General features: G+C 57.9%; 4 protein-coding genes across 11 annotated transcripts; 2 read left to right on the forward strand and 2 right to left on the reverse strand.

Annotated features, from left to right (window-relative positions):
* Positions 1 to 1,477: 1,477 nt before the first annotated feature.
* Positions 1,478 to 10,720, forward strand: SHROOM4 (shroom family member 4). Its single transcript, XM_066559770.1, has 10 exons — positions 1,478 to 1,534; positions 2,188 to 2,339; positions 3,456 to 3,587; positions 4,111 to 6,055; positions 6,254 to 6,315; positions 6,713 to 7,312; positions 7,514 to 7,936; positions 8,020 to 8,206; positions 8,776 to 9,048; positions 9,130 to 10,720. Exons 1-10 carry the CDS (start codon positions 1,478 to 1,480, stop codon positions 9,397 to 9,399), a joined length of 4,101 nt encoding a protein of 1,366 aa, XP_066415867.1. The 3' UTR covers positions 9,400 to 10,720.
* A 3,456-nt stretch (positions 10,721 to 14,176) lies between these two features.
* On the forward strand, positions 14,177 to 34,987 carry DGKK (diacylglycerol kinase kappa). 5 transcript variants are annotated; one of them, XM_066559354.1, is made up of 30 exons: positions 14,177 to 14,269; positions 15,173 to 15,417; positions 24,285 to 24,395; positions 24,511 to 24,591; positions 24,819 to 24,923; positions 25,133 to 25,265; positions 25,452 to 25,558; positions 25,981 to 26,106; positions 26,255 to 26,357; positions 27,825 to 27,987; positions 28,084 to 28,192; positions 28,361 to 28,500; positions 28,636 to 28,717; positions 29,205 to 29,296; positions 29,559 to 29,658; positions 29,906 to 30,146; positions 30,377 to 30,475; positions 30,586 to 30,685; positions 31,059 to 31,166; positions 31,619 to 31,715; positions 31,794 to 31,901; positions 32,041 to 32,154; positions 32,287 to 32,421; positions 32,507 to 32,673; positions 32,794 to 32,911; positions 32,999 to 33,085; positions 33,178 to 33,294; positions 33,374 to 33,476; positions 33,953 to 34,122; positions 34,540 to 34,987. In XM_066559354.1, exons 2-30 carry the CDS (start codon positions 15,220 to 15,222, stop codon positions 34,612 to 34,614), a joined length of 3,489 nt encoding a protein of 1,162 aa, XP_066415451.1. In that variant the 5' UTR covers positions 14,177 to 14,269; positions 15,173 to 15,219; the 3' UTR covers positions 34,615 to 34,987. The 5 variants fall into 5 exon arrangements, with proteins under 5 accessions (XP_066415451.1, XP_066415453.1, XP_066415455.1 ...); XM_066559356.1 differs by having other exon boundaries at positions 33,992 to 34,122; XM_066559358.1 differs by having other exon boundaries at positions 33,995 to 34,122.
* Positions 34,988 to 35,150: 163 nt separating this feature from the next.
* Positions 35,151 to 39,976, reverse strand: CCNB3 (cyclin B3). 4 transcript variants are annotated; one of them, XM_066559360.1, is made up of 12 exons: positions 39,682 to 39,976; positions 38,948 to 39,066; positions 38,782 to 38,877; positions 38,503 to 38,621; positions 37,924 to 38,026; positions 37,506 to 37,607; positions 37,250 to 37,342; positions 36,857 to 36,994; positions 36,263 to 36,418; positions 35,825 to 35,974; positions 35,526 to 35,656; positions 35,151 to 35,375 (listed from the first exon to the last, which is right to left on the reverse strand). In XM_066559360.1, the coding sequence occupies exons 1-12, from the start codon at positions 39,683 to 39,685 to the stop codon at positions 35,303 to 35,305; spliced, it is 1,284 nt and encodes a 427-aa protein (XP_066415457.1). In that variant the 5' UTR covers positions 39,686 to 39,976; the 3' UTR covers positions 35,151 to 35,302. The 4 variants fall into 4 exon arrangements, with proteins under 4 accessions (XP_066415457.1, XP_066415458.1, XP_066415459.1 ...); XM_066559361.1 differs by having other exon boundaries at positions 37,506 to 37,604; positions 39,682 to 39,975; XM_066559362.1 differs by having other exon boundaries at positions 38,782 to 38,865; positions 39,682 to 39,964.
* Positions 39,977 to 42,772: 2,796 nt separating this feature from the next.
* On the reverse strand, positions 42,773 to 53,306 carry LOC136562588 (protein eva-1 homolog C-like). The gene is made up of 8 exons (XM_066559514.1): positions 53,147 to 53,306; positions 49,936 to 50,135; positions 45,888 to 46,011; positions 45,563 to 45,715; positions 45,255 to 45,398; positions 45,027 to 45,098; positions 44,599 to 44,688; positions 42,773 to 43,902 (listed from the first exon to the last, which is right to left on the reverse strand). The coding sequence occupies exons 1-8, from the start codon at positions 53,226 to 53,228 to the stop codon at positions 43,517 to 43,519; spliced, it is 1,251 nt and encodes a 416-aa protein (XP_066415611.1). The 5' UTR covers positions 53,229 to 53,306; the 3' UTR covers positions 42,773 to 43,516.
* Between the last annotated feature and the right edge of the window lie 1,650 nt (positions 53,307 to 54,956).

A 54,956-nucleotide genomic window follows, 5' to 3' on the forward strand; every position in this document is an offset into this window, starting at 1 on the left:
GTATCGGCCCCCGCGCTCCCACGGACACGCCGCCACCGCGTGTGCTCGCTAGACAAAAGGGGCTTGTTCCAGCGCTTTGTGCATTCAGGGGAGGGTCCCCCGGGGTCACCGCTCCGCCGCTGCGGCCGGCCGAGGTGTGTGCGGAGAGGGGGCGGCGTGGGGGGTGCGGGCCGGAAAGAGGAAGGGCGTCCCCGCACACGATGACTGAGTTTGGCCTCTGAGCCCACTCCGGGCAGGATCCCTTTCTGTGGCAGAGTCCCACGGCGGTGCTCACATGCGATCTTAAGCCTTCCATGGGGCTGCAAACGCCCTTCGGCACAGGCTTCCCTGAGCACGTCAGGGGCAAGGAGGGAGAATGGTGTGGCGCAGGGTGAGTACAGCTCTGGCACTGTTCTGGTTGTGAGTCCTAAGACAAGTTTCTCCTGAGACAGGCAGACATTCCCGTGAGCCATCTGGTGCCCACCATCAGGGCCCAGAGTGAACTCCAGGGATGGTGTTGGGAAGTGTCCTGAGCTGGCTCAGCCAGGCAGGGCAGCAGGCAGTGGTGTTTGGTTGCCAGTGCTGAGTTCACTGGTGGCAAAGGCAGAACAAGGGGCTGTTTGTGCCAAATTTAGCTCCTCGTGAGTGATGCCAGGGCTGAGCCTGTCCATCCTAGTGCATGTGATGGTCTAGACATGGGTGCAGACCTGGTGGTGTCCTGCAGCAAGTGGGGACACCTTTCATCTCTGACTCATCCCCATGGCGGTGGCAGGCAGGACTGGTGGGCACATGTCTGGACAGAGGACTGAGGTGAAGGTGCAGCCTGCCTTGCTCGCTCTGCTGGTGCCTGTTGGTGGGCAGCAGCATGGCAAGCACCCAAGTGCTCCACTGACTGCATGGTAGGACTGGGAGCCTTCACAGTCAGTCAGGGTCCCCTGCCAGGAAGGCAGCCCCATGGCTGACATCTGGGTAGGAGGGCAGCCTGCCTGCACAGGCAGGCACATTGGCTGTGCCCAGGCTGGGTATGGCATTGCAGTGCTAAGATCCTTGGAAAAATGGGAGAGCTGTTGGTTCTGGGCACAGCTGTGCCATGGGGCAGTGGTGCACTGGGCAGGAGGCTTGGCTGCCCCTGCCTTTCTCCCTCCTAAGGTGACATTTTGTCCAGGGGTAGTGGAATGCCCCCTGAGCCCTCCCCACCATTAGGGCTGGAAAGTGGTGCCCAGGGGCACATGCACAATGACTGACCTGCTAGGAAGCCATGTGTGCTCCCTGGCACTGAGGTCTGGCTGCTGCCCAAACTGGTCCTGCAGGCACTGTGAGCAGAGCTCATTCCCTGGCCAGGCCTGGGAGCACCTGGGCAGGGTGAAGAGCCCATGGGCAGGGTGGGTGCAGGAGCCCCAGCATGGGGCCAGGTTAGCTCTGCCCTGCAGGTGGCTATAGGGTCTTGCCACATCCACACTGGGCATGGGGCACCCCAGGTCGTGCCCCATGTACCTGCATGCCCTGTGCTACTGCCACCACGGAGAAGCAGCTCCAGTCGCTTGCCAGCCCTGTGGTATGGAGTTGGCAGTCCCTGGCCATTGCAGTGGCAGGATGGGCAGAGATCATTGCTGGCAATGGATGCTGCCTAGCCCAGCCAGGCACTGCTTGTCCCAGGGCTGCCAGGACTGCACCTACCAGCTAGGGCAGAGGGCATGGGCCAGGATCTCGTGCTGGAAGCACCATGGCTGTACTTCCTCTAAGCACAGCAATACAGGGTGCCAGGTTCATTTTGGCCATGGGTGTCAGGGAGGGTAAGCATGTGCCAGGACTCAGCACTTCCCCTACTATTGTCTCCTATGTGCACATAGGGTAGGATGGCATCCTATGGGCATCAAAATCACCACGGGTGCCTAGACAGGCTGGGGTGGGGTTGGAAGCAGCAGCAGCGGGCTGGCATCCATGCTGGACAAAGGGCCCTTGTGCTGCCTGCGAGGGAATCTGCTGGGATGTGACATTTTTCTTTCTCTCCCCTCCTTGATGCCCTTGCTCAGAAATTCATGTGACCAGAGAAGGGGGAGAGACTGACCCCACAGATCCCTCTGTGGTGCCTGGGGCTCAGGTACCTTCTCCAAAGCCTCTTTCTCCCCTGACACGCGGCGGCCATGGAACATCCCCTGGGATATTCTGGGGGCTGTGCCCCCCTTGATGCCCCTCTCTGTCACCCAGGTGGAGGATGGGGGCAAGGCTGCACTGTCCCGCCGGCTGCAGCCAGGTGATGAGCTGGTGAACATCAGTGGGACGCCACTGTACGGATCCCGCCAGGAGGCCCTCATCCTCATCAAGGGCTCCTACCGCACTCTGAAGATGGTTGTTCGCAGGTTGGCAGTGCTGTGGAAGGGACACAGGGAGGGCCAGTGGGGCTTTACGTGCCTGGGGGACTGGCAGGAACCTGGAGGTGCCCTTCTCTCCAGCTTGGAGGTGCCCCTTTCTGGGACAGGGTGGGGAGCAGCCCCTTTGCTGCTGTCAGCACTCCCCCTAAGTGGGGGTTCCACATCCAGCAGAGCCAGGGCAGTGCATTGGGCTCACCACCCCCTCGCTGGGCGGTATCCTCAAGCGTGGCCGCTCCTCTCCCTTCCTGCCGGCTTGCCTGCCTCCTGCCTGCCTGCTTGCCTGGGAAAGGAAGGAGAGGCAGGGCTGGGCCTTGCCGTCCCTTCCCCCCTAGCTCCTCCAACTGCATCCATTCCCTGGCTGCATCCTGACTGACTCCAGCTCCAGCAGCACTCAGGGGCAGGGACGGCGCAAGGGCACTGCCCAAGGGGCAGGGGTCCCACGGGATTGTGCTGGGGTTCAGCATCATCCATGGTGAGTTTGGGGGTTCTGGGAAGTCCCTGTGCTGACCTCACAGCTTGCTGCTCTTATCCAGTCAGTAGATGTGGCAGCACTTGGCAGTTGGGAGGTACAGGAGGTAGCTTCTGACCATGTCTGTGCAGTGGCATTTGTTGGGTGGGCTGGAGACTCCTGTGGATGCTGTGAGGGGTGGGACAGAGACCAGCACAGGACCCTTCCCAAAGACATGATGTGGCTGGTGCTTGCTGCAGGTACTGAGGGACAAAAGAACAAGGGGGAAGGTCAGGCTTGCGGTGGAGACAGATGTGGCCCCAGTGTCCCTTGGTGGAGCTAATCCAGACCCAGCAGAGATGCTTGCCTTGCTCAGGTCATTGCCTATGGGCTATGCAGGGGCTGTGTCCTAGGTCTCCTGTTAATGTGGCAACAGGGATGCTGCAGTCTGGGGAGCCCTGGCCAGCTGGGTGAGCTGTGAGATCCCCTTGCCCAGTGCCGGGTGCTTGCAGGACTGGACCCTCCTTGCTGCCATCCCCTTTGGGCGGGCACTGGCCTGGGGGAGACAGGAAACCCCGTAGGAAGTGACTTCAGCCCCGGTTCCTTGGCCTGGCTTCCTCCCCATTCTTGTCCTTTCCCGCTGTTGCTCTTGGCAGGAGGAGCGTGCCCGTCTTCCGGCCCCATTCCTGGCATGTGGCCAAACTTGCCGAAAGCCGCCCAGACGTCCCCACCATGCACTGCCCGGCTGATGCCTTCAGCCTCTCCTGGCCTTCGGGGTGTGATGTCAGGTGAGACCCTGGGGGCAGTTATGAGACTGTGCAAAGGGAGAGGGCAGACAGGACACCCCTTGGGTTGTGGCAGTGGGGGTGGCATAGGGGGTCCCACGCTAGTTTCGGGCATCCCTCCTCATTCTGCGCTACCCTTTCCCCTGGCTGTTAATTCCCGTCTCCCGGCAGGAAGGGGCGGTGGCTCTGCTGGAGACAGCCAGGAGCTGCTTAGTCCCACTGCCCCGGCTGCCAGAGCTGGGAGGTCTCGAGTGGCTGGAGTCACACACACACCCTGTGTTCCCTGTGCCTGTTCCCCTTGCCAGTGCCAGGCAGCCTTGATGGTGGCCCCAACCCAGGGGTGAAAGGCAGGCTGGGGTAGTGCTGCCCTGTGCTCCGTTGTCCCAGGGAGGGTGTTTGTGGGGGGATGGGCTCCTTAGAATCTCTGTGGAGCTGGATGAGGGGCAGCAGGTGCCTGTAACACTGCCGTGGGGCTAGGCAGCAGCAAGCTGTCCCTGCAGTGGAACCCACTGTCCTGGCACTGCAGCACTGACCGGAGCAGCTCCATCGGGAGCATGGAGAGCCTGGACCATCCCAGCCAGGCCTGCTATGAAGGAGACCCCTCACCCGTTGACCAGGGCATGTACCACAGCAAGCGGGACTCTGCCTACAGCTCCTTCTCTGCCAGCTCCATTGCCTCTGACTGCGCCCTCTCTCTCCGTCCTGAAGAGGCAGTGTCCATTGATTCCAGCCTCCAAGGCCCCTGCAAAGCCCCTGACAGGCGCTACCTGACCACAGGGGCTGAGCCATCTGCCAGCTGGCACCCTGAGGCCTGGCGGGCACCAGTGCCCCCCCGGCCCCCTGTCAGGAGGGACAGCCTGCGTGCAGCCCCAGCTGGCAGAGGGGACAGGTGCCAGGCCTCAGTGTCAGCGGATATGCTGCATGCCAAGGGCCGGTGGATCTCTGACACCTTCCTCTGCCAGCGGGATGGGGAGGCAGAAGTAGTGGGTAGGAGGAAAGTGGCACCATACCCCACAAAGGACTGTTTCTCTGCTGACCAGTATTACATGCTGAGCTCCCACCCGGACCGCTGCCCAGCTGAGCCACTCCTGGGGGAGAGCATGGAGTCTGACAACCAGCCATACGTGGATGACAGCATGCACCAAGTGCCTGATGCCACAACAGCAGGTGACAACCCATTGTTGTCCCCTCTCAAGGGCCACATGTCGCACCGTCACAGTGCTCCCGAGCAACTGCTGGCCTCCCAGTTCCGCTCTCTCCAGCTGGGCACCAACAGCGGGCGAGCCTCTCCAGCCCCCAGTGGGCAACACTGGACCTTGTCCCCGCTGCATCCTGAGGGCAGCCAAGGGGGAACCACAGGGGCTGCCCAGGATCCCCCACACTGCCCAGAGCCTTGCTGCCGCCCACCACCCTGCCGCTGCTGCCCTGAGCTGCAGCAAGCCTGCGGGCCAGATGGCCAGGGGACTAGCCCAGTACTCAGCACTGAGGGGCCAGTGGAGGAGGAGAGCCAGGGAGGGGCCCGGCGGGCTGGGGGTCCTCCCCACCGCTCTGCTCAGATGCGCCGCCGCAGCGACCGCTTTGCCACCAGCCTGCGCAACGAGATCCAGCGGCGCAGAGCCCAGCTGCAGAAGAGCCGGGGGGGTCCTGGTGCACCTCCGCCTGGTGAGGAGCCAGTGGAGGAAACTGAGGAGCCCCCAGAGGGCAGTGTACTGGCAGAGCGACAACCTGCCCCGCCTGAGTGTCTCAGCCCCGCACTGAGTGAGGAGAGCAGGAACTCTGGCCGCTCTGCAGATCGGGGCATCCCCACCCCTGACCCAGCCCCTAAAGGGCCCTTGTCCCCTGAGCGGGTGGTGCCAACAGCCAGGGGCCGCTGGCGCTGGTCCCCGGAAAACAAGCTGCAGCCACAACACTCGCCCAGCCACAGTGAACTGGAGGGCTACAGCCAGGGCCCGGCGGCCTGCAGCTCCCCACCACGAGGCAGCGACGAAGCAGTCCTGCTGCCCTTTGCCGACCGCCGCCGGTTCTTTGAGGAGAGCAGCCGACTGGCACCACCCCGGCACAGCAAGTCGCCAGCAGGTGATCCCAGCACCTTCCAGCCCCCTGGCCCTGAGCACCGGGATGTCCGCCGCCTCTCTGTGGACCAGCCCTACAGCCCACCCTCACCCAGCCGCCCTGGCTCTTCTGGCCCCTATGCTGAGTGCTGCCGGGAGCAGCCCCACTGTTACAAGCCACTGGGGAGGCCAGGGGAGCTGGATTACCTGCGGGGCTTCTCCTACTCCTATGGGGTTCCCCTGCGCCCTGAGCCCTGCCGCTACTGTGGAGGGGACCTGTGCCCACCACCACGGCCCCGTGGCCACACATGCCGCTGTCATCCTGTGTCCTGGGTGCGCTGCCCTGACTGCTGCTACCCAGCTACCCGTCCTGGGCGAGAGGAGAGTGATGCTTGGCCCCCCCGGAGAGCTTTCGTCCCAGTGAGTAATGCCCTGTGGGACTGTGCTGGGGAGCAGCACTGACACTCCCTTGCACCCCTGGACTATGACCCTGGGTTGGGGTGTGGGGTACTGTTCCCCCATTCGCCCTGCAGACTGCCTTCAAGTCTTCTGCACCTGAATGGGGATGGGACAGAGGTGCTGGGCGATGGATTTCACACTGCCTTCCCCCTCACACAGGAATTTCCTCAGGATGAGTGGGAACCACCTGCAATCACCAGGAAAGTCAGCCAGTCCATCAGGTGAGCCCATGCCAAATGCCACGGTGCTGGGATGTGTGTGCCACTCAGTGGGGACCTGTGCTGGGGGATGTGGGGACTGCCATGATTTTGACTGGGGATGTCGAGAGTGCCTCCCATACTTCCTTGGCCATCCTTGGCTGGTGCCCTTTGAGGCAGAAGGAGGCACACAGGGCAAGGGTGTGTGAGGAGGTGTCCACAGCAAAGGTGGTCCCTCCTTACCCTTCCCCAGGGTTCTGGGGCCATCTCTGGGGAACTGTGCCCAGCAGATATGCCTGGGCTTCTCCCACCAGTGTGACTGGATGACTAGCTGGGATAAATGAGGCAGGGCATGAAATGGGCCTGAACTGCCAGATGGGTGACTGTGTATGGGAGGACGGGTGCCTCCTTCTCTTCCTAGTGAGCTCTCCAGCTACCCACCTGGTTTCCCAAGGCTTGGCCCATTCCACACCTGCCTTGAGAGCACCGAGCCAGAGTGGCCACCCTGCTACCGGGCCATATCCACGCATGACCTCTTGTGGGATAGTGATCACCTGGCCCACAACCCTGAGAGCCCCCCGGATCCGGTGCACCGCCCACTAAGGGGCAGAGCCTTCTCTGAGAGCCATCTCAACCTGGAACCTTCCAGTCCCTGGGGCTGTGACCAGAAGGACCTTTTCCGTGCCAAGCTGGACCCTCCCAGCATCCCCAAAAAGAAGGGCCCCCCACCTCCCCGCCCACCTCCGCCCAACTGGGAGAAGTACAGACAGCGTCGGGCATCCCAGCACCCACCAGATGGTGCTGGGCATGGCTCTGCCTTCTCTGCTGCCCCAATGCCAATCCGCAGCATTGCTGAGGCAGTGAGGGAGCGGTCACAGAGCCTCACCGGGGAGCAGAAAGGCCAGTCCTGGGGGCACACTGCTTGCCCCCCTGCTCCGTCAGGTGCCTGGCCCCGACCTGAGGCCCCCAGATCACTCCGCAGGACTCCTGGGCCTGATGCTGCCAACGCTGAAATTTGCAGGCAAGTGGTGCCATGGCATGGGGGTGGGCTCTTGTACCCTTGTATCAGAGCATCCTAATCCTTAGAGCACCGTGTGGGGTTTTTTTGTGTTGTGGAGTGTCCCTGTCCCCGACCTCTTTCCCTGGCATGGCCATAGCCCTGAGTGTCCCTGCCCCCACGGGTGGGCAGGGGAGCTGACATGCCCTGGGTGGGTGTTGACAGGGTGTCAGGAGCCGGGGAGAAGCGGACAAAGATGAAGCGGTCCGGGGAGATGGAGGAGCAGCCCCAAAGGCTCATCCAGAACCAGGAGCAGGGCTGTGCCAGTCCCCGTGGGGTGGGTGAGTGCTCCCTGTCCCTGCATTGTGGCTCTGGCCCTGCCCTGCCGGAGGCACTTAAGCCCAGTTCCGGGGCAGTGGAGGGGGTGAGCTGCCAGGGCAGCTGGCCCCAGCCCCGCTGCATGGACTCGGAGGAACGACTGTGGGACGTGGCTGTCAGGGACCATTCCCTGGCCAGTGTCCTGGCCCCCTTGGCTTCCCCTGGCACTGCCAGTGAGGTGATGGGTGAGCTGCTGGTGGTAGGGGAGCGACAGGCCTGGCGGAAGTGTCTCCAGCAGGACTGGCACCTGGAGGCCCTGGCACAGGACAGGTAGGGCTGTCACAGCACCGGGCCCCATACCAAGGGCAGGCTGACACCCCCCCAGTGCTTATCGCTGTATCTCTGTCTCCCAGGCAAGGTTTTGAGCCCATCTCGCTGCCTCCCAAGAGTGCTGCCAGCTCCAGTTCCTTCCCAGTGCACTTTGGTGTTGCAGTGGGCAAAACTGAGCCACTCAACAAGGTAAAGGCACTGCCGGAGGTAGTGGAGGGGAGCTCGGAGGATGAGGAGGAGGAGGTGGACCATGAGCTGGTGGAAAAGAAGGTACAAGACACTGCTGGGGACAATTCCCTTGTGGTTCCCCACTGTCCTGGCCAGGTGCTCATGGAGATTGGGTGCATTTCTGGATGCCCACGGGGACTGAGGCATCACTGGTTGTTCCTGGGAGCTGGGGACATCACCAGGCACTCATGGGCATTGGGGTAATTGCTGGGCACTTGTGGGTGCCAGGAACATTACCATATACTCACATGGGCCTGGGGCATTGCCAGATGTCTGCACGGACCAGGGGCATTGTCAGGTGCTTGCAGGACCTGGGAGTCTCACCAAATTCTTGTGGGGACCAGTGGCATCTACAGATGCTTGATGTTTGCAGGGGCTGGGATGTTCCCCGATACCCACAGGGACGGGGGCATCCATTAGGTGCACATGGACTCTGAGACATTGACAGATTCTTGTGGGGACTGGCAATTGCCAGTAGCTCATGGGAACCTGGGGTACAACAAGGTTCTTGTGTACTGTCGGCCCCAGCACAGCACCCCCACACTTCCATGCCAGTCCCCTGATCCCATGGGGAGTGGCCCCAGTTCCCCCTGACCCCTTTGCTCCGGCAGCTGCAGCTGATTGAGAGTCTGAGCCGCAAGCTGGTGGTGCTGCAGGAGGCACAACGGGGGCTGCAAGAGGACATTAGTGCCAATGGGGCACTAGGTGAAGATGTGGCTGCTCGCCTGCAAGCCCTCTGCACCCCAGGGGAGTTTGACAAGTACCGCCTCTTCGTGGGTGACCTGGACAAGGTGGTCAATCTCCTGCTCTCCCTCTCGGGTCGCCTGGCCCGGGTGGAAACTGCCCTGGGCAGCCTTGGGCCGCATGCCCCTGCTGAGGACAAGGTGGGCATGGGGGAGGGGACCCTCACCCATGAGGTTTTGGGCTGCGGGATGCCTTGCCAATGCCAGCTGTCTTTCCCACAGCTGGCCCTGCGGGAGAAGCAGCGGCTGCTGGTCGCACAGCTGGAGGATGCCAAAGAGCTGAAGGAGCATGTGGGGCGGCGTGAGGAGGCAGTGGGTGCCATGGTGGCACGGTACCTGCCCCCCGAGCACCTCCAGGACTACCAGCACTTTGTCAAGATGAAGTCAGCCCTCATTGCTGAGCAGAGGGAGCTGGAAGAGAAGATCAAGCTGGGCAAGGAACAGCTCAGGTGCCTGCGTGAGAGCCTTGGCCAGGCCTCCAAGGACTGCTAGCCCCCTACCCAGTCTCCCTCCGGGATCCTGGCTGTGATCCCAGATTGCTGCCAAAGAGGATCCAGCCCCTTGTGGATTCTCCCTGTGTCTGTTCATCTTTCCAGCCCCTGCCTTTTATTTATTTTTCTGATTTACCAAGCAGGGGAGGGGGTTGCCAGTCCAGGTTCTGACAGGAGTTGTTGTGCCACAGAGCTGTCATGGGCTCTGGCCACTCAGCAGTCTGTGGCCCAGCAAGACCAGATGGATGGATGCTACCGCCACTCTCATGGGTCTTTCTGTGCCCATGAGGTCCCTCCAACTTGTCCTGGACACCAGTGCCTCTCTTGTATCTGGTGCTGCACCACATGCCTTAAACATCCCCCAGCTACTATTCATGCAGCATCTGAAAGGGTTAAACCGTGCTCACCAGCTGTCCTGTTTGCCCAGCTCTGTCCATCTTTGTGTGGGGAGGGAGCTGAAGGAATTTCAGCCCCAGCATCCTCTTCCTCCTCATTGTGTCAGAAACAATGGCCCCAGCCAGCAGGTTCTTAACCCACTCCCTGCTGGCTGAGGGACCACAGGGGGCCGAGGTGAGTGCCAGTAGGTGTTGTGTACCTGTGTCTTGGGATAGTACCCTGCCAGGGCATGGATGCTGGGACAAATACACTGAGGCCTGCGCTACTCTCTGTCACCAATGCTGTGGGCATGGAGACAACCCAGCCTCAACCAGCCCTCACCTGTAGCTTCTAGCTCAACACCAGGAGCGATTAATAGAGGAAACACCACATTAAGGACAAAACGGGGTACCTGTCCCCTCCTTTCTGCTGCAACAGCCACAAATAGCACTTAGATGTCACCCCCGCCACTGTCCACCTGTCTCCATGGCATGAGCAGGTGCCTTCATACTGATTTTGCACAGGGGTTTAATGCAACCAGCAGGAGCTTGGGGCAGGAGGGGTAAACGTTTTGGGGAGGCTTGTAGGCAGCAGTGCTTTGGTGTGGCCCAATAGCTGGACAACCCGGCCCAGGGTTCAGGCAGCATCCGTGCCTGCCTGTGAGCTCCAGCAGCTACCCCTGCTCTGGGCTACCCTTTAGCCTGTTAAACACTACACTTCACACTTGCCTGGCTGTACTGTGGGATGGTGCCTGGCAGGAGTGGGGTCCTCAACATTCCCTCCATCTCAACCACCCCAGGATCATTGCTAGGACCAAAGACTGCACCCCCTGGGGCCATGCTGCTCTCGTGGTGGGGTTCAGCAGCCCTGCACAGGGCCCTGTGCTGGAGCTGCCAGCGCCTGCATGCCATTGTATCTCTAACAGTAAAGCAGCAGCAGGAGCTGCACTTCTGTTCCAGCTGTCTCTTGCATGGTTTGTCCCTGTGCCCCAACAAGTGGCACTGGAGCAGGGAGAGGGTAATTGCTCTATCTGGGATGAATCAAGGCTTGGCAAGCTCTCGGAAGCTGAATGCCACCGTGGCACAGGGGACACCTGAAGTGCAGCTGTGGGCAGGGTGTCTTCTGCTCCCAGTGCTCCTAGGCTGAGTTGGGGCAAGGGTCAGTGCCTAGACTCTTCCGCCGGGATGCATGTAGGAGTCACGGCGCTTGGGTAGTGGATACAGGGTTTTCCCTGGCAATCTCAGGCCATAGCTGCCAGAGCTTTTGGGGCAGCCCCGGGGAGGGGGGTGGCCGTGCCCAGGGGGATGTCGCCGTGCTGCTGCTGCTGAGCCTGTTCCGGGGTGCCCCGATTCACCGGGGTGCCCCGATTCACCGCGGTACGGCAGGGTGGTGCCCAGTGCCTTCCCCGGGGACTGCTCTTCGCGCCGGGCACCCCGCGGCAGCGCAGGGGCGCCGGCGGCCGCTGGGCGGCGCCAGTCGCCAGTGCTCAGACGGAGCATGCGCGTGCAGGTGGGTGTGGGAGCGCAGGTGCGCGCGAACACGCGCGGGGGAGGGGGGGGAGGGGGGGGAGGGGGGGGGGGGCGTAGGGTCGCCGCGTGCGCAGATGTTGGGAGGGGGACCGGGGATGCTCCAGGGTGAGCACAAGTGCACGGGGCCAGTGTGAGTGTAGGCGAGTGGGTACGCACCCCCATAGTGGATAAACACCCCCACAGTGGATACACACCCCCACAGTGGGGTACACACTCCCACAGTGGGGTACACACGTGCACAGTGGGTATACACGTGCGTGCGCATAGGAGCCTGTCGGTGAGTGGCCGGAAACGTGTGTGTGAGCATATGGCTATGCATGGGATACAGGCACGTGCATGTCAGTTCATACAAGTGAACATGTACACACAGATGGATGTGTGCACATACATGTGAGCACGCGCAGCTGAACTCTTACATAAGTGAATGCATGCACACACCTCTGAGCACGCATGTTCACATAGTCGAACACATGCCATGTGTGTGAGTGCATGTGTACAGGGCACAGCTGCATGCTGCTGCACACAAGTGTTAGTGGCGATTGACTGCACGTGCAGATGAACACATGCACGGGGGAACTTGTCCTATGTCTGATGTGCACATGTGAATGCATGCACATGTGTATAAGTGTGAGTTCATAGGGCTACTTTGCAAGCCCTTGCATATGGATAACTGCAGGCACAAGGAAACTGTGCCCCATGACCCATTCAAAACACCATTGCCCCTCCATGCAGCTCCAGCTGCTGCCAGGTATGACCGTCGGCCCATGGCATGGCATGGCTGGGTTGCTGGGTACAGGGACCCTCAATGCTGGATGTGGCCATGGCATGGGGTGTCCTGGGGATCCCTTTGTGAAACTCCAGATTGCAAACAGAACCCACAAAGGTGGGGTAGCCCCTGGCCCTGGTGTCTGTCTCCCCATCGTGATGATCTCTCCATTATACAGATCCCAGATCTGTCCCACAATGTCCCATACACCTGAGCTGGGGAAGGATAAGGACATGGCAGGTAGTGATGCTTTAATGAGAGACCCTTGCCACATGTGGGAGATGGGGAATCCTGGAGCATAAAAGTCCAAACCCCATAGTAGGGTGCACATAGTAGGCCCCCCTCACTCCCACAGTCCATTACAGCCCAAAAGAGAAAGCCATGCATTGGGAAGGGACAAGAGAGCGCTTCCTGTCCCTGCACTGGGGCAGAATGGCCCAGAAGGAAGGAAGGGACATGGGGCTCTGCCAGCATGGATCCCAGAGCAGTAGTGGGTGAGAGATGAGTGCAGGGGCCCATGCAACACTGTGGAATGGAAAGTGAGGCCAGAGTTTCTCTCCCCAGATGTTTGGTGGCACACCCCCCTGTGTGCATGCATGTGTGTGTGCTCCAACACATGTTCCAGGGCATGCTCTATGCAATCACACCTCTGTGGGGCTATCTGCATGCATGCACACCACAGAATCACAGAAAGGTTTGGGGTGGGAGGGATCATTGAAGGATATTCTGTCCAATCCTCCCTGCCATGGGCAGGGTTAGGGTTAGGGTTAGGGTTAGGGTTAGGGCAGGGACATCTTCCAGGGATGCCAGGTTGCTCCAAGCCCTATCCACCCTGTCACTGAACACTTCTAGAGATCGGCCAGCCACAGCTTCTCTGTGCAGCCTGTGCCAGTGCCTCACCACCCCCATGAAAAAGGATTTCCTCTTTCTGTGTAATCCAAACACACCATAAGTCACTTTAAAACTGATGCCCCTTGTCCTGTCTCCTGTGAAAAACTCTCCTTTTGGAAGCCCCTTGATATCCTGAAATGCTACTTTAAGGTCTTACTGGAGCCTTGTCTTCTACAGGCTGAAAAACACCATATCTCACAGTCTGTTTCCACAGTAGATAGTTTTCAGCCCTCAGAGCATCTCTGTGGTGTTCTCTTGACCCACTCTAACAGCAGCACATCCTCCTTGTGCTGGAGACCCCTGATCTGGAGCCAGCACTCTTGGGCATGTCACCAGAGGACAGTAGAGCAGATAGGGAGAAGCTCCCTCCCTCATCCTGCTGCCCACCCTGCTGGAGATGCACTCAGGACATGGGTGGCCCTCTGGGCTGCCAGCACATTTGTGTGCATGTGGAAGTGTGTGTACAACTAAAGTGTGTGGCAGCATCTGTGTATGTGCTCGGCCGTGCCTCCATGTAACGCCATATGCCCATATGGTTGCATGGCAATGGTGCACGTGCTCACATGTGTGTGGGGTGTGCGTGTGGGTATGTGCACAAAAATGTGCGTGGCCACAGGGTGAATGCTCACCTGTGCAAGCAGTGTGCCTGCCCTTGTCCATGTGAGGAATGCACAAATATGTCCACAGTGGCAGTGCACGTGCTCGCCCATGCCCACATGGATCTATGTGCAGGCACAGGGTGCATGCCTGGGGTGCGCAGGCATGTGTGATCTGTGACTGCTTGTGCATATGCCTATGTGGACGGTACACACGCATGTGCGGCTGTGATGCCTATGCATGTGCTGGCCCTGCCCACGTGGGTGGTGCATGTGCTCTCCCGTGCCCATGCATGTATCCATGCGAGGGGAGCATGCGTTTGTGCACGGTGGAAGCCGTGTCTCCCCGTGTATGTGTGAGCCTGTGCACACGTATGTGCGTGAGCACACCCACACCGGGTGTGCCCGCCGTGCCTCCGTGGGCGGGCAGCGCACACGTGCGTGCACGAGCTCTCCCGTGCCCGCGCGGGTGCCGCACACGGATGCGCGCGGGGGCGCGCGGGTGCCCGCTGTGCCCGCATGCTCGGGGCCGTGCGTGGGCCGCCCGCGCCGCGCAGCAGCGCCCGCCGTGCCGAGCAGGCCGGGGCTTGCGGCAGGGGCAGGGCCGGGGCCGCTTGCGGAGGCACGTCCTGGCGGGGCCGGGGGGCCTGCGGACGGCGGGCCGGAGAAGGAGCGACCTTGCACCAGCAGCGGCGGCGGCTCGGGTCGTGCAAGGTGTGTGCGGGGCGGGGGGCGCTCCGCCTTCTCCGTCCCGGGCGTGCTGCGGGATGCTCAGCGGGCATCCGGCACCCGACAGCCCTAGGGCTGGAGGAGGCAATGCACCTGGGGGGGGGGGGGGGCGGGCCGCAGCACTGCCCTCACTCCCTCCCCTCTCCCCGCAACGCTTGTTGCTGCGCCGAGAGACGGCACCGCGGTTGCCGGCAGCCGCGCGGAAGGGGGAGGGCGCGGCGGAGCCGGCCCGTGGTAGGTGCGTGGGGCCGGCTGCCGTCCAGGCTCGCTTGTTGAGGTAGGTGCCTCTCCCAGTCCCTCCTCAGCCTTCGGGGCCGGCAGAGATGCCACGGCTTCCCCCGCATGCGGGAACCCCACGCTCCCCCATCCATCCCAGCCCACCCGCAGTCACCTGCTCAGGGCTCGCGACCCATGGGCGCAGGAGGTTCACCCATCCCTTCCCAGTTGCCGGAGCCAGACGGATGGTGGGGTCCAGCTGCTGCTTTTCATGGAGATCCCTGCGCTGTCCCCGGCCACAGAGCACAGCCCAGCACCTCGGGGGTGGGCAACAAGGAGAAATAGCACAGGCTGCGGGAATGGCTTCCACCCCTCTGTGCACCAACGTACCAATGCCCGAGCATGGGGCAACCACAGTCTCCTGTGCCCAAGTCAGGGACAACGTTGGGATGCCAGATAGGCTGAGGAATAGTTGGGACACTGAAAAAAAGGCAACGAAGGAAAACTTTGCCTGCAAGGGTGCCACCCTGAGTGTCATTTCTGGGCAAGGATGCGCCATCTCCCTTGATTTTCAGGGCTGCACCTCCCAGCTAGCAGAGCCTTACAGGATGAGGGGTCATGCATGCCTCTTCAGGGCTTTTCCTCCATTCCTATGTGTCCTTGTCCTCTCAGGGCTGTCATCAGGGGCTGCAGAGCTCTGAGCCAAGCCAGATTGGAAGATGGCTGAGAAGCTGGTGCCTGGGGACCTGTTCTCGAGGAAGACCCGGGAATCAGTGTCATCCCTGGACTTGGACAAGCTGGCACCCATCTCACCCGAGGCTGGTGGTGAGGAGTCATCTGACAGCGAGGGCGAGCAGGAGGACAGTTCTCACAAGCTCATCCGGAAGGTTTCCACCTCGGGGCAGATGAGAAGCAAGGTCAGGGGTGGGGGATGCCAGTGGTGAGGGACTGGCTGGATGTGGGGTCACTGCTGAGGACAAGGCAGGGGGGTTTATGAGGGTGTAAATGAGTACCAGGTTCTTGCTGCTGGCAGACTTGGCCCAGCCACAGCTGGCAGGGTTCTGACCCCCTGTGTCCTGTGGGAGGGCACATAGAAACATGCACACCCCACAGTGGTAGTGTCAGCATTGGTCCCATGGGGCTGTGAAGCACAGATTTCATCCCACTATTCAGGAACAGGGTGTCTCCCATACCCAGAGAGCCCCTACCACATTGCCTTCATGCTGCATTTGTATCCCCTGGGTTCCCCTTACCTGTCCCTGGAAGAAGAGGACTCTTTTTAGGATGCTCCGTAGATGCTCTGGGACTGAGATTTAGGGTCATGACAGTTTTGTAGGCTCCTCGGATCCCAAACCCTGCTGCAGGCATTGTGTGTGTAGGGCTTGGTGGGTGGCAAAATGGAACCATGCATCTTTCCTAGTGCCCTAGATCAATTTGGCTGTGCCAGCTCCCCTGCAGGTCCCATTCCCACAGATCTAGTCCCCAGTGGTGGTTTGCTGGACAGATGGGAACACCTTTGAGGTTAGACATGACACTTATATTTCCCAGCCACTAGCATGACAGCAGCTGGAGTGTGTGTGTGTGTGTGTGTGTGTGTGTATCACAGTTTGCTCAGAAAAAGCTATTTTGATAGCTTACAAAATTTACAAGATTACCCCTACAAAATAGGGGGTGTAGTGCCTTCAGCCAAACAGGAGTGCATGGTCAGAGGTCCCAGGTCAGGGACCTCTGTGAAATGCAATGCAGGCAGAAATAACCTGGGCCGAATGGCCAGGTAGGATGTGGGGAGAGAAGGAAGTTTGGGGGGACATTATGGGGAGGGAGGATGCAGACACAGTGCTTGGAGGATGCTCTGGATGACATGCTGGTCCTTTGCATCCACCTTTCAGCTGCGGGAAGGAGGTGGTGGAATGAGTCAAGGCAGTGCCTGCAGTGTTGGGTGGCACACGGGGGCTGCTAGAAATCCCCCTACAGCCAGCTTCCAGTGTCAGCCTCTCCTCAGTGGGGATTTGGTGGCTGTGCTGCTCCGGGGTGGGGGAGAGCTCTGAAAACACAGCATAGGAATGTAGTTGTGGAGAAGAGGGCTATTACTGGACTCTGGTGTTGGGTGCTGAGGGCATGAAGGAAGGGGAATGAGGCAGTGTGGGTCTGATGGCAGCAGTGGGTATGCTTGGGGCTGGGGCAGGCTCCCCTCCTGCTGTCGCTGTCTTGGCTGTTGTGCCAAGCCTGGTGCACTGGCGTGAGGTGGGGCAGAGGATACTTGCTCAAGGGTATGGAAATCGCATGTTCCCAACCTAGCACTGTGGGGTTTTTCCACTTGGCAGAAGAGACTTCTGGGGCATGGGGCATTGAAGGGGCTCTTATTGAGTCCCTCTGGCTGCTCAAGGAACATACCTCAATTTTCCCTTCTTTGAAGCAGGCTGGCATCAACTCTGCCCTCTCCAAGTTGGCTGCCTAGTGGGTGAAGAGGGCTATGCTGGGTGCAGGGTGTTGGGGAGGAGGCACAGTGGGAAGCCAGGCCAGTGTGTGGGATCATGGGGATGCTTAGTTCTGTGTATGAGCCCTCAGCATCCTTCTGGAAGGGTGCTAGAGTTTGCCATGCAGCACTTGCCGTGCTGTGGGGCACAGGGACATCACAGGGAGCCATCAATGCCCGGAAGTCTGAGGGGAAGGGGCAGATGGCTGGGCTATGCCCATGTCCTACAGCAGCAGCACAGGAACACGAGCATGCTCTGAGCCACAGCCCAATCGCCAGAGCCCCCTGTACCACCAGCAGATTCTGGCCTCACTGCTGAGCGGCTGCATGTGGGGAAAGGCTGTCTCTCTGCCTGCTGTGGTTGCTGCCCAAATCCTGCTTGGCATTAGCAATTAGCCATGCAGGAGGTCATGCTGTGCAGCATGTCAGGGGAGGCAGGTGGCATGATGGATGAGCAGGTGGAAATGACATGTCTGGGCTAACAGCCCATGGAACTAGGGGAGAGAGTGAGAGCTGGCAGGGCTGGAACTGAAGGGGCCTGAGAGTGAATTGTGTATGCCTCCCCTGCCACCTCTGTGTTTTCAGTGTTGGGGTTCAGTGTTTTTCCCGAGGATGCCTTTGCCCTGGTCCAGATGGGCAGGACTGCACTTGCCAGCCTGGCATCTGGTTGGATGGACTCCTTCCTTTCCTACGGAGATGAGGGTTTTTGGATGACATTGCTGCTGCCACCCAGGTCAGGCTTACAGCCCTGACATGGCACATGTGCTGCCTGTCACTACAGCCACAGCCACAGGGTGTGTGCCATGGCAGGCACCTTCCTGAGTGACACCCCTGTCTTGACATCCTCGGCACCCAGGTGGGGCTGGGGCAGGGAGAGGGAAGCATTGCCTGCACCCCAGGGGCAGGTACCTAAAGAACACAGTTTATAAGGGAGAGTTCAGTGCCAGAGTGGCAGCTCCTGAGACAACAGGTGGTGGGGCATCAGGTTTGGGTCATATGTGATGGGTGGGGTGCTTGAGAGGGTCTAAAGAAGCCTGCCATGTTGGGGGGCTGGGAAAGGTCAGGACCCCCACCCCATCCACACTGACTGGGGAGACCTTGGTGTCTGGTGATGGAAGCAGGCAGCTTCTCCCACTCCAGGATGTTGTCCAGCCCCTGGGACAGGAATAGGTGAGGATCATTTTGGGATCTGTTGAATCCTTCTGATTGCTGCTCCCCAGTTCCAGTGCTTCTGCACTCTGAATGTTCATGCACCCGCATCCCTTTGTCAAGCCTCCACATCAATCACATCCCCCCCACTCCACACCTCCAGGCTGGAACTATGGACACCCTGTGGGGTGCTTTGTGCCAGCATTGCTGTGGGGGCGGCAAGGTCGTTGTGCTCAGTGACAAAAACAGCTGTCAGATGCAGGTGTCCCTACTGGACTGAAAGGCTCCAGGATGGATGGAGTCTTGCTGACATTCCCCAACCCCCCCCCCCCCCCAATCCTCCAATCCTCCTCAGTGCATCTGGGGGCTGCCAGTTGCCTGTACCAGGTTTTAGGTGTGCAAGTGCAGAGTGGGAGAGGGATGTGATGCTGTTTCCCAGCACTGGTTCCCTTAGGGCTGGGCTTGGAGAGAAGGTGAAGGGGAGAGAGGGGCTGGTTCTGGGGCTCACCAAAGCATTTGAGTTGATGGGGGTGGTGGGTCACATCCTGCTTGCGTGTCTGGGGTGTTCATTCCTCGGCACTGCCTCAGCACAAGCTCTCCCAGCAGCTGCCTCCCAGAGTGGATGCAGAGAGTGACCCAGCAGTGCTGTTTGGTTCAGCAAGTGACAGGTCCTGAGGTGATTGCACCAGAGCTGGGAGGTAGGGGTATCAAGGGGAACACAGCGGGGTGCATGCCAGGGATCCAGGGTTGCCCGTGGCATGGGAACAATGTTCATGGCCATGGTGGGCAGGGGTAACCATGGCTTGTCTGCTGTTTGGAAAGGGGAATCCTGTTCCCGAATTCCTGATCTTGAGATACATCACAGCTGTTTGGTGGGGCTGAGGGACCCATCAGAATCCTCCCATGGGGCTCAGGGAGGTCAGTGGGGTTATTGGTACCCTTGTCCTTGCTGCAGGTATTGAGCATCCTGCAGGCTCAGAGTGCCCTAGGAATGAGGCAAGCTGTACCTGTGCATATTGGGGTGTTGGGCAGGTGTAGGGAGCCTGGTGAGGCAGTGCTATAGAGCCAGGCTGTGGGGAATGTTGCCCACTGAGTGCTAAATCCTGGCCAAAAGATGAAGAAAGAAGGTAGAACTGGCTGGGGCCAGGCCTGGAAACCTTTCTTTTGCAGCAGGAGGATGGACCATGGCTCCTGGGCAGTGCACCCTCTAGACTTGATGCTGGTGGGACACTGGAGCATCTCTCATACAGAGAGAGCCTGGGAGAGCTGGGACTGTTCAGCCTGGAGGAGAGACTGTAACCACAGAGTCCCTGGTTTTTGAAAGGGAGGGTGCAGCAAAGGGGGAACCAGGCTCTTCTCAGTGGTGTCTGCCAATGGACAGAAATGAAAAAATAGGAAATTGCACCTCAACACAAGAAAACACTGTCTGAGACCAGAGAGGCTGGGCTTGCTCTCATTAATCAGGGCCCACCAAGTTAGTGCCTGGGGTGTGAAGATAGCCCCACTGTCACTAGCCGGATGTTTGTGAGGTTTCTCAAGCACTCTGCCCTCTCCATGCTAACTTTTTCTGTTATGTGAATGTCGTTCTGGTCCATCAGCTCTTTCCCACTCCTGCTGGGCAGAGTGGGAGGGCTGTGCCCACCAGCATTGGGGCACAAGGTGCAGGGGTGAACTAGTAAAGGTTGGCCTGATGCGGGATGCTTGCAAGCATGATGCTTGGGGACCAATGTGGCTGTAGATAGGGAAGAATGACCTCATTTCTAAAAAGCAGCTGCTGGATAATGTGCTCTAGGGGGGTTGCCTTTCTTCTAGGGGCTCCTTTCCTCATTCCTCTCCTCCTGTTAATTGTCTGTTGCCTTTTAATGGTCTTGTCAGGACTGGTGCTAGAATCTCCTTTTAAGCATCCACCCAGCACAGGGAAGGGATATTGTGGTTGGTCCTGCAGTGGCAGAAAGCTCCATCCTCTGGGAGCAGCTGCGCCTGTGGGGCCATAGCACCTGTCAGGCACCAAGCCCCTTGACTGCCCAGTCCCGGAAGAGCTCTGCTGTGTCACAAAGCTTGATAAGGTTTCCGACCGACTCCAGCCTGTGGGGTGCCTAGCAGCTGGTGGAAGCCCTGCAGCTAGGGCTGCTTGAGGTCTGCCAGCCTTGCTCTGCCTGGTGCCTGCTCGTCCTGGTGCCTGCTGGCTCAGCTAGGGGATGAGCTCTTATGCAACTGGACCCCGGCTTGTGCCCAGTGGGCTGCTGCACTTGGAGCAGGAGGGTGGCTGCCTGGAATGATGCTGGTGCAATGCAGGTCGGTGTGTTGACAAGTTATCCTCTTTCCCCTGTCCTCCTACTGGGTGAGGCATCGTGTGGTCACAGGGACAAGTATATCCCTTCAGGAGTGGTGTAGGGTGGCCAGCTGTGTGGGCAGATAGTGTGGTGCTCAGGAGGCGTATGTTACAGCATTCCTGGGTAACAACCTTCCTGGCTCTTCTCCAGGCACTGCTTCGCTGTCCAAGCCGATCCCAGCAGGAAAACCCTCCTGCCCCAGCTGTGGTCAGACCTGGATTCACAATGGGCTCTTGCCAGGAATGGTGGTGACAGAGCTGGGAGAGTGGGGTAACAGAACAAAGCAGCATCCTGGGGCTCTGCTTTAGGGCTGAAGGAAGGGCCAGCATTTCGGGTTGTAGCCTGACCTGGAAGAATCCCTGGACTGCGGTTCAAGCCCCCTGCTTGTGCCAAGCACACAGGCAGCCTGTGGCATGATGGCCTCTGGAAACCAGCCCAGTCCTGTCACAGCACATGGCTGGCCATCCTCCCAGGGCCATTTTTACCCCATTTGTGTCCCCTCTGAGGCTCTGCTGCCACTTCAGCTGCATCTGACCTGGAGGTGGTAGTATGTCTGCAGACACTGTATGGTTTCATTCTCACCTTTCCCTTCCTGCCCTGTGCCTCTGGGATCCCCCCAGTGCTGGTGCTGAGCCCCCTGGGCTGTAGAGAGCAGGGAGGGACCTCGGGATGGGGCAGTGGAGTGCTGGGACAGAGCCCTACAGGGGAGCTGGCGTCTGGCTGATTGCTGGGCAGTTTATATGTGGCTCTGGGTGTGCCGCCTTGGTTGCCGAGGTGAGACCAGCTCTGGCTTTGCTGAGGCTCCCTGCAGTGCTGCCTGGGGCTTTCCAGAAAGAATAGCTGTGGTTGGGGTGAGTGGAGCAGCTTGGATTTGTTTTAGGGTGTGGGTGGCACACTGTGTTTTACAGCTGTGCAATGACTAGTGCAGAGCTCCCAGCCCAGTGAGCCAGTGCTCCCATTGTCCCCAAAACTCTCCAGGAAGAAGAGGCAGTCCCTGTGCTACAGGTGCTCAGCTCCAGCTCTTTTGAGCTCTAGGGTACCTAACAGCCACTTACTATACAATTGTGGTGACCCTGGTGCTCTGGACAGGGCTTTGGGGAGCTGGCACAGCAGGGGTGATGCCACCCTGGCATGGCCTGCCTGCCCTTGCCATTGTCACCCCTTTCCTGTTTGCAAAGAGGAAACACTGACTCACCCAGCAATGGTGCTGCAGCATGCATTCCCACTGTGTGGCTGGGCCTGCTGCTGGCCTTGGCCATCAGGTGCCTCTCAGGTGTCCTTCTGTTGTTCATTGCAAAAGCAGGGGTCCAAAACCATGGAGCCACTTGGGAGCTGATCCCTGCCCCAACAGCTGGAGCAGGTGCTCCTGGCTGAGACCCATGTCAAAAAATGAGGTAGGTGAGTGGCTTACCACAGTGAGATCCCAAAACAGCCCTCCGTCACCCCAGATTTGTGTGCCTGCCCAGGCAGCGTGGGACAGCTGGACTCCAGGGCTTATTTTGGAAAGGGGACCTGCCTTATTTTCCCCAGGGAGGAGTTGTCTGGCCCCATGTGGGCACCAATGGAACCTGTACCACGTGGCATCACACACCAGGGGCGATGGAGCCTGGATGGGCAGCTGCTTACCTGAGGAGTTGTGCAGCAAAATGCTGCCCATGGCAACACAGAGGGCTTGGGCTTTGATGCCCAAAGCAGCCCACAAGGGTGGGCGTGGGGAGAGGTGCCCCCTGAGCTTCTCTGCACCAATTTTGCCACCCCGTGTTGGGATGGCTAGGGATTAGTCTGCACTGGTGGAAAACTGAGGCACAGTCCCCCCAGCCGTGGTATTGGAAGTGTTGTGGTGAAGGTGGGAGAGCTCTCATGGGTGTGGAGGTGAAGGTGGGAGAGTCTGCTTTTCAGGGCCGCTGCATTCTGTCCCTGGGAGGGCCAGGACTGTGACATCTTGGGGCTGGGTGATGACTTTTTGCTGCTGTTAGGAGCTGCTGCTGCTGGGGGTGTTTCAGCTCTGACTCTCCTTTGCAGGAGTGGGTGCCACCCTCCTAGGCAGCCAGTCCTTGCTGTATCCTACCACCCACGTGGCCCTGGAGCCAGGCAGAGTGCCCATGCCCAGCTGGCTCCAGCCCCTGCTGTGATAGCTCTGAGGCGCCATCATGGACAGGCCCCTTCTTCCTTCTCATTGTCATCCTTTTCTTCCAATGGCCCCCTCGTCCTTCACCGTCACAGCTCCTGACACCACTCCTTGCTGTCACACACTGCCTGTCCTTTGCAACAACAGCAATGACTGCAGCAAACACAGAACCTGTGCCTGATGAGTGCAGCCAGGTGTGGTGGATGTGGTGTTTGGGGCTGGATCCCACCAGGCTATGGCAGGACCCTGGCTTGTCCCCTGGTCTGGGACAAGGACTGCTAGGGTGCATGATTTGTGTGTGGATCTGAGGTCACAGCTGGACCCCACTGGAGGGATCCCTCTGTGCTCTCACAGCTGAGAGGCCAGGAAAAGGACTCAGTGTGCCCCGGGGTGCTGACACTGCTGGCACCGGGGACCGCTGGGCAGTTTGAACCTGCACTGACATTCTGAGGCATCATGGTGATTGATTGACCGCAGCCAAACTCTGCAGCAGTCTTGGGAAGTGATAAAGGCTTAAAACATCCCTCTTCAAACTCCAAGCTGGAAGAGAGCAGGGAACAATGTGGTGGGTGCCCCAAGGAGGTTCAGGAGGGTTACGCATTTGAATAGTTGAAGCTCAGGGAGCACCCCAGATGGCATTTTAGTTTCTTTGTGAAGGCTTCTGCTATTCCTGGTGCTTTGGCCATCTGGTTCAGACCCATGGGGCAGTAGATTAAGGCTGAGACCTGGGGCTGGTGTGTTTGCAGGCTGATGGGTGCCTGACTGCCACCTCTTGCAGCACATGGGTTGGCACAGGAGTGCAGAGCCCCGCCATGCTTCCCTCGCTTTGCCCTCATGCCCTGTGATAATTTGCTGTTAAATGTGGCTTGTCATCATGTGCCTGGATTGGATGCAACCACTGTGGCAGCTAATTGCAGAGAAGCAGCTGAACAGAGCTGCCGGTGGTGTTTAAAGAAGATACAATAAAAGATGAGGCAGTGCCAGAGCATCTCTGCCACCTCTTTCAGGCTCATAGCCATGTTGCAAACACTAATTAATTGAGTCTTGTAAACACCACTGCGAGAAGGGTAAATATTGGCAGGTGCTGTGTTTCGGGGAGGGCAGAGAACGGGCAGCCAGGTTGCAGCGATGCACTGTGCTGCAGGGGATGCTCTGCCTGCTGCAGGCTACCCTCAGCCCCAGGTTGTCCTCTCCAGGGGCTGTGGGGGCAAGGCAGAGCTGGCTGCACTCCAGTTCTGCTCCAGCTCTGCTCTCCAAACCGGCTGGGGCCGCAGTGCCCAGGTAATGCCACTTTGAAGATGCAGTTGCTATCTCTGGGGCACTAGTCTCCTCTTAAAGGAAGCTCTGCTGGCTCCAGTTCTGCCCTTGGCTTCTAGGGAGCTGCAGCAGGGTGAGGATCTCCAGGCACTACCCTGGGGATGGAGAGGAGGAATCAGCAGTGGAGCCTCTGCACTGCTGGAGACCTGCATCTTCTAGTCCTGCCATGCCCAGCAGCATCCTTCCAGATCACAGGCAGTGCCCAGTGCCCAGGCGATGGTAGGCAGGGAACATAATTTGCCCTGCTACATGCAGCAGAGAGTGAGCCCCAGAATGTCCAATCTGTGCTCCTGGGGACCCGGGGACTGGTGTCACAGGGGAAAACAGTGGCTTTGGTAATCCTGGGGGCTACAGGAGCTCAGGACACTGTGGTCTCTGCAGAAGAGCGTAAAGGAGGGGCTGTTGCTGAAGCAGACGAGCTCCTTCCAGAGGTGGAAGAGACGATACTTCAAGCTGCGAGGCAGGACACTTTATTATGCTAAGGATGCCAAGGTAGGCTGGAGGGTGCTTCCAACATGCCCAGTTTGGGGGGGACCTGAGCCTGCCAGCCCAGGAGGGGACAGAGATCCCTGCCTGGTGGACTGGGGCTCTGGTTCCTCCCTCGCAGTCCCTGATCTTTGATGAGGTGGACCTGTCTGATGCCAGTGTGGCCGAGACCAGCACCAAGAACATCAACAACAGTTTCACGGTGAGGGAGGTGTGGGGCTACCAACTGCACCCTGTGGAGACATTGGAACCATGTGGGGAGGCACTACAGACCTCCCTCATCCCCCCAGAGCCATGGAGCACTCCATAGCATGGCCTCCTGCTGCTTGAGGTGGCACTGGTGGGCCACAGATTGCTGGGGTCTGTGCTGGGTTCTGGCTGGCCTGGCAGTGGCCTTGCGAGAGAACGTGGGGATGGTGGCTGTTGCAGGTGATCACGCCATTCAGGAAGCTCATTTTATGTGCGGAGAACCGGAAGGAGATGGAGGACTGGATCACAGCCCTGAAATCTGTCCAGAAGTGGGAGATCCATGAGGTGATGTGGGCAGGATGCTGAATGGATCTGTATTTGTGTGTGGAGTATGTTTCCCTCTGTGTGCCTTTGATTGCCAGAAAAGAGCTGTTGCCCTTGGCATAGCTCCACAAGGAGGACAGGAATTGGGCTGGGGGGGACTCGGGATGCCAGGAGAGAGGGAGTGCCGGCTGAGGGTGCCAGGCACTAATGGGGCAGGGCTGTGTCTCCAGGCCACACAGTTCAACATGGAGCACTTCTCTGGCATGCACAACTGGTACGCCTGCTCCCACGCCCGCCCCACCTTCTGCAACGTGTGCCGCGAAGCTCTTCCAGGGGTCACCTCCCATGGCCTCTCCTGTGAAGGTCAGTGCTGGCGTCCTGCTGGGAGGTGGGCAGGAGTTGGCATCAGGGCAGGGCAGCCTCTCAAGGCTGGGCCAGAGCAGGAGTGGTGCAGGGTGATGCCCACTGCCCAGATGCAGAGAGGTTTGGGACCAGGGATGTGCATGCCATGGGGACCTTCCCTGCTCCTCACTGCTCCCCTCCATGCAGTCTGCAAGTTCAAGGCACACAAGCGCTGTGCCGTCAGAGCCACAAACAACTGCAAGTGGACGACTCTGGCCTCCATCGGCATTGAAATCATCGAGGATGAGGATGGGGTAAGCAGGGGAGTCCCTTTTAGGCATCCTGGCAGGACAGATCCTCCATCAGAACTAGCCTTGCTGTGCCCAAATCAGGAAGCAGGAAGAAACTGTAGCTGTCCCCTGCACTGTGTGGCCTCTGGGCTTGGCTCTGCAGGGGCATAGCTTGGGGACACCTCCTCTGGAAGCCTGTATCAGGATCCCTTTTTGCTGTCCGAGTGGGGCCACCTCCAGACATTTTCTGGGGATATGTCTGCCCTGCCTAACATGCTGATGGCTTCAAGCAGCCAGGTGGGCAGGGATGAGAGGACATGGGAGGGGTCCCAGACCCACCTTGCCCTGCTAAATGGCACCACTTCCATGGTGCTTGGGGAAAGAGGTGGCCTATGATCTTTCCCTCCAGTGTGCAGGATGCTATTGGTAGCTGCTCTTCTCTGCAGGTGGCCATGCCCCATCAGTGGCTGGAGGGGAACTTGCCCGTCAGTGCACGCTGTGCTGTCTGCGACCGGACCTGTGGCAGTGTCCGGAGGCTGCAGGACTGGCGGTGTCTCTGGTGCAAGGCCATTGTAAGAATATACGCACATACCCTGTCCCCACCCCTCTCCCAGCACAGACAGCACTGCCCCTCCTGTGTGCATCTCTGGGAAAGCTGATGCTGAGACTTTGGTGCTGTGTCCCCCCGCTCTGCTGATACAGGCATTCCTGCATTCCCAGGTTCACAGTGCCTGCAAGGAGCTCCTTGGCAAGAGGTGCCCCCTGGGGCAGTACAAAGTGTCCATCATCCCTCCAACTGCCTTGAACAGCATCGATTCTGATGGTGAGTTGGGGAGGGCACAGGGCTGGTCTGGTGGGGGGGACAGGCTCTTTGGGATAGGGCTCTGAGCTCTCTGAGGTCTTCTGGAGGCTTTGACTTGTTGCACTGTGCCTGTTTTGTGGGGCAGCAGGAACACTACCTTCAGTAGGCTCCAGAGTCAACGCCCTTCCCTTAGTTGAAGGCTGCTTGTTGCCTTGCACTCTGTTTCAGGGCTTGGTGGTATTCTGTGGGCTTTGGGGTGGCATTTCTTGCCTCCATGTGGCTTTAGCTGCTCCTGCCAGGTCACCACTTGCAGTGGCTCAGGACATGGTGCCTCTGTGCTCTGATCAGCAGTGCCAACCCTATACCCCTGAGGTGGGCTGTCCTGTGTTGCACCTCAATGGTTCAGCATCTCTCAAGGCAGGATAAAGCTCTTGCTTGGGTTATTTCTCAGTGTCTGAAGCTCAGCTGTTTTTTTGGTAGTGCAGAGCACAGCTTTGCCCTGGCACAGGACACTGCAGGGAGAAGCCATGTGGAGCGTGGGGGGACCCCCCCAGCTGTTTCCTTCTCCTGAGGGGCCCAGCTGGCCTCCGCTAAGCAAAATCTGTTCTTCTCCTCCGGATATTTCTTTCTTCATTCTTTACTGCTTTTCACCACTCAGCTCAGCCGGTAGCTCATTTGCCTTGTTACTCATTGGGATGCTGTCAGAGTAACCATCACGCGGCTGCTCCTCAGCTCCAGAGCCTCAGCTGCTGGTGGCTGATCCCTGGCAGCATCTCTGCCCTGTCCCTCTCCAGCAGCCCAGCCATCCGTGGCTATGACTGTTGCCCACCTGACTGGGAACAGCTTAGCAAGGCCTCAGTCCCCCCTTGTCCTGCCATGCTGTCCTGCTGCAGCATATGAGTACTGCTGGCAGCAAGCTTTTCCGCTGCAGCCCACGCTCTGACTCAGCAGCTCTCAGTGCTTTGTGTTACTGCTCTGCTGGGCTGGGAGTGGAGATGGAGCAGTGGCTAGGCAAGGAGGGGGGGCTGTGGGGCTGTTACCCCCATGCTCCTGCTGTGGTGGGGGTGCTAGGGCTCCTGGTTGCAGCCCATGGGGCTCTAAGGGCAATAGCTGTGGGGCTGGTGCCAATGGCATGATGGCTGATATGGTCCCTGCTGCAGCATTGCTTGGTCTGCCAAGGGAAGAAGCCTGCAGACACCAGCCAGGGAACTGGGATAGACAAGAAGTGCCTGAGGCAGGTGCGGGCTCTGGGCCACCATCAATCCTACTCTGCCTTGGGCACATTTCTTTCCCCATCTCATTTCTTTAAAAGCATAGTGCTTCTTCTTCCCTCTGCCCCTCACTATGCCCCGGACATCCCCATCACTGCCCCTCCTGCCCCAGCACCTCACAGATTGGGCTTGGCACAGATGGAGTGTCCATACTCTGCTCTCCTGAAGTGTGTGGGGGCAGTGAGAGCTGGGGCTCATGTGTTTGGGCTTACTGCAGGTTTCTGGAAAGCCACCTGCCCCTCAACCTGCTCCAGCCCTCTCCTGGCCTTTGTCAACTCCAAGAGTGGGGACAACCAGGGTGTCAAGTTTTTGCGCAAGTTCAAGCAGTTCCTCAACCCAGCCCAAGTCTTTGACCTCATGAATGGGGGCCCACACCTGGGGTAAGCACCAGCCTGAGCACCCTGGAATTGCCTTGCTGGGATCCCAGTGGGCACCTGGCACAGCACCTATTCCCTCTCTCCTTGCCCGCCACCCAGGCTGCGCCTCTTCCAGAAGTTCTCCACCTTCAGAATCCTGGTGTGTGGTGGCGATGGCAGCGTGGGTTGGGTGCTCTCTGAGATTGATGCCCTTGGCCTCCACAAGCAGGTGAGTTGGGAGTGCCTGGCATTACTAGTGCAGGCTGGCACCATCCCCAGCACTGGCACACTCTGTGTACCCCAGGTGCTGCCAAGCAATGGGCACAGCAGAGTTGGGGGTGTCACAGGTGCCCTTGGGGGCTGCTCTGAGGCCCCCCACTCTGTCTCTCTCCTGCAGTGTCAGCTGGGTGTCCTGCCGCTGGGGACTGGTAATGACCTTGCACGGGTCCTGGGTTGGGGCAGCCTATGTGACGATGACACTCAGCTGCTGCAGATCCTGGAGAAGCTGGAAAGGGCCACCACCAAGATGCTGGACCGGTGAGCAGGGCATGGAATACATGTCTCTCTGTCCCTCCTACCCTGGCATCTCTTGGGAAGCCTGTCCCAATTCCTTGCCTGTCCCTGTGCTAGGGGGCCAGGACATGACAAGCAGCCATGGTCTCTGTTTGGCAGGTGGAGTGTGCTTACCTATGAGGCCCCCAAGCAGTCCCCCTCAGCACTGAAGGAGGAGGAGAATGGGGACTCCAACATCCAGGTGGGAACTGCTGGCATTTGGGCGCTTGAGATGGGGAGGGCAGGCTGGAGGGCAGGTTCCCGTTCAACCCAGTTCAGGGACACAGGGAGGGATGGCACAGGAAGAGGTTATTCTGGGGGCCCCTGGGGACTGGGGCTCTGAAGGGGCTGGAGTTGGCTGCATGCAATGAAATGACCCTGGCAGGTCTCAGCCTGGCATATGCAGTTGGGAGCAGGCAGAAGGTGAAGTAGAGCTAGCCTGCCAGTGGCCAGCTGCTTTGGACTCTTCTGTGTGCTCCTGTTCAGCCCCTTGCCCCAGTTTCCCTCCTGATGTGACTGACCTTGCCTCTGCCCAGCAGCATGGGCATGGCTACCCTCAGTGGTGGGGAGTGGGCTGAATAAGGGCTGATCATCCCCAGTTCAAGGCTGGCTGGGCAAAGCTCTATCCCTGAGCGGGGCACATGACAAGGTGGCAGGTGTCCAGCTGTCTCCACCTGTGTCCCCCCCAGGTCCAGATCTCCCATTACGCAGACTCTGTTGCCTTCCACCTGGCCAAGATCCTGGAGTCAGACAAGCACTCAGTGGTGATCTCCTCTGCAAAGTAAGGAGGGGGCTGTTGATGGGGGTGCCAGGAGCCCCTTTTGCTGGGCTGGGGCCTGTCCTCAGGACCACTGCACCCCCCACGGCCAGGCTGTCTCAACTGGCCTCCAGCAGCTGATGGCTGTGCTGGTGCCTGGCAGATAATGCTGGCTGTGCTGACCCTCTGGAGCAGCAGGTGTTATCCCAGCAGGTGCCCTGGCTGGCATCTGTGCCTTGCTGGCCATGCTGTGCCCCTCTTGACCTCCAGCCACTTCCCTTGGCAGGTTCCTCTGTGGCACTGTCAATGACTTTGTGACTGAAGTTGGGCGGGCTTACAAGAGGGCGACGGAGAACAAGCAGGAGGCTGAGCTGATGGCACGGAAGGTGTGTTGCAGGGGAGCTGGAGGGTTGGGTCAAGCTGGTGGCACAGCCTGTGAGCAGGGGATGGGCTGCTCCGCAGGCCTATGCCCTTGTTGAGCATGTATTGGGGTGTGCCATGCTTGGGGTGCCCAGGCATGGGGTGTCCAGGTGCTTGGGGGTATCCAGGCACTCATAGTGCCCAGGGAAGCACCCAGCACTGGTGGGGGGCAGCAGCTTCTGGCAGGTACTGAGTGGGGTAGGTGTCCCACAGTGCGCCATGCTGAATGAAAAGCTGGACTCGTTGGTGCGGGAGCTGAATGAGGAAGCTCAGGCCATCATGGTCCCTGAAGAAATGGCACAGGCCACCCACGCTGATGTCAAGGACCAGGAGAAAGCTGGCAGCTTCAACCCCAACCCCCAGCCTCGCATCTTCAAATCCAAGGAGCAGCTCATGCTGCGGGCAAACAGCCTGAAGAAGGCCCTGCGGCAAATCATTGAGCAGACAGAGAAAGGTGAGGGAGTGGTGGGACCTGGCAGCTTCCCTGCTGCTGCAGCAACCTGTCAGGAGCTGTGAAGCCACACTGGGTTGGTGCTGGACCCATGTCTTTGTTCTCCCCTGGGATCCTTGGGATGGCAGCAGTGTCCCCACCCTGGGCCCTTCCTGGTATGAGCCCACAGGCCTGACATGAGGAGGGGCTACAGGGCTGCACAGACTCCCTGTCATGTCCCTCTTTGTATCCAGCTGTGGATGAGCAGAACAAGCAGACCCAAACCTACCAGGGCAGTGTGGGCCCCAGCAAGGATAGCTCAGAGGAGTTCAGCAAGGAGGAGGAGAAGCTCAGTAAGATGCCAGCAGGGCATGTGGCATTTTGTGGGGGCATGGGGGTGAGCTGTGGGATGGGCTCAGGGTGAGAACCCATGTGGCAGCTACCTCCCTGTCACCCTGGCCAGGCTCCCGGCGGGTGACTGTGACCTCTGCGTCTTCCTCCATCATCCTGGACCGGCCAGACACCTTTGGCAGCTTGCAGTTCCCTGAAGACCCCAGCACCCTGTGAGTCAGGTGTTCTGCCTGCCCCGGAGCAGAGCTGGTACCATGCTGCCCCTTTGAGGAGGCTGCTGCCCACCAGTGTGGCATCCCTGCTACCAGGCCCTCCTTGGCCAAGCAGTGCCCATGCTGGGGGAGCCTGCCTGTGGATGGTGCTTTGAGCTTGGTGTTCCCACCTGCAGGCAGGTCCTGGCTGTGCCATGGGTCTCCTGCCATGATGACTGAGGGAAATTAGCAGCCATCCCTGCTAGTTTTGGTCAGGCTTCCCAGTGCCAGCCGCTCTGCTCCAGTGGGTGTTACACCGCATCCTCTGGTGCCAACCCAAAGTCACCGATACGCAGGGGCTGCTCAACCTGCTTTCCCTCTTTGCTGATTTCAGACACTTCTTGGAGAAATGTGTCATGAATAACTACTTTGGCATTGGCCTGGATGCAAAGATCTCCCTGGAGTTCAACAACAAACGCGATGAGCACCCCAAGAAGTGCAGGTTGGCTGGAACCCCTAGATTTCCCCCAGGAAAAAACATGTACCCCTGGCTTTCCAGTGCCATCAAGTTGCTGGGAGCCATGGGGGTGACTCAGGCCTACTGTGTTGGAGATCCTTCCTGCAGCAGATTTTGTACCTGTACCCATTGCTGGGATGAGCACCCCTTGGTGGCAGGCTGCAAACACCCCAGAAGGGGTGAAGACCTGAGGACTCGGTGGGATTTACTTGCTCTGCAGCTGGAGAGAGGGACATTGCCATGCTGGCGTGGAAGGGTCAAAATCTGGGTGCAACGTGCTGCACCTTTGGCTTTTCTGGGAGGTAGCAAGAATTGAGGAAACTAAGGTGGGGCCAGCCATCTGGGACTGTTCAGCACAGTGCCCCAGGAAGGCTGTGGACCCTGTGACAGGCAGTGGGGAGCCCACAGCCCCTCATCTGTTCCACTTTGCCCCACAGCAGCCGCACCAAGAACATGATGTGGTATGGGGTGCTGGGCACAAAGGAGCTCCTGCAGCGCACCTACAAGAACCTGGAGCAGCGGGTACAGCTGGAGGTATAGGGCTGGGAGAACTGGGAAGGGATGGGAGGGGCAGCGTTACAGCAGACCCCCAGGCTTAGCCCTCTCTTGCAGTGTGACGGGGTGCCTATCTCACTGCCCAGCCTGCAGGGCATTGCTGTCCTCAACATCCCCAGCTATGCCGGGGGCATCAACTTCTGGGGAGGCACCAAGGAGGACAATGTGAGTGTCAGTACCATGAGATGAGTTGGGTGGCGTGATGTCCTTTCCCCAGTCCTAAGATACCCCAGGGCTAGGGTGTCCCTGCCTTGGGCACACATGGGGGAAAATGGATGTCTTCATGTGTAGTGATCCTCTACAGAACTTTGGGGCTCCATCCTTTGATGACAAGAAGCTGGAGGTGGTGGCAGTCTTTGGCAGCATCCAGATGGCTGTGTCACGGGTCATCAACCTCCAGCACCATCGCATTGCACAGGTAGCGCTGAGGTACCCTGCAGGACCACAACTAATGCCTGAACACTTTTGGGGCAGCAGTGGAGCCTGAGGCAGTGTGGCTCTGCTCAGCCTGGCAGCTATTGATGCCACCCCTGGGCTGTGTGCCCCACAGTGCCGTGTGGTGAAGATCACCATCCGGGGCGATGAGGGTGTACCTGTGCAGGTGGATGGAGAGGCCTGGATCCAGCCACCTGGCATCATCAAAATCCAGCACAAGAACAGAGCCCAGATGCTGACAAGGGACCGGGTGAGATTGAGGAGCTCAGCAAAACCATGCTGAGGGACATGGGAAAGTATGACAGTCTCAGAGGGGCCATGTCTGTCCCCCACAGGCATTTGAAAGCACCCTCAAGTCTTGGGAGGACAAGCAGAAAGGGGAGAGCTACCGAGCAGCCACACGGCCACGGCTCAGCTCCCAGCAGTCCATGGAGTACCTGACCGAGGAGGAGAGCAGCCTCTTGCAGCAGGTCTCACGGGTCGCTGAGACCCTCATTGCCAGGTCAGACTGTGGGAAGGGGAATATAGTGGGCACAGGGAAAAGGGAACTGTGCTGTGGCCATGCAGAGGTGCGTGCCCAGCCCAGGGGAGCCCTGGCAGCTCCAGCCCCTGTCACCCACAGGATCCATGAGGCAGCCAAAGCTCACAAAGCCATGGAGCAGGAGCTGGCGCATGCAGTCAATGCCAGCTCCCTGGCACTGAGTGAAGCCCTCTCCCACAAAGCTGCTGGCACCTCAGAGGTGAGCGGGGACTGGGAGCGTAAAGCAGCCTTTACCCAGGCCCCATGGGGCCCTGCCGCTCAAGGGGTTACCCCCTCTTTGCCCCAGTTTCTCAGCAGGAATATGGCTGTGGAGATGGTGCTGAGCATCAAAGAGCTGTGGGCTGAGACCAGGGCATTCCTGGACGGGAAGGCGGTGAGTGAGGGACTGGAGAGCACCCAAAGCCTCTCAAGGCTGCTACCTCTGGGGGTGGCAGCAGGGTTGGGTATGGGCCCTGTCCCCCACAGCTGGACTCGCCGCAGGAGGAGGAGGCACTTCAGGGCCCTTTGAGTGTGCTAGGCCAGGAGCTGCAGCGGCTGCTGGACATCCACTGGCTGGGCCCTATTGCCCACCCTGCTGAGGAGGTGGGTGCACAGGGACCGGGGGCTGGCACAGCCCAGCCTCAGGGAGCTGTAGCATCCCACCAAGCCTGGCTTCTCACAGGAAGGTGCCAGCAAGGGAAGCTTTAAGCTTCGCCTCAACATCCCCAAGCCCAGGAAGGAGAAGGACAAGCTGCAGAAGCAGAAAGCCAACAGTGTGCTCCCAGGTAAAGTGAGCAGTGTGCCAGGAAGAGACAGCTGGTGCAGTCCATGCTAGAAAGGACCCCCCTGTGCTGACCTATACCTCAATCTCCTGTTTTGGGAATGCTGGGGAAGAATCCTCAAGAAAGGGGAACCTGGCTGCTTGAGGGTGGCACCCTTGTCACCAAGAGCCTCTTAAAGCTTTTTCTGGTATCAGACATGCAGAGCACCCCAACCCTATAATTCCTTGGCTAGGGGGAGAAGGGGGCTCTGGTACAGCTCAGACCTTTGGGTAAGTCCCTTGTCCACAGCTGGGGGTCTGGTTGAGGGGGAGCAGCTCAGGTGCTCCATAAGTAAGCCAAGGAGAGGAGAGACCTCTGCAGCCCGAGCGGGCTGTGGCCTCTGGCCCTGCTGGAGTCAGGGGTGGGAGGGGGTATGCTGTCTGCTGACCACAGGCTGCCATCACTGCTGCCTGCGCTGCTGTGTCCCACTGCCTCCACAGGCCCCAGCAGTCCACCACTGTGGTTTTCCTCCCTGCTAGCAGACAAGTGGGGCTCCGAGGAGGTGGCAGCTTGGCTGGAAACGCTTGGTTTAGGGGAATACAGAGACATTTTTGTTCGGCATGACATCCAAGGCTCTGAGTTGATTCTGCTGGAGAGGAGAGACCTTAAGGTACAATCCCCTTGTGCCTCCTGAGGGACTCCCAGCCCTGGGGAGCATGGTGTCCTCCATCCCTCCTCTCCCTATCCTTCCTGGTGGCAGGTTGGCCCTACATCTGGGTCTGCAGAGTTGAGCTTGTGCAGCTTCTGCACAGGGGCAGGGAAGCAGGGTGGCCTTGGTCCTCCAACTTGCAAGGCTCCATACACCTATCCAAAACAGTATCAGCAGTACCCGACCCTCAGCTGCATTCAGGCATGGGGATGCGCTTTTAAGAGGACAGTGGGCTTCAAGCAAGCACTATGCTCTAGCAAGGGAGAGCAAGGAGAGCTGGGCTGTGCCTCATCCTCCAACCTGTGGCTTGTCTACCAGCAAGGGCGAAGAGCTGCAAGGCCCTGCAAATGCATCGCCTCCTCTTTCTCTTTCCTGCAGGACCTGGGGATCACCAAAGTGGGCCATATGAAGAGGATCCTTCAGGCCATTAAGGAACTCAGCAACCTGCCCTAGGCTGACAGCAGGGCAGCAGCCCAGTCCAGGTGCTGGGTGGGTGCTGCCCCAGGGAACAGGGGCTGGGTAGGGGAACAGGTCCCTGCCCTTGCCCCATATTTATGGAGCCCTCCCTGCTTGCCTCGCTTTAACTCTGTCCCAAGTGACCCTGGGGCCACTGCTTCTCCCCCAGCCTATGGGGCTGGGGACACTGAAGCAGAGGTCTACCCTGATAGGTGTGTGGTCTGACCACCAGTCACGCCCGATCAGGGTCAGGTGGTCACCTGGGACCACCCGCTGTGTGCTCAAGCTGGAGCCAAAGCAAAGTTTCCCCTTCCCCATGTGGGTATTTATGCTGTGTAAATATTTGGAGAGAAGATACGCATTGCTGCTGCTTGCATAGTGTCATTACTAAGGGGAAGGTGGGGAGGAGGGAATTGAGAATACCTTTCCAGCCTTCACCCTGAGCTTCCTGGTCCCCACCAGTCACCGTGCTCTCACCCTCTGTCTCATCACAACACAGGGAAGTACAGTGCTGGGGCTCCAGTGCCAGCATGTACAACAAATACATTTTATTAACAGTTACACATGACTTTTTTTCCTCCCCCTCCCCCGCCTCTTCCTCAGTTAAAATTACTATTACTTATGTACATGGTACCACCCTGCTTGAGGGTACCCCATTATTTACAGGCTTATTCACAGAGTAGGGCTAGGAGCTAGTGAGTGTCTCCTCGAGCTTGAGCATGTCCATGGGGGTGACTTTGGCAACCTCAAAGAAGACCCTGGAAGGAACACATTGGCTTAGAGCTCAACCACAGCCCTGACACCCATCCACCAGTGCTCCCAGATCCCTACAGAAGCCGAGGGTGCACACCAGTGGTGTCACTCCCTGCAGCAGGGACAGGCCTGAGACAGAGCCCCATGGCTCTCACCTGTGTGAGTACTTGCTGCGCACAGCATTCAGCTTGTCACGGGGCTGGTATGTGAGCAGGAAATTCAGCCTCTTCACCAGGGGGTGCAGGTCCTGGGCACTGTACCCACTGTAGTACTCCAGTGTAGGGGTCTGCAAGGGGACAGCAGGGCTAAGCTGTGCCCTCAATGACAGGACAGTCATCATCTTCCCTTATCAGCATCCAAATCTGATCATAGCCCTAGTGCATCACCCCACTCACTAGTCCATTGCGTCCCCCTGCAGTGCCTCCCAGGGTGCCTCGGCAGGGACAGTACTCACCCAGCCCCCAAGGTTCTTCATGGTAAGTGCCAGCAGCAGGCAGCTGGCAGCCAGCTTCGACGGGCTCTCACGGGCATAGTCGTACTCCTGCAGGGTCATCTCACAGAGGAAGCGGGCCAGCGTCAGTGTCTCCATGGTGGCACGGGCACACTGCAGCCAGTGGGCAGGGAAAGCGCTCAGCCTTTTGAGCAATACTGCTCCCCTTCCCAGCCTTTCTAGGATCTAGAATGCAGCCTCTGGGGCACAGGTCAGGGATTACACACACCCAGCCTATCACAGACCACCATCCTCACACCCCAAACCCTTTTGAGGGGACCTGGATGAAGTTTCCTTGCTGCCAGCTGGGAGCCTGAAGCCCCAGTGATGCGAGTCACTGTCCCCTGGAGCCAACAGAAGGGATGCCTGGGGGCACCCAGCCGACCCTCTGAATGCACTCACCTTGGCAAAGCGGCGCAGGAAGCGGTAGGGGATGGGGATGTTGATGTCGAACTTGAGGGTGCTGAGGATGCTCATCTCCATAGCAATAAGCTCCTCCCGCTTGTAGGCATCATCACAGATATAGAGGAAGTCATCCACACATGGTGGGCACCGCTCCTGTAGGGGCACAACTGCTCAGCACCCCAGTGGGAGCTCATCCTGGCCTCACTCAGGAGATCCTAGCCACCCCACAGGCCCTGTGAGTGTTCACGTGCTGCTGGACTCAGCAAGGACTATTAACACCCTGTGGGACTTTTGTCATGCCCATACTCCTCCAGCCTTTGGCTTGAGCTCCATGCCTGCATTAAGTAAACTAGGGTATCCTGATGGTCTATGCAGAGCAGAGAGAAGCTGGCTTTCCAGTGACACCAGGACACAGGTTTCAGCCCATCATGACTGTATTTGCAGCCCTTGGGACAGGAAGGAGGAACATGACAGACATGCCACCCTGGCAGCTCTCAGGGCAGTAACCTGGCCTTCCCTAAAACCTCCCCAGGGATCATAGAGGCACAGCCCCTCTGAGTCTGCACCCCAGGAGAGTACACAAAGAGTCACCTCAAATTTGGAGGCAATGAGGATGGCAGTGGAGCCGATGAGCTGCAGCTTCTCTCTCATGCTCACCACCTCCACCAGGTAGTGGTCTACTAGCTTCACAGCCAGGTACAGTGTCTCATGGTTCAGCTCAAAGTTCTCCTTCAAGAATGAGAGTGGGGGTCAGAACAGAGTGTCAGACAGAAGTTAGGCCTGGCCAGCCCCTTCCAGGTCTCACAGAGGCCAGGGGTACCTATGGGCCAGGCTCAGAGGGAGGGATGTAGGCTCATCCCTAGCCCACACAGGGGGAGCATCAGCTCTGCGCTGGGAATGCTTGCAGGAGCCTCTGCTAGCACAGAGGTCACACATGCCAAAGGCAGCACAGGGGTTGCTCTGCAGAAAGCTGTGCCCTCTCACCTGCACCTCCACCATCCAGTCCACAAGGATAGCACGCATGTCCCCACTGATGTCTGTCTGCTTCTCCATGTAGTCAGGAAGCATGAATTTTTCCTGCCAAAGAACCAGCTGTCAGGGACATGGCAAACATCCCCACCTTCAAACAAGCCCCTTCTCACCCTGTGCAGTGGTCAGAGCCTCTGAGCAGTCAGTGGCCCTGCCTGCAGTCATTCCTTCCCTGGACAGGGCTGTCACCCCCTGGACAGGCATCACCCACCTCTCTTTCCCGCATGTATTCAAAGATCTCCTTGGCATACTCTGCATTGGCGTAGGGGTCACCCAGCTGCTCCTTGTCAATGTCCTCCACTGCTGGCACCTGCTGGTATGGAAGAGGCAGCAGTAAGGGGGAGGCCCTGTAAGTGCCAGTCACCTTGTCGGGGCAAGGCTGCTGCTCCTCTACACACCCCTTTTCCACCTGCCTTCATCACCCTGCAGTCCCTGCCCCACTCTTTCCCAGGGGATGATTCTTGAAGCAAGATGGTGGTGCACTTTGCCTGCCCTCCCCAGCTTTTCATCACCCTGGCTGAAGTCTCTCCAAGGCCCAGAGCACTGCCTGGTGCCTGAGTAGCACTAGTGGCAGCTGCAGAGTGGTGCTGTGATGGGCCTGGGGCAATGCTGCAGCCCAGGGTCCCTACCCTCTGCTCAGGGGGCTTCAGTTCCTGTACAGACACTGGCTTCTCTGGCACAGGATCCACTTTGGACTCTGTAGGAGCTGTTGGAGGAGTTTTCTTCATTGACCTGGGAAGGAAAAGAGCATAAATCATTGCTGGGAGAAGACCAAATTTCTTGGCTGAAAAGGGGCCTTCCAGAGACTCTTGCTGCTTCAGGAAGGGGCAAAACCACCCCTAAAATATCCCCACAGACTTCTAGAATCACTTAGGTTGGAAAAGACCTTTAAAGATATTGAGGACAACAGTTCCCCCAGCATTGCCATGCCCACCACTAAACCATGTCCCAAGGGCCACATCCACACGACTTTTAAATCCTTCCATGGAAGGTGACTCTACAGCTGTCCTGGGCAGCCTGTGCCAGGGCTGGACAGCCCTTCTGGGGAAGAAATTTTTCCTAATATCCAACCTAACCCTCCCCTGCCACAACCTGATGCCATTTATAGTAGATATACTAGTTCCCTCCTGCATCTGGCTCAGCCTCCATCACCCAAGGGAAGCCCCATGGGACAAGTTTGCAGCAAACCCCTGCCCCCAGCTACTCACTTTTTTAGATTGATCTCGTTGTTCTTGGCCACCCCTAAGGTATTATGTGTCTTCTGCGCCTTGGGTGGAGCAACCTTCACAGACTCCTTCTTCCCTGCCACCACCTGGTTCTTGCGAGCCTGTTTGGGTCAGAACAGGGGCATACAGGGGCTGCAGAGTGGAAAGCAAGATATGCCCTGCAGGGAGACCTCTCCTCTTCCTAATGGGCATGGGGTATGCCCCCCACCATGGGGAGCTCACAGGGGACACCAGACCCCCTACCCTCACAGAAGCACTCACATTGGTGATGTCTCCAAATGCTGATCTCTTCTTGGGCCCACCCTGGGGAGAGGATGAAGACCGCTTGGCATGACAGCTCTCCTCCTGCAATAGAAGCTGTTAGAAGATGGTGGTCAGCTGCCCCACAGGAGCCCCCCCTGCAGCTCTCGCTTGGCTCGGTGCTCACCTTCTCAGGATCGATGTTCTCTGCAGCAGGACCTGCCTTGCCTGCTCGGGACTGCTTGGTGGTCAGCATCTTGGCATTGCGTGGCAATGGCATCCTTTCCCTTGGTCTCTGTGAGCAAGCTGGGGGCAAAGCATGATGTGATGGGGGCTACTGCCCACCTGCCTCCAGGGACACCCTCCCAGCTTGGGGCAGCACAGGGGGAGGTTTATCCCTCCTGGGGATTAGCACAGCAGCACTGACCCCTTTCCTGAGCACGGCAGGTGGGTGGTGCCCCAAGACAAGCCCAGGCGAGGGACAAATCTGGCTAGAGCTGCTCCCAGGGAAGAAGGGACAGAGACCCCAAAGACCACCACCTAAAGCACTCTTCTGGGTGAGGTGGTAGGGGGGACAGGCAATTCCCAGATTCCTGCATCCCAGAGAAGGATGCAAGGGCTTGCACTTCCTCGGAGAGTTGGAGGTCTTGCAGATCCCCACTCTCCCACAACCCTCAGGGTCCCCTGGGGGAGTCGGGAGTCCCAAAGTTCCCCTCTCTCCTGCATCCCCCGGAATTCCCAGGGAAGCCGGGGATCTTGGAAGCCTTTACTCCCTTGCATCCTCCAGGGTCTCCACGCCTGCCATCAACTATGGGCCCCAGCGCTGCCCACTCCCCCGCAGCCCTCGGAGGCCCCACTCCCCCATAACCGAGTGGGATCCCCCCCAGTCACCCATGCCCGGGATGTTCCCTCCCCACTCACCCATGCCCGGTCCGCTGTGCCCGCACCTCCGGCCCCGGCGCTTTTGAAAGTAGCAGTTCGGTAGCGGCCGGCCAGCACTGGCCGAGCGTCGCCCAATCAGAGTGCGAGGCGATGCCAGGCGGCGGCCAATCGGCGGGCTCGGAGGGATGCAGTTGCTAAGGGGCAGGGCGGCAGGGTTTAAAATTCAACGCCGATAACCAATGGAAAGGCGAGTATGCGGCAGGGGCGGGGCGAGCGCCGAGCCGGGCGGGCAGCGATTGGTGGGAGCAGGCGCCGTTTAAATCCGTTCTGCGGGGCCGTCGTGGCGGCCGGGCCGCAGAGTGGGGGCGGCCGAGGAGCGGCCTTGCCGTCTTTGCCGTCTTTGCCGTCTTTGCCGTCTTTGCCGTCTTTGCCGTCTTTGCCGTCTTTGCCGTCTTTGCCGTCTTTGCCGTCCTTCGGCGGGTGAAACGGCCTCCGCGGGCAGCTGGCTCCACTGCGTCCACTGCCTCCGTCCGCAGCCGTGGGTCCCAGGCCTCCGGGGCTGCCTTTTCCCACCGGGCTGGGGGACAGCGTGTGCTGGCCGTGCACGTTCCTTAACCCAGCGTCGGGAACGGAGGGCTCGGATCGCTTGGATAATCACAGAACGGTTTGGGTGGGAAGGGACCAAACGGTCCCTTAAGCTTAAGCTCAGCCCGTTCCACCCCCTGCCATGGGCAGGGACAATTTAGACGAGCTCAGGGTGCTCCCCGTCCAGCCTAGCTTTGGACACTTCCAAGGATCCAGGGGCAGCCACAGCTTCTCTGGGCACCCTGTGCCAGGGCCTGCCCACCCTCACTTCTCACAGGGAAGATATTTTTCTTATATCTAGTCTAACCCTTCTTTCACTTTCTGAGGTAGCACAGGAGCAGTGTTCATGTGGTGTTGTACAGGCATGACTGACCAAGTTCAGGGTGAGGCTCACTGGGACTGCCCCATCATCCGCAGCGACAGGGTCAAAGTTACCAAGGCACAGGTCAGAGTCACTGTAATATGGGGTTATATGAGATACCAGCCGCTCATCGAACATCTGCTGAGAGTAAGAGCACTGTACGTGTATCAAGGACCAGCCTTGAGGGCTTTGCAGTTCCTGGGGAAACCCCTGCCATTCAGCCAGGCTGCCAGGCAGGGAGAGCTCAGAAAAGGCAGGGAGAGCTCAGGCTGTCAGTTGGCTTGGAGTCAATTTGATGTATCAGGAAAGGAATGCAGGAGACTCCTCACACCCACAGCTTGCTTTGTTCCTTGATAAATTAGTCTTGGAAAAGCCACCCACTTTTCATGTGTGAGACACACGATCCATATTTGTATCCTTGATGCTCAATGTATCACTCTGCTCCTTTGTGAGTTTCCAGCACAGTACTTTGCTTTCATGCCACCACCATGCAGTGGTCCTGTGCCCTCAGTAGCTCCTGGGGGCTTTAGCACTACACTGAGCTCTGGCACAAGTGAAGCCCCCGCTGAGGTGAACTCAGCAGAGCACAGCACTGCAGCAAAGGAGAGCTTCCTTTGGCCACCAGGTTCCCAGAAAAACCTTTCAAATTCCTAAGTTTAGCCCAAGAAAATCCTTTCAGATATTTGCACACTCATGTGCTGCTGTTGTGGGTGGAGCTGATGAACCCCTGGCTAGGGAAATACAGCAGTGCCAGCATCTGGGGGGATTTAAACCTGCTGCCCAAGGGCTACATGGGCAGGATCAGGCACATGGCTTGGCTGCATGCAGGCAGCTCTGATGCATCTCCAGCAGAAAGACCTGGATCATGGACAGCCAGGAGCAGAATTCTGCTCACAGGTTCAGTGGAGGTTTAAACCTGGGTCCCACACATCTTGGGTCCCTTCAGTCCCCAAAACTGGTCAGAATTGCTGCAGCCCCAGCCCACCTTGTTCCCTCCTTGGCCATTTGCCCTCTCCAGACCCAGCTCCCCCTGTGTTACTGCTTCTGTCTTTGGCCTGGGGGCTCCCTGGGGCTTGCTTTCTGTTGGTTTGGGATCCTGTGGGATCCAGGAGCCTGCCTTTCCCTGTGCATGTTAAGGCAGTGCATAGCCCAGTCAGAAATACAGATTGGGTGCATACTGGCCAGGCAGAGCCAGGACACATCCAACTGCCAGTGGTTATCCTGTGGGATAAGATCCTCAGCCAAAACTCCAATCCAAGTCTGCCCACAGCCCTGTGGAGGCTGGGATGAGCTGCCTGCTTTGGGACAGGTTCACGTCTGCCTATCCTGCCCAGGCTTGGCACTGGGAAGCAGGCTTTTCCAGTCTCTAAAGCACTGCCATGCTGGTGCTCCTGGCAAGGCTCTTGGGAATCCCAGCCCTGCTTCAGGGGTATGACTCCCACCACGCAAGCTGAAATTGCCCCTGGACATGGGGCGTGTGGGGGAAAAGATGAGGAGAGCAAGAAGTGCCAAGGTGAAGCCATGGGTGTGCAGCAGGAGCTGTGCCAGCTGTCCAAGTATTGAGGCAAGGCTGTGGTCTCAGTCCTGCTCACAATCTATGGATGCTGGGGGGCAGCTGGAGGTGATACCTCCGCAAGCTCTGCTTGGGCTCTGACATTCCCCCAGCAAACCCCCAAATCAGGGAGAATGCAGGTCCTTGGCTCCTCTCACTAGACTCTTGCTGTGTGCTGACTCAAGAGCATTTGTGCCTGGCATGTCCCTTTCGTGAGGAAAGCTGGGTTTCTGCTTCCATCCTGACTCTTCCCACAGCACTAAAAAAGCCTGTGCTGCCTTTTCGAGTTGGAGAAGACCCCAGCCCCATCATGGCTTCCTGGCACTGCAGGACTGCTGAGAAGCTCCTCTGCATGGTATCTGGGGAGCTTGGCTCCAGGATTGCTTACCAGATAGGAAGCCCCAGGCTGAAGAAGAGCAGTGAGGACAGGGGACCATCATTCCTGGGACCCAGATGGACTGCTTTTCCCGTTTCCGTTCCCCTTATTCTTTCCTGTGGTAAAACAGGCCCAGCTTGTTGCCTTCCATGGCCTAGTGCCAGAAGTGCTGATGGGAGGCAAGGTACAGGGAGGGCTGAACTTTGCCTCGTCCTTTTTCCCCTTTTCATTACTAATGACCAAGGTCAGGGAGAGATATTGTGCCTAAGAGCTGTCGCATTTATTCACTGGATAAAAACACAGCAAGTTAAAACTTGGGGTCTCCTGCCACTGGGGAAAATAGAGAGGAAAGCATAGAGCAACACGGGATGACAGAGCTCCTGAATGCCTGCAGGTAGGTGAGACCCTGTGGTTATGCTGAGCTGCCAATGGCCCCAGCCTGGGGAGCAGCTCCCTTGGCATAGAGGGCTGGATGGCATGCACCCTGGTGGGGCTGTGCTGGTGATGCCTGCTGTGCTTGCACACCCACTCCACCTGCCTCTTCCTATGTCCTGGCCATTCCTGCCTCTCTGCTGCTGACATAGTGCCTAAGTGCAGGGTGTGTTTGCAGCACCAGGAGTGGAAGCCAGTACCCAAGGAGAAATAGGAGCAAGCAGCTTCAAAGGGCTCACGATGGGCTTGGCACAGCTGATCAGGGTTAAACTCTAGAGCCAGACAATGCAAGCTGAGAACAGGGAGGTTAGGTTAGGGTTAGTGGCATCTGTGGCAAAGGACCCCATGGCCCACAGAACCATTGCACAGCCCCTCATCACACTGAGAGTCTGCATGTCACCCCCAGCTGGTGGAGCAGTAGATTGATGGACACACTGGAGCAGCCATGACCCTGCTGCTGCTCAGGATGTCCAGTCACCCCAAGGAGCCCAAACTCTTATGTTTCTCTGTGTTGGATCCCACTGAGCCTGCACCCCTCTGCTGCCCTCCAGCCATTTTCTTCCAGTTCTTATTTGGTGGCCGATTTGATCTTGTGTATGGCATATGGGCTTGACTCCTTGGGCATCCAGATCTGCTCCCCAGTGTGGCCCTGGTGCTCCACTGCTCCCTCCATAGCTGCCGTCAGCTCGGGGCCGAAGATGCTGTCAGTGGCCCGGTAGGTGCGGGTGAGGCGGCGGAAGGAGGAGTCTGAGGAGCTGTCATCAGGGATGTCTTCATCCTGCTCATCCCGCAGCTTGGTCCTGCCCAGCTCTGAGCTGCTGCCCACCTCTGGGTCTTTGAGAGCCTCCCCCACCTCCTGAAGGAAGGTTGTTTTGGGGCTGATGATGCACAGCAGCAGCATGAGGCCTCCTGAGACTCCACAAAGAAAGTAGAGGGCAACTTTCTCTGGGACACCTGAAGGGAAAAGGAAAGAAAGACACCAGGGTACAAACTGCTCTGCAGTCTGTGGGGTATCAGTGCCTGCAAAGCCTCTCTGCCAGGCATACGGGAGTAAGAGGAGGGGAGCAGGGATGCCCTCACCACCCAGGCTGCAGAGATAGGACAGACCCTGCCCCAGTGATCATGGAAGTGTCACCTGGACCCTCATCAGCACCCACCAGTCCTGAAATGGGCCTTTCCCCAAAGGAAACCTCCACTGGGATGTGGGGTAGGCAGAGCAGGGGAAAGAATAATCCCTTGGGGGATTAAATGAGTAATTTCCTCTGGCGAGGGAAATTTTTGCCTGCAGAGAGGTGGTCTCCATCAGTGCCTGCAGATAGGGCAGGAAGGAAAAGACCCAGTGGGTAATGTGGCCTGTTGGAAAATGAAGGTCCACAGGCAGGACTGTAGCCACACTGTGACTCATGATGCTGTGGGTCTTTGAGGATCATTCTGCCTCTGAGCTCCCACCCTACCTGTCCACCCCAAACCCAGCATGGGTGCTTGGTGCCCTGCTCCTTTGTGTGCCTGTTGGCCCTGCTGGAGAGGTTTGGGGTCTGGCTGCCTCTGAGATGAGCCCTGGGTTGAGCTGGGGCCATCCGTGATGTCAGCCACCCCCCCAGCCTGTCCTGTTTCCCCAGGTGGTGCATGAGACCCAGGGAGGGCACATACCCCAAAGGTGAGCAAAAGCTGCCAGAGAACTAGTAAAAATCATGCGGTCTTCCTGGAGCCTGGAGAACCTGGGCCCTTTGTACCAGCCACCTGCAGTGACAAGGGGGTGCAGGCTCAGGCATGAGGTGCTCTCAGTGCCCTGTGTCCCAGGTGCCTGCTCCTGCCTGTCCTTCCCCATACCACGCTCCATCCTTCCTGCACAAGTGCTCTGCTGTCCACAGGGATGACCCTGTGTGTCTTCCTCTCCCTTGCTCCCAGCAGATGCCACCTCCATCCCCTCAGAATAGGCACTGACCAAGGGATGGTTTCCACCATGGGACAGGGATGCGAGGCTGGTACCAGGGATGCAGACATGGAAGGGCTGGTTCACCCGAGCACAGACATGGTGCCCCACTGCTTGTGGTGTAACCTTCCTCCCCCCACATTACCGTGTATGTAGTCCGAGAGCAGGAAAGGGTCCGAGTTGTCAGGGCCCACCTCCTCCAGCAGCTGCTTGGGCACTGCAAGGAGAGCACATGCCAAGCATCACCACCCTGCTCCTCCCCTGCAGTCCCTGCTTCCCTGGGGGGTCCCATACCCCTGCCTGCCTGGCATGGGGTGGGCAGAGACACTCCACCAGTGGCCCTTGTGGCCCTGGCTCTGTGGGGAGCTCTCACCACAGGTGTAAGAGACTCGCAGCTGCTTCTTCATGCCAGGGAAGCATGGGTCTCCGAAGGTGGCCTTGTCAGCAGCCACAGTGCAGTTCCCCTTGCGGTGGCACTTCTTGGAGACCCTGCGCAGAGCATCTGGAGCCACACACTCTGCAGAGACATGATGCATGGACCCATGGGCAGAGCTGCTTGCCCCCTCCCTGCTGGGCATCAGCCAGCAGAGGCCAAGGGACACAGGTACAGCCCAGTGGTGGACTTGTGCCATACTCTGCATGACTCCTGCCCCATTTCTGTCTCAAACCATTCTGGCATACCTATATAGGGTTCTCCACTGTTCAAGACATCGCATTCTGGTTTGCCCTGCAGGAATCGTCCATAACTTGCAGAATAAATGGCCAGGACGGATTTTGGTCGACACTGCAGCCTGAGCTTGTCATTCTCGCACACGGTCTTGACCCGATGGTTCCCTAGGGAGTGACATCGCTGAGTGCCCTGATGCATCCTGAATCACCTCTCTTAGGCCAAGGGAAGGGTTGAAATAGGGCTGCGAGGTGCAGGAGCAGCCATGCTCTCCTCCCTGCCCCTTTCTGAGCAGCTGAGGTCAGGGAGAGCCCATGCCCAGACCGTGCTCCACCTCACCTGGCCGGCACTTGTAGGAAGCGATGAGATACTTGTGTGTCCCAGGGCATGGATCTGGCCCAAAGACCTGGCTGTGCACTGAGAACTGGCACCACTGCTGGTCCTGGCACTCAGCCAGCAGCTTCTGGAGAGCAGAGTGGAACAGGTGTGAGTTGGGTGAGAAGTCCTGAGGCTGTTCTCACATCCTGTGCAACAGTTCCATCACCAAGCTCAGGGAAGTGGCCTCTCACCCTACAGAAGTGTCCCATAGCTGCTCCTGCTCACCCCTGATGCAGACATCCCAATTCCAGTGCCTGTTCCTGAACCAGTTCCCCTCCTGCACCCACTGAGCTGTGTGTCCTACACGGCTGTTACTACCTCTGCTGGCATCCCAGTAACATACCGTACCATACCGTACCATACCATACCGTACCGTACCGTACCGTACCATACCATACCATACCATACCATACCATACCATACCATACCATACCATACCATACCATACCATACCATACCATACCCTACCGTACCATACTTTACTGTACTGTACCATGCCATACCGTACCATACCATACCATACCATACCATACCATACCATACCATACCATACCATACCATACCATACCATACCATACCATACCCTACCGTACCGTACTGTACCATACCATACCATACCATACCGTACCGTACCATACTTTACTGTACTGTACCATGCCATACCGTACCATACCATACCATACCATACCATACCATACCATACCATACCATACCGTACTGTACCGTACCGTACTGTACCGTACCATACCATACCATACCATACCATACCATACCATACCATACCCTACCGTACTGTACCGTACCGTACCATACCATACCATACCATACCGTACTGTACCATACCGTACCGTACCATACCATACCGTACCATACTTTACTGTACTGTACCATACTATGCCATACCGTACCATACCATACCATACCATACCATACCCTACCGTACCGTACTGTACCATACCATACCATACCATACCGTACCGTACCATACTTTACTGTACTGTACCATGCCATACCGTACCGTACCATACCATACCATACCATACCATACCATACCATACCATACCATACCATACTTTACTGTACTGTACCATACTATGCCATACCGTACCATACCATACCATACCATACCATACCATACCATACCATACCATACCATACCATACCATACTTTACTGTACTGTACCATACCATGCCATACCGTACCATACTGTACCATACCGTACCATACAGTACCATACCGTACCATACCATACCATACCATACCGTACCGTACCATACCATACCGTACTGTACCGTACCATACTTTACTGTACTGTACCATACTATGCCATACCATACCATACCATACCATACCATACCATACCATACCATACCATACCACACCATACCATACCACACCATACCATACCATACCATACCATACTTTACTGTACTGTACCGTACCATGCCATACCGTACCGTACCGTACCATACCATACCATGCCATACCGTACCATACCATTCCATACCATGCCATGCCATGCCATGCCATGCCATGCCATGCCATGCCATGCCATGCCATACCGTCCCGTCCCGTCCCGTCCCGTCCCACGCTGTACCGGACCGCGCGTCTCTAACACCCGTGCAGGGGCGCGCTGACACGACCCCCTCGGCTCGCGTCCCCGCGGTCCGTGCAATGTCCCCGCGCGGCCACAAGGTGGGGACCAGCATTCACCCACGGGCCGGTCGGGCCCCGCCCGTGACCGAGGTGGCCGCGGCCCCTCTCCCCTCCTGCGCACTGGGTCAGCCCGCGAGCGGCGGAGGCAGGCCCTCGGCTCTGCCAGGAGTCCCTGGGTAGCCCGGCCTTGGGTGGCTGTGGGACTCCCTGCCCCTCCGTTTCCCCTCTTTGTCCCCACAAGTCCCACAGCAGTGGCTCTGTAGCGGAGCAGAGGCTGCCGGCAGAAGGGAGGGGTTTATTCCCTTGCTGCCGCTTCGTGACTCAGGCCCGGGGATTCCAGCATCCACAACGGAGCCTCTTCTCATCTCTCATTATCCTCCTCTGTCCCTGTCCTTCCCGCCCAGCTCAGGACTGAGCCTCCGCTTGGTCTTCACTGCCTGCCAGAACGGAAATTCACTAAGGAAACACAAGCAATCTCTGTTCCCAGTTGCTGCCTAAACAGAGCTGAGCTTTGGCTGCAGCTTTGCTCTCTTTGCTCTCTGCTCCAGACATCCTTGCTCCTTAAACAGCAGCATGTATTCCAGACCTGTGCCAGCATGGCCACCCCACCTTTTACCCAGTATAAACCTGAGCTACACAGACCTGCTCTCAGACCTGCCCTTCAATTTCCAAGCACCTCTGCCAGGCCATACTCTCCATCCTGCACAGAAGGGGATCCTGACCCGTGTTTGCAGGATGGCTCATAGGACCAGCCTGGTGCTGTGCCAGCATGGTCTGGCTTGGTGCTTGCAGAGCTCCTGGAACATGCAGAATCCCAGAAGGGGATGTATGGTTGGAGCAGGACCAAGTAGGAAAGCCCTGTGATCTCCTAAGTATTGGTACTGGCTCTCTGCCTTTTCTTCTAGGCAGCTGCAGTCACTGGCTTTGCAGCAGGTTTGCCCCAGCCCTAGCAAGGAGCTGGAACAGGGTCTTAGAAAAGCAGCATATGAAATGATGTCCCCATTGAGGGACCTAGGCATTAGCTTTGGGGACGTTTCATCTCTTTTCTTCGGTCAGCCTCTGCTTTCCTACCCTTTCCCCTCACCAACTGCTGCCATCAAACTGGCACCCCTTTGGTCTGCTTCACTAATCCAGTCCCTGGGACCTGCCAGCACAGATGAGAGCTGCTTCTGGCAGCTGCCTACTGTCTGTGCCAACCCCAGGGGATGCAGCCACAGGGGTGAGTGCAGCATCTCAGGGGGTTCTGTCTCATTTCATGAACCCAACAGCCTGGCTACGGCACTGCCCCTCTCCCAGAAGCCAGCCCCAGATTCCAGCGCATTCTCTGAGCCTGCTGCTTCCTGTGGGATTGCTCCAAAAGTCATCTCAGGACACAGCAGTGCCTCCTGCCAGGCTCTACTCTGGAACACATGGCAGAACATCTCTTTCACCGTTAACTTCCAAAAATGGTCTAGGAAAAGGGCCCCACAGTGAATCACAGATGATACAAAACTGAGAGGAACTGCTGACTCCCTTGAAGGCAGGGAGGTCCCATAGAGAGACCTCAAGAAATTAGAGGACTGTGCAATCACCAACCACAGGAAATTCAGCAAGGTAAAGTGCTGGATTCTGCACCTGGGAAGGGGCAACCCTGGGTGTATGGACTGGGTGTATGCTGCGGGTCCTGGTCAACCACAACCTGAATATAAGTCAGCAGTGCCCTAGCAGCCAGGAGAGCCAAACTTGTCCTGGGGGAGCATCAGGCTCAGCCAGGCCAGGGAGGGGATTATACATGTCTGCTCTGCATGCGGCAGACTCACTTTGAATATTGTGTGTAGTTTTGGTCACCATAATATAAGAAAGATACAAAACTATTAGAGACCGTCCAAAGGAGGGCAACAAATACTGTGAAGGGCCTTGAGGGGAAGTCTTATGAGGACTGGCTGAAGATACTTGGCCTGTTCAGCCTGGAGGAGTCTTGAGGGGGTCCTCATTTCAATCTACAACTTCCTCATGAAGGGAAGAGAAGGAGCAAGCACTGATCTTTCCTCTGTGGTGACCAGTGACAGGACCCGAGGGAATGGGCTGAGGTTGCATGAGAGCAGGTTTAGACTGGATGTTGGAAAAAGGTTCCTCCCACAGAGGGTGGCTGGGAACAGGCTCCCCAGAGAAATGGTCTCAGCACCAAACCTAACAGAGTCCAAGAAGTGTTTGTGATTCTTTGATTCCATTATTCTATAATCCTGATGGTGATGAAAACCTCCTCATGGAATGGTGAGGCTGCATTGCCTGAAGCCCCCCTGCCCAAGCAGGCAGCTCAATGATGTGGAAACAGAGGGTTGTGCAGCCTGGCCCCTGCGATCCCTCCCTTACCAGGTGGGCAGTGGCAGACGTGCATTCGGTGCTCTCCTGGGAGGCATTGTCGGGGCTGGGGCAAAGGTTGGTGCTGGGCACTCGGCGCCCATAGAAGGCCCCGAGGATGCTGATGGTGGTTTTGCGAGGGCAGACGATGAGGAGCTGCTCTCCATCACAGGTGTGGGCAGTGTGGTTCCTCAGCACCTTGCGCAGGTACCCTGGAAGGGGAAAGCAGGGGTGGCATTGTCCAGAGGAGACACCAGGGCCACAGCAGTGGTGGCACTTGGGCACCCAGGTGCTGGTGGCAGTGAGTATATCTTGAGGCACTTATGGAGTGAACAAGATCAAAGAACAGCAGCAGAGAAGATGGGCTTGCAGCAAACCTTTCATACAGCATTGCTGCCAGGAGCCTGGAAAGCAGCACAGAATAGCTGAGCTGGTTAGCAACAGGAAAGGAAAGATGGAGGCAGTACAGCAAGTCAGAGAAGATGGAGAAATCCTGTATGGAGTTGTCAAGTGTTTAGAGAAAATTAGGCTTGTTATGGGGCCACGGTGAGGAGAGAACAAGAGTGAGCCAGAGATGGTCCCCCAGTGATGATCCCTGGAGTCAGGGTGAGGAGGATGCTCTCTGTCACAAGTCTGTCACAAGTTAAGCCATGAGCCAGATGAGAGAAGGGTCCAGGGGCTGCTGCAAGCTCCCACAGCTGGCTGGTCAGTATGGATGAGTGTGAGCCACAAAGTCATCACTTGAGCCCAGCTGACCTCAGTCTCTGCTGAAGAAGCCCAGTGTGTTGCTGCAAACTATTCCTGGCCCACAACCCTTTCAATGGGAACTGGCCCTTTCCTCCTTGAATTCCCATCACAGAATGCTTCTTTCTTTCAGTCCTGCCTAGTTCATGTCCCAGACTACTGCACCTGTTGTTTTCCCTACAGGGGACAACAAAGTGGGGCTGTCCTGTGCAGTCTCTCTAAGGGCTTAACATGCAGCATTGCCTCCAGTTAGCATTGGCTGTAGTGGGTGGGCAAGGAGTCTGTTTTAGTAAGAGCTTTTCAAGCTGCCAGGTGCTCTGAGCAGGCACCAGTTGCTGGAGAAGACTGAGGAAGCAAGAAAAGCTGACAAAATGTGATGTGTAGGCCCTGAATGAAGCACTTTGCATCTTTGAATAAAACAAAACCAAATAGGAAGCATCATAAGCAAAGGGGAAGCATTATTTTGAGGCTTGGGAGACTGCAGCAGGGCAATATGGGGCTTCTGAGCAGATCACAGACCCCAGACCACAGCTCAGGGGTCTTTGGAGGAACTTGCAGCTCAGCCCCAGGGCAGTGCTGGGGCCTAGGGCAGGACATCCACCCCGTCCCCCAAACCCCAGTGTGTCAAACTCCTGCAAACCAAGACAAGAAGGTGGGAGCACTAGCTCCCCCCCCCCACCGCCACCCCTGCAAACTGGTGCCAGGCTCAGCAGCACAAAGGGCCCCTTTCACCTTCAGTGCTGCCACTAACCCTTCAGTATCTGCAGTCAGCATCCCTCCCTGGGATGTCAGTGGGTGCAGCTGGGAGCTGCCTCCAGCCTGGAGTTAATCTCTCCCTTGGCATTATCTCTCACAAGCTGGGATGAGCAAGTGGGTGGCCACAGCATCCCAGAAGCCCAGAAGCATGCCCTCAATTGCTTCTCTGCATGATGGAGGAAAGAGGAGAGGAGAAGTACAGGAGGGTAGATGGCAGTAGACAAGGTGTTCTAGCCAGGTCAAAGCTCCAGATGCAAAGATGCTCTTTGAATGCCACAGAGCTGGATCAGACCCTTGGAGTGAAGAGCTCATGAAGAGGGGACAGGACAAACTGTCCTGTCCCTCTCCTCTGGTTGCCCCATATCACTGGATGCTGGGGCCTTTGAGGGGCACAGGACCCTGCCCAGGCTGCCAGCTCCCATCCCCTTCCTCTGCATCCCCTGCAGCAGTCTCACACTTGCAGCACCAGCCCCACACCTGGCAGCAGTCAGATGCTCCTGAAGGTTTCAGAGCCACCCTGGCCTTGACCTCTGCCTAGCACTGACTCCAAACCTGCCTGCCTATACCCAACACTGCTGGATGTAGGGCTGCCTAAACTCCCCACTGCTGGGCAGCCTTGGATCCAGAGGGCTCAGACAAATCCTAGGGATGGCAGGGAAGTTGGGGAGAAATATAAGAAGAAATGGGTTTCCCCAAATCCAGCCTTGAGGCAGCCACCCTGTTCTGCTGTCATGCCAGCTGCAGGCACCAGTATTTTAAAATTGAGGCTCAAACATTGCCATGGGTGCGGAGGTTTCTCCATCACACTCTTTTGGGCCAGTGAGCAGTTATGAAGATGTTTTTTTGGGTGGAGCCATGTCAAGGAGGCTGTAGGCAGACTTTGTGAGTGATTCCTGCCAGTACAGCTGACTCAATCTCCGGTGCTGTGGTTGTGCCGTTAGCTCTGCCCCGATGAAATCACATCCTCCTCACCACAGCCCACGCTGCAGCATCAGGCTTTCACCCACCTGGGCTCGGTTGAGAAGATGGAAGTCGTGCATGGCCATTTTCAGATGATCCCTGGGGAATTCCTGGTGCCCAGCCTGCCTGCACCTGTCCTGACTGTTCAAAGAGCTGGGACAGAAGGGATCCCAAATTTCTGCCTTGTCTACACCTACAAGGTTCACTGGCATAGCCCTGGGGAGAGCTTCTGACCCATGCTGTATCCTGTGGCAGGGCACCCTGCAGCACCCCTACTCATGAGTGCTCTAGCTGGGGCACAGCCACCAGCTCCATCTAGGGACCAGGTACAGCTTCAACCCAACTCTTCCCTCTCCTCAGAGCAGGGAAAGCTGGCAGGGTAGCCCCGAGTTCTCCTTCAGCTCTACACACTGCCCAGCACCAAGGACATGAGCAGTGTGGCTGAGGGGATGCTCAGCAAAGCTCAGGGACTGGCTTGATGTTGTTTCTTTGAATTTCTGCCTGCAAACTGTCCAAGAGAGCTCAGCAGAGCTGGGGAGCCACTCTCACGCACACCAGGGCTGTGGGATGTGTGCAGTGTGTTTTCAGAGAACAGCCCGCTGTGGAGATAAAGAAGTCTCAGCATTTTGGGGAAACTCACTCTGGCCTGCCATGGCTTATACCTCACTTGTCCCTACCCCACCAAAGTGCTGTCGCTTCTCTCTCCCATCCTACCAGCGCAGTTCTCAGCATCCCCCTCCTCCCCGCCTTCATCCTGACTCACCGGACAGCTCCGGGCTGGCCTCCAGACGCACAGCAAAGCAGAGGAGGACCGCGGTCACTGCTGGCCGGAGCAGTCCGGCCATGGCACGGCCGCCGTGTCCCACCCGGCAGCTGGCACCAGCCGGGCATCGGCGGCGGGCGGTGCCGCGGGCTGACACTGCGCGGGGACAATGGCTCGCTTCTCTGCCCTGCCGAAGTCCCGGCGCTCGGCGGGCACATGTGCACTCACTCTTAGCCTGCTGCCCAGGGCCAGAGGCTGCTCGGGACAGCTGGGTCACTCTCAGCACAGGAACACTTCCCCCAGGGCACCCTGTTATGGGTGAGCCGCGCCTTGGCATCCCATTGCTGGCAAAGAAACCGACAGCCCCTTTCCTCCCGCCTCTGTTTCCCCTGGACAGAGGAACAGGGCTTGACAAGGTTTCCAAAGTGCCCCCAGTTTTCTCCCAGATACGGTGAGACAGAAATCCAGATAAATGTGTGCTGTAATCTCAATCTCGGCAAATGTCCGGCCATTCACTCTGTGAGGAGGAAGGGAAAGGCTCCTTGAACTGCCTCCCAGGCGGCTGTTCCTGCAGAAAAGACAAACACCCTGCACCCAACAATGTGGGAAGGGATCTCTTTGCTGCCACGTTTCTGCTCCCCAGTCTCTGTGGGGCCAGGTACTGGGCATTCTGGCACCTTGTGAGGAGGGCACCGTGTCATACTGTACCTCCCACCTGCAGGACTTAGATCCCTGCTTGCTGATTCAGCTGGAAGGAAATGCCATGGACTGGAGCTGCTGGCTCTTCTCCCGGCTGAGATCAGCAGAGACAGCAGCAGCTGGCAGTGCCAGGAGCCATCACAGTTCTCAGAGACTCAGCATTGCCCAGGCAGGGGTAGCTGGGGAGGCTGTGGCAGCAGTGGGTACTGGCACACCTCACCTGGGGTGCACAGCAGGAGCTGGGTGGTGGGTGTTGAGCTTGTGGTGGAGGCAATGCCATGGCCCTGGGGGACACTCACAGTGCCATCAATACATACCTCTTGATTATGGGAGTATGAGTCAGAGTGTCCTGTCCCATTGAGTAGGGTTCCAAATTCTCCCAAAGTTTTGATGGGGCAGAAAAAAATTGCCCACCCCCCTGCAACCCCCAGTGTTAGCACCACTCTGGGCTGTGTAGCAGGGGAAACATCTTTGTTGGGGAGTCAGCTCCAGGGGTCTGCAAAATAATTTCCCGTCCTAATTGCCTTGAGGAAGATTGCTGTCTGATCAGGGGTTGATTATTTGGGGAAAGCTGGAGCTTATCTGAGCTGGGGGGGTTGGCTGAGTCAAGCATTGGGGATCCCCATTTTGTGCAATGGTACCAGTTATGTGGTCTAGGCATGCAAGACAGGTCTTGCCTAAGAGTTAAGCCTGTGTGTGCTGGGAAGCTGTCTCTGCTGTCTCTGCAGCCAGGGTGATCTGACTGGAAACAGTTCCCTCCCATCCTGGGAGGAAAGCAAGCTGTTCATCCTTCCTGCAAAACAGCCCAGTTCCAGGAATGGGGCCCTGCTGAAGGTCAGCCCTGAAGACATCCCATCCCACCATCCTGCTAAGCACCACATAGCTGGGCAGCTGCCAGGGGCACTGTGGGGTTCCCCACTGCTCCCTGGCATGCCTCAGCATCTTTTATCTCCTGCCTAGCTTAAGATTTTGCAGTCCTTCCCACCCAAGGGCTATGCCCCACCTTCAAAAAGTCAGTGACATGTGCCCAGACTGCTCCACGCAGCTTCCCTGAGCACTTGCCCTGTGCAGCCCAGCTCCTTGCAGCAAGGGGTGCTCAGACAAGCCACAC

The sequence above is a fragment of the Molothrus aeneus genome, chromosome 14 (assembly GCF_037042795.1).
Source record: "Molothrus aeneus isolate 106 chromosome 14, BPBGC_Maene_1.0, whole genome shotgun sequence".
Lineage (NCBI taxonomy): Eukaryota > Metazoa > Chordata > Aves > Passeriformes > Icteridae > Molothrus > Molothrus aeneus.

What these genes read in the sequence shown, in the direction of transcription:
- SHROOM4 (XM_066559770.1), top strand. Translation starts at nt 1,478, where the DNA reads ATGCCCTGTGCTACTGCCACCACGGAGAAGCAGCTCCAGTCGCTTGCC. An exon ending in AGTCGCTTGCCAGCCCTGTG is followed by an intron (nt 1,535 to 2,187) that starts GTATGGAGTTGG and finishes TCTGTCACCCAG; the next exon opens with GTGGAGGATGGGGGCAAGGC. An exon ending in CTGAAGATGGTTGTTCGCAG is followed by an intron (nt 2,340 to 3,455) that starts GTTGGCAGTGCT and finishes TGCTCTTGGCAG; the next exon opens with GAGGAGCGTGCCCGTCTTCC.
- DGKK (XM_066559354.1), top strand. Translation starts at nt 15,220, where the DNA reads ATGGCTGAGAAGCTGGTGCCTGGGGACCTGTTCTCGAGGAAGACCCGG. An exon ending in CATTGAGCAGACAGAGAAAG is followed by an intron (nt 30,147 to 30,376) that starts GTGAGGGAGTGG and finishes CTTTGTATCCAG; the next exon opens with CTGTGGATGAGCAGAACAAG. An exon ending in GCTGAGACCCTCATTGCCAG is followed by an intron (nt 32,674 to 32,793) that starts GTCAGACTGTGG and finishes TGTCACCCACAG; the next exon opens with GATCCATGAGGCAGCCAAAG.
- CCNB3 (XM_066559360.1), bottom strand. An exon ending in AGAACATCGATCCTGAGAAG is followed by an intron (nt 38,878 to 38,947) that starts GTGAGCACCGAG and finishes ATCTTCTAACAG; the next exon opens with CTTCTATTGCAGGAGGAGAG. An exon ending in AACGAGATCAATCTAAAAAA is followed by an intron (nt 38,027 to 38,502) that starts GTGAGTAGCTGG and finishes TTTCCTTCCCAG; the next exon opens with GTCAATGAAGAAAACTCCTC.
- LOC136562588 (XM_066559514.1), bottom strand. Translation starts at nt 53,228, where the DNA reads ATGGCCGGACTGCTCCGGCCAGCAGTGACCGCGGTCCTCCTCTGCTTT. An exon ending in CAGTGGAGAACCCTATATAG is followed by an intron (nt 45,399 to 45,562) that starts GTATGCCAGAAT and finishes ATGTCTCTGCAG; the next exon opens with AGTGTGTGGCTCCAGATGCT. An exon ending in AGCTTTTGCTCACCTTTGGG is followed by an intron (nt 43,903 to 44,598) that starts GTATGTGCCCTC and finishes TTTTCCCTTCAG; the next exon opens with GTGTCCCAGAGAAAGTTGCC.